The sequence below is a fragment of the Myodes glareolus genome, chromosome 2 (genome assembly GCF_982192425.1).
Source record: "Myodes glareolus chromosome 2, mMyoGla1.1, whole genome shotgun sequence".
NCBI lineage: Eukaryota > Metazoa > Chordata > Mammalia > Rodentia > Cricetidae > Myodes > Myodes glareolus.
In genome coordinates, this window is record NC_142027.1 from 107823237 (window position 1) to 107895325 (window position 72089).

The window sequence follows — 72089 nt, forward strand, 5'->3', positions numbered from 1 at the left end:
CAGAGAGGGTAAGACACATTGCTTTGGGGAAAGTACAAGGACTTTCTCAGTACTATGTCTAGGCTGAGCAAGATATCCATACAAAGAGAATAGTTTCCCAAAATGCTAGTACAAGCAGTAGGAATAAATCTTTTTGCCACTGCCAGTGGCGCCTGCCCTGCCATACAACTGTTACCCACATTCAGAGGGACTAGTTTGGACCTATGCTGTTTCCTTCCCTGTCTGGCTGAAATTGGTGAGCTCCCAGTAGCTCAGAAAACTGTTTCAATGGGTGTGCCCATCATGGTCTTGACCTCTTTGCTTGTATTCTCACTCCTCTCCCTCATCAACTGGGAGCTCGGTCCAGTGGTCTGATGCTGGTCTCTGCCTCTGTTTCCATCAATTGCTGTGTGAAGGTTCTATGGTGATATTTAAGTAATTCAGTTAGATATCATTATAATTTTGCAGGAAAATGGAGGGAGCTAGAAAACATCGATTTGAGTGAGGTAATCAAGTTACAGAAAGACAAATATCACGTGTACTCACTCATAAGTGGTTTTTAAACATAAAGCAAAGAAAACCAGCCCGCAAATCACAATCCCAAAGAACTTAGACAACAATGAAGACACTAAGAGACACATACATAGATCTAATCTACATGGGAAGTATAAAAAGACAAGATCTGAGTAAATTGGGAGCATGGGGACTTTTGGGGAGGGTTGAAGGGGAGGGTAGAAGCGGGGAGGGAAGCAGAGAAAAATGTAGAGCTCAATAATAATCAATTAAAGAAAGATATTCAGCCAGGCAGTGGTGGCACACGTCTTTAATCCCCAGCACTCGGATAGCAGAGGAAGGCAGATCTCTGTGAGTTCAAGGCCAACCTGGTCTACAAGAGCTAGCTCCAGCACAGGCTCCAAAGCTACAGAAAAACCCTGTCTTTAACATCAAAAAAAGGATATTCATCAGTATGATCAATCTGACTATAGCACAAGGCCAGTTCTGGTTGCCTCTCCTCTACTGCTTAGGGTCTTAGCTAGACTCATCATTGTGTATTTCTGGGAATTTCTCTAGTGCCTGGTTTCTTGCTTGCCCCATTATGGTTCCCTCAATCAAAATATATCTTTCCTTGCTCTCATGCTGTTCTTCCTCCATCTGGAACATCTCATTATCCCCTTGTCTTCCCCTTCTGCCATCCCTACTCCCCTCACACCCATGCTCCCAATTTTGTCATGTGGTCTTATCTATTTCTCCTATCCAGGTGCATCTCTGTGTGTTTTTCTTATGGTTTACCTTCTTGCTTAGCTTCTCTAGGATCATCAAATACAAGCTCAATATTGTTTGTTTTATAGTTAGTATCCACTTATGACTGAGTACATACTATGGTCATCTTTCTGAGTCTGGGTTACCTCACACAGGATGGTCTTTTCTAGTTTTATCCATTTGCATGCAATTTTCAAGATGCCATTGTTTTTTTTAAAACTGAGTAGTACTCTAATTTGTAAAATTGCCGCATTTTCTTTATCCATTCTTCAGTTAAGGGGCATCTAAGTTGTTTCCATGTTCTGTCTATTACAAATAATGCTGCCATGAACATAGCTGAACGAATGTCCTTGCAGTATGATTGAGCATCTTTTGGGTATGTGCCCAAGAGTGGTATTGCTGGGTCCTGAGGTTGATTGATTCTCAAGTTTCTGAAAAACTGCCATACTAATTTCCAAAGTGATTGTACAAGTACAATTTGTTGGTATACTTTCACACCAACAAATGGAAGAGTCTCCTCTTACTCCAAATCCTCCAACATAAGCTATCATTGGTGTTTTTGATCTTAGCCATTCAGACAAGTATAAGATGGTATATCAGAGCTGTTTTGATTTGCATTTCCCTGATGGCTAAGGATGTTGAACATTTCATTAAGTGTCTTTTGGCCATTTGAAATTCTTTTATTGAGAATTCTCTGTTTATTTCTGTATCCCATTTTTAATTGGGTAATTTATCATTTTAAAGTCTAACTTTTTGAGCTCTTTTTATATTTTGGAAATCAATCCTATGTCTACTGTGGGGTTGGTGAGGATATTTTCTCATTCAGTAGGCTGCCTTTTTGTTAATTGACTATGTCCTTTGCTTTACAGGATGTCCCATTTGTTAACTGACTCTCTCAGTGTTTGTGCTACTGTCGTTATATTTGGGAAGTAATATTCTGTGCACATGCATTGAAAGATACTTCCCACTTTCTCTTCTGTCAGGTTCAAAGTGGTCAGATTTATATTGAGGTCTTTAATTCATTTGGACTTGAGTTTTGTGCATGGTGAGAGATATCAATTTATTTTCATTTTTCTACATGTTGATATCCAATTATGCCTGCACCATTTGCTGAAGATACTTTCTTTTTCCCATTGAATATTTTTATGTATATTTCTAGCTTCTTTATCAAAAATAAGGTTTTCTTTGGTGTGGATTAGTATCTGTGTTCTTGATTCAATTCCATTGGTCAATATGTCAGTTGTTCTCATTAATGTAGCTCTATAGTAGAGCTTGACAGTGATGCCTCAGGACGTTTCTTTATTGTACATGGTTGTTTGGGCTATATTGGTTTTTATGATTTTCTATATGAAGTTGAATATTGTTCTTTCAATGTCTGTGAAGAACTGTGTTGGGATTTTGATGCTGATTGCATTGAATCTATAGATTGCTTTTGGTAGGATTGCCATTTTTATTATGTTGATTCTACCTTTCTAAGAGCATGGGAGATCTTTCCATTCTCTGGTATCTTCTTAACTTTCTTTCTTCAATGACTTAAAGTACTAGTTGAACAGGTGTTTCATTTATTTGCTTTTTGTTACCTCAAGACATTTTATATTATTTGTGGCTATTGTGAAGGGTGATGTTTCTCTTATTTCTTTCTCAGCTTCTTTACCATTTGTATATAGGAGGGTTACTGATTTTTTTAGTTGATCTTGTATTCTGCCACATTAGTAAAGGTATCTAAGAGCTTTAGGAGTTCCCTGTTAGAGTTTTTGGGGTCACTTATGTACATTATCATATTATCTGCAAATAATGAAAGATTGACTTCTTTCTTTCCAATCTTACCCCAACCACCAGAGCCCAGAAGACCTGGGAGCAGCCTCCACCCACACCTCTACACCCACAATGGCATCTGGATCCACTAAAGTCTTAGCCCTGCCAACCCCTGGAGGAGCATCAGTGCTGTGCCCGTGTCCACCAAAAGCATGAAACTGCCTGCACCTGGAGGAAGAACTACTATTCCAAAGGATATATCTGCACCACTTTGAAGATGAGGGACCTCCTGAAGCACAGATCCCACTTTCACACACTGGAGTGTAGAGGCCCCAAAATATGTGAGCCTACTTTTTTTCAGCTTGACTGTCAGGCCAGAAACCAGAATCTTAGCTTACACCTGAAGCTGGAACATACAGTGGGGTCCAAGCCATGCTTTATCTTCTTAGTATTTTCCTGCTGGGGACATGGAATCTGAAGGCCAGTCCCTCATTGCCTGCCATGCCTGGGCAGGGCACAGGCTACATTCAGCAGTCCTGCCATATACTGCGATTAGCTGGTAAACTAGTTCCGGTTTCCAGGTGCCTGCCATTTTAGCGGCCCTTAGACAGCCACAAGTTTAGGTATTCCTCAAGCCTTTAAAAAATTATCAGAATATGGAATTTAAAATGTGTTAAGAACTTAAGACTTTTCATTACAATGAGACACAAATGCTCCTCGCAGCACCAATCTACTTCAAGAGGATGATAGGCAACAAAGAGGATTCTTATGGAATTTGTCAGCCATTTGGAAAAAAAAAAAACTGCTCTTTCCTGGACTGCTTGATGTTATGCTGTATGAGCTGGACATGCAGGACCCACAGAGAAATGACTGTTGAATTTGCCTAATGATAAGACGTTTCTTCGGGGTTCCTCATTCATGAAAGAGTCTGCCAAACAATCTGCAGGACATAAAAGAAAGTGATTGACAAATACTTATATAGGTGGAACTGTCTTTGAAATTTCCTGCTTCATGGGAAAGCCTGCCTGATACTATGGGCCTCTAGGCTGAAGATGAGTGCCCCAGTGTTGGAGGAGAACTTTGGGTGACTGTCTCGGCAGCAAGATGTCTCTGTCATTTCTAGAGTTTTGGAAGTGGCTTGCAATGCGCTTCCTGTTTACTTAGTTAATATATTCTTCTGGAGGCTTTGATGGAGTTGGAAAATTTATAGTTATAGTTTTCCTTAGTTATGATAAAAGATAAAGTAGATATAAATATTGTAACCATAATTTTTTCTTGGTAAATGTTTTGTTGTATGTATTCTTGCTATATTAAAGATAAAAACCTTTCTTTTTATTTAGACAGAAAAGGGGAGGTAATGTGAAATTCTCCTCTGTATGCTGTGACTGTTTTATTTTCATTGGTTATAAAGAAGCTGCTATTGGCCAAAGGCTTAACAGAGTAGAGCTGAGTTGAAGATCCAGACTGAGATGTAAGGAGAAGGAGAAAGTAGGCAGAGTCAGCAAGAAATCATGTAATATAACCACTGCAGGAGACAGATGCCAGACACTGGACAGAATATTACTGGTAGGCCACAACGAAATGCAATGCACAGATTAATAGAAATGGGTAAATATAGGATCTAAGAGTTAGCCAAAAATAAGCTTGCGCTAATAATAGGCCAATCAGTGTTGTAATAATAAAGTTTCTATGTGATTATTTTGGGTCTAGGTGGCTGGAAAACAAACAAGCAACCTTCACCTAATCTTATATTCAAAAATCAAGTCAATCAAAGTATATACAAATATATGACAAGGAAATATGATGATTCAGATTAACTTTGCATGCTATAAATTAGTGACAAATGTTTTGAAATTTAACCAATTTTTATATTTTAATTAATATCTCTGCATTTCATATGATACAGTTTAATCACATTCATCTACTCCCCTGCCCTTTATAACCAACATATCTGCTCAAATCCCTGTGCCCAATAAAGTTAGTGTCCTCTATTTTTAACAAGCTACTGAATCCAATTTTTGCTGCATATAAACTCCCAGTAATGGAGCCATCTACTGAAGTACAATTAGTCCACCAGGTAGCATTACCCTTAAAGAAAGTGAATTCTCCTTATCCACAAAGTTGGTCAAACCCATCACCTTTTGTGCTAGAATATTTCCTGACTTGAACTTGTTTAGATCATATGCAAGCAACCACAGTGGTGGACAATTCAACAATGCAGCCACCCTCTCACATATAGAAGACACTCTTTCACTCAAGCCCTTCCTGACCCTTAGAATCTGTTAGGTATGACCTCTGTGATAGTCCTTGATTTTTGAAGATACGTCAGAGGAGGCATTGCAGAAAGGAATAACTATGACTGATTATGCTTGGAAATGCCTGATGGAAAGCTATATTTTGATAGTCTTACATGTATATATGAAAACATGGACTACGTTGAGAATTATGCAACTTTCAGAAGCCAAAGGTGTCTAATAAATAGCCCATTAATAGATGTAAGATGTCTACACTCAGATTGTTCATCTGAGTTGTCCTGAAGACCACATAAAAAGCCAGGATATTGCAATTGTTCTTGGTTTCTAATCATACCATGAGAGTAAGATCCTATAGAAGAAGACATTAAACACACTGGTTGTTGTAAGAAAGTCCTGCTGCTTAAAGCTGATGTTCACCATGTCCAGACATCTCTGAGTTTTGCACAAATGGAAGAATCTTTCCCCAAGCATGGCTTCCTACTCTCTGCCTGAACTTATTTGGAAGCTGTCCCTGAACTTGGACGACTTAAGTATCTTTAGAATGACCTTTAGCCAGGCTGTAGTGGTGCATACCTTTAATCTTAGCAGAGGCAGAGGCAGATGGATCTATGTGGGTATAAGGGCAACCTGGTCTACAAGAGCTAGTTCTGGGACAGTTTCCAAAACTACAGAGAAATCCTGTCTCAAAAACAAACAAACAAACAAATAAACAAAAAGAGTGACCTTTAATACAGTTCCTTACAAATTGTCTGCCCCTGTTGCCCATATTCTAACATGTGTTGTGTTCCAATCTGTATGATGGGACTTTACTGCCAAATGTAAATAAATCATACTATGAGCACCTACTAGAAGATTCCCCAGCTTTTGTCCCCATTCTACATAGTGCCATCACTCCCTGAGATAAAATTAAGCTGTCTCACTGAGGCTTACTCCAGGATTTTTTTCTCTCATTCTCACAGCTGTAAAAGCCCTGTTAACCACTTCTGATCCCTTTGGCCTCAGTGGCAAGTGTGCAATGAGAAAAATGGAGACCCGACAGTTGGAGCCGCTGAACGGGGATTTATGGAATGCACAGTTTGTGAGCAGCCATGAACAGTGGGTAGTGGCATTTTTCACTGATACCATGATTCGAAGATCAGTCATCTCTCCTCATCTGTTTGCTCTACTTTTTCTTTGAGCTTTTGGAGGGACTTGGTACAGTTTGTGAGCAATGGAGACAAACCCTGATGAAAGCTATACTTTGAAAATCTTTACAAGTACATATGAAAAATGCCCTACATTGAAGATTGTGTACCTTCCAGAAACCAAAGGGGTTTAATAAATAACCCTTTATCATATACAGGATATCTACACTCAGATTGTTCATCAGTGGTGTTCTGAAGACCACTTGTAATGCAAGATACTGCCATTGCTCTTCACTACTAACTAAAACATGTGAGTAAAGTCCTATTGCAGAAAACAGTAAACACATTAGTCATAGGCCATGTCAACAGTGGACCGACCAGGAAACATTTTCCTTGATGGCAATCTTTTATAGTACTGGAAGATGCTTAAGACGATTTCTTTTTGTGTGGGGGAGTAATCAACAGTCTTAACCAGCAGTGAATCCCATGAATTTCTATAATGATCAACATGGCAAAGGAGTGCTAATATAGAATAGTGTCATGAATATTATGGGGGTAACAAACCACTTCCTGCTCATATTTCAAATCCATTCAGTGGGAGGAAATACATGCTGAATACTGTATTTCAGGCCAAGGACCTTTGGTTTTGGAGCTTACAGGCCCAAGAATGAACCTACTATTAATTATTTTGATAAATGGTCTTAATATCAAATGGCTTTCTAAATTTGAATCTGCTTCAAATATTCTATTATATGCCTCAGATCAAATCAAAACAATTTATTTGTGAAGTAGATGTTGGTTAACACAGTAACTTCCAACTCATCAAAATATATGGGATAATTGCTGGTGGAATACTCAACTATTAATGATAAATAAAAGTTTTATAATGGAAACAATATTATCAAGACTAATGAAAATCTTTATCAGAATTGAAATGAAATATATTACACAATTTTGGTATGGGAAAACTTTGATATGAAAAAACATATGGATCGATAAATATTTATTTTCCCTCCATACACAAGAATCAAGACTCTATGAAGTCAATGAAAAATAATTGAAGATTCTGTCATGAAGTGTGGTAGATTAAAGTTATATTCATCTAGGTTTTCTTCAGGAGTAAATTAAAATACAGGTACTTAGAATGCAGTGTTTGAAGAACACATCAGAACTTGAGATAAAAATTAACTTTCATTTATGTCTTCATTTCTTGATATAATCTTCAGGATAATAGGTTTTTCTGGAGCAAGAAGCAATGTCTTTCCTAATTTCAAGGGAACCTAAAATAGTTGAAAAAATACATTGGTAAGTTAAATGAAACATCAAATTCCGCAGAGGCTGATAGAACCACAATATTAAGAACAATAACTACTTATTCCTGTGTTACCACATGGCTCTTACTCTAGCATTCACGATTTAAAAGTAAGAGGGAGGTAGAATACAAAGTTAGGGCTTGCTGAGCTATATAGCATGTTCTTTAGAATCCTGAACCTCATGGACTGCTTCCTTTCTAGAAATAAATCTACCATTATAATTGAGCAAAATTACTTTTTCTGAATGTGGTGGTTTGATAAAATATGGTCCACAAAGGGAGTCCATTGGGAGTCCATATTAAGAGGTGTGGACTTGTTTAAGAATGTGTGGTCTTGTAGGAAGTAAGTCACTATAGAGATGGATTTTGAGGTATCATGTGTTCAAGTTGTGCCCAGTATCTCAAACCACTTCCTGTTGCCTTTGGATTAAGATGTAGACTTCCCTGGCAGCATGTCTGCCTTTACACCACCATACTCCCAGCTGTATTGCTCCCTAGAGTAAATCTCTGAAATGTTAAACCACAACCTCAATAAAAATGTTTTGTTCTAGGAGTTGCCATGATCATGTTGCCTCTTCAAAACATAGAGACCCCTACTAAGACAAACACAAAAAACCTTGAATTTCTTATATGGAGTATGGAAACATGCTTCAATCTATTCACATTTCAACATACAAATTGAACACCTATTCTGTAAAAGGCCTGAAACAAAATTTTGATGTCTTCCCTAGAGGTCTAAATTTTAACTGAAAAGTAAAACCCTTGTAAGGAACATTTGTGAACACACAGAAAACACATTTTAATAGCTTATATAAAGTTATTTTTTATTCAGTAAAACTTTAATGACAATCACAAGTAGGTTTTGTACATGGTGAATACTATCGTATGACTGATTTTGAAACAATTTCTAAAAAGTTTCTAAACATTCCTAACTGATACTTGTGGGTTAATGATAATGGAAGGACTTTGGGAACATTTAAGATATGAGTTCTCTGTATCTCTAAAATTCAAGGATAGTGTATAAAAGTGAATTTTCACTCATTTTATTAATTTTTAAAATGATATTCTTGTCAGTTTGTGGAAGAGATGGCCATCCAATAGAATAAGAATTCTATATCAGCATAAAAATGTACAAATAGGTTGTCTCTTAGTTCGAGAAAGTCATGTTGTAGGTAGCTAGAGCCATCTTGTAGATAGCTAGATAGCTAAATCTTGTCTATGATCATAATAAAATTATTCATCTGTATTGTGTTCGTGTATAGAGCAGAAAGACAGCTACCCTCATGTCACCAAAGAGAAAATGACAATATTATACTCCTCTTCTATGATGATAACCTACTGACTTTTGAGTGCTATTTAATACAAAAATCATAATGTTAAACTTCTTGGGCATTGCTTCATTTAAGTTAATGACAACCCATTCTTAAGTTCTTCATAGGAAACCTTTCAATCCTATTTCTAAATGTGATTCCTTACATTAAAAGTACACACAGAAAAGGTCTGGGGACTTCAATTACCAGGTGTATTTCCCATAAGAACATGTGTAACATTAGTAAACTCAACTCACAATGGTGAGCTTGTAACCCTAGGCTAGGAGAGTTACTATTTGATCAATGCTGTGAAATGCAGTCTCTTTTCTTTACACTGCGACCTCTCTTAAGTCAGCAAGTTTCGACACAGGACCACAAAATAAGAGCAATCATATAACATAAAATGGACTTGACTGACTTAAAAATTAAGAGAAAAAGTGGAGATAGAGCACAACATTGAGTGTGACATGAGGTGAGGGTGGTCATGGGATAAGTTGAGATGTATGAATTCTCCAATAATTAATAAAACATTTAAAAGAATACATAAAGAAATGCATCTGTTAAAATAATTTTTGTAAATTTTTAATACTTAGAATACTTTAAAAATGTTTCAATGTATTCATGGATTTTAATATACTAAAGTTCTTTGTGGAATCATTTTAAGTTTTGGAAAGAAGAAAATTAGGTGATTTAGAAAGTAGAGAATGCTTTAATGAATACAGAGAAAATAAAAATGGTAAGTACATGTGTTAGTTAATGGGTTATGGGGGAAGGGGCAGTGTCAGCCTGCAGATAACATATTTAAAAGACAGGAGTAAATTTCACAGAGAAAACCCACTGAAAGGTCTTGGTTTGGAGGTGGCTTGGTTGATTTGAACTTGCAGATTAAGATATAATGATGAATGAAGAGGAAAGAAAACACATGAATATATAAGAATGTAGGTGGATGCCCAATTTTCTAGACCAGTGTCCCTAAAATACATGGAAAAGTGCATAAAATGCCTAAGCAAAGGAGTCTTTCATATTCATGAATAATGGATTAATTCATGGATTTTTGTCTGTGTTTATGAATGGGAACTACTGTGGAACTTTGAAAGTCTCTCGATTGGTGAAGGATTTTAGACACACATTCTGATATGACACAAGGACAATAAGATGACCATTATACCTCTTGGAAATGAAATATATACATTGAAATATATATACATATATATATATATAGAAATTGTGTTTCAGGTTTTATATATATATATAAATATATATATATATATAATTTGAAAATTAATATGTATTTATAATTTAAAAATCTGTTCCATGGTTGTGGGAGCCAGAGGGGTCAAGGATACTAGTGAACATGTACCAAACTATCAACTGAACAGATATTGTAGCGGCTTAGAGACTGAAGCAGCAATCATAGAGCCTTCATAAGTCTGTACTAGATCTGTTGCATACAAGCTGTGATTGTTTAGCTAGGGGTTTCTGAGGAACTCCTAAAAGTAGGAGTAGGAATGGATGTCTCTGACTCTTTTTCCTGCTCGTGGGGCAGCTTTTGTGTCGCTGGGTTGTTCCACCCAGCCTTGTTATAAGAGATTATGCCTAGTCTCATTGCATCTTGCTATGCTGTGTTCAGTTGATATCCCTAGGAGGTTTGCTCTTTTCTGAAGTGAAATGGAAGATCAATGGATCTTGGGATAAGTGAGGTGAGGGGGACTTGGAGAAGTGGAAAAGGAAAGAGGAGTCTATAGTAAGTATGGATTATATCAGAGGAGAATAAACAGTCTGTTCCATGTATGATATATACAAGTATAAAAAATGCCATAACAAAGTCTATTATTTTGTAGAATACTCATATAATGGTAACAAGAAAAATTACTCAGCTTCAATAATACTATACATAATCATATAAGGAATATCTTCATTTAATAATCATGATCATTTATTTAAACTTAGATAAAGACTTATTGCTTCAGAACTCAATGGCCCGAGAGCCCACACATGGTTTTATACAGATCTCTCAATACAGGAAACATTAGGTAAAAATAAAACAGTATAATCCATATATAAATATATATGCAATATATGTTACATATATTCAGTATAATATATGTATATGCACACAAGTTTTTGAAATTCTTATAAATAAAAAACAAAAACATCCCCAAAAGAATATCTTCTGTCTCACCTCTGTTTCTTCACAAGGCAGCAGGGAAAAGTTCTGCAGGATTTTGACAATAGCAAGTTTCATGTTAATGAGAGCAAACCTTATGCCAATGCAGCTTCTAGGCCCATATCCAAAAGGCAGGTATATGCAAGGATTAATTCTATCTTTATTTTCCTTGCTGAACCTGGTATCACAATTGAACAAGAACATAATAACAAAACATAAAATGCACAAGAGAAACATGTTTGCAGTTTTCACTTACATCCCTCTGCCAGAATCATACAGGGCACTTCAGGGTGGTCAATGTTCCAATCATGAAGTGTTTAATTCCTTTTGAGATTTGGAAGTTAATATTCTTTCTGTAATTTTACAGTAAAGGAGCTCCTAATGTTAACAAGATGATGTGTGGTGAATACTCATTGAAATGAAATGTGTCTTTAAAGTTTAAAATATTAAAGATGTTTTATGTTATCAGTGTGTAAACATCACAAAGTACTTGTGGGGGAGAAGGAAGGAAGTGTCCTGACACTTGAGTTGGGGATTTGCTCACTGTGGATGGAGGAGATACATGTTATGAATCAATTGTTTCTATTCCAATCCCTACTCTCCTCACCATCCTCTCTTTACTTCCTGTGATTGTTCCATTTTAGTCAGCCTAATCTCTTTCCTCTTCCTTGTCCTCTTTCTCTCCAGCCCACTTTTTCCCCATTACAGTCATTTCACAAAATCTGTCACTCCCTCACCCACCTCCAAAAGTCATTCAGTGAAGTAGTTAGCAAGGACACAGCTGCTTCTCTGTTCTGTTATCCCTGAATTTTGTGTCCATCCTTTTCATAGGGGAAATGCTGATTCTGTAAATGCTCTAGAAGACTTTTCTCCATCTATTCTGTGAGAGTTATTAAGTATCAAGGAAGATTATGAAACAATTTCTAAGCTATTTTATAGAAAAGCATTGGGGTCAGGTGAAGGTTGTATTGGTTTGTGTATACAACTTGAGTTTTGTGGAAAACAGTTGGGGAAGAGTACATACATACACATGAGGAACACTGGGGTTTATGTAGACTTCTTATATACTATGTTTGATTGCAATCATAATACTTCTTTTCTTTTCTTTATGACAGCGTTTCTCTGAGTAGCTTAGGAGCCTGTCCTGAAACTTGCTCTATACTCCTGGCTGGCCACAAACACAGAGATCTGCCTGCCTCTTCCTCTTGAGTGTTGGGATTAAAGGCACGCATTACTAATATCTGGCCAATAACAATATCTTTTAAACTTTTTCATTCCTAATTTTTAGCTTCATTCCATCACTTCATTGATGCCCCCTTAGTCTATATTATCTGAAAGTTGGAACAACCATAGAAATGAATAATGAATGATGTCGGATTTTATAGTCACTAAGATAAAGTATGTATATGTGGTGGCTATATAGATGGGACATAGAATTAACCTAATCAGAAAACAGGAGCAAGTCAATTCTTCTTCTCTAATAAGCACTATATAGAGAACAACTGCAAACACCAGAGAGAGATGATTAAGAATAAAATATCTTAGGCATTCAGAACTTCGTGACAGAGGTGACTGTATGTATAAATTTTTGGTTTCCTACTTTACCTGCATATATCTTAAACTATCATGTTCACATGAGGAGCATGATATGAATTAGACAGATTATTTATAGGAATATATATCTCCACACTGATACATATGAGCACCTAAATAATAATTTGAGAAAAAAGAGATTATGTACTTGAAGAAGTATGGAGAGAGGAATATAGGAAAGAAACAAGAATAAGAGGACTCTTATTAACATCAAAGAAGAGACTTTCTTCAGCTTCTATCTGTTCCAGTGTCTAATACAATGGGTTCTTATATTTGATAAATGATTTTTACATTTGGGAAGGTGTCCAAGAGTTCTTGTGACAATATGACCAATATTATAGAAATATAATCTAACATCTTAGAAAATTATCTAATTGATTTTCTAATCATATTTATTGTGTTTGCTATTTTTGACACACATATACTCATTCTCACATACTCACACACAAGCATGTATCACAAAACAGCATTTGTAGGTCATAGAAAGCAATAATTTATAAAAACAGGATGAAACTTATATTTTACAAATTTTTACATATCTATACACATTTAGCAATATATTCAATCATTTCATATACTAATGAAATTGATATTAAGTATTTGTGGTAGTTTGAATGAAAGTGGCTCCACAGGATCATAGGGACTGGCACTATTGGGAGGTGTTGCTGTTTGGAGGAGGTGTGTCACTGGGAGTGGGCTGAGGTCTCAGAGGCTCAAACCAGGTATAGTGGATCAGTATTCTCTTTCTGCTTACTGCTGATCTGGGTGTAGTGCTCTAAGTTATTTCTCTAGCCACATATCTGCCTGTATGCCACCATGCTCCTTGTCTAATAGACTAAACCACCATGCTTCTTGTTTAATAGACTAAACCTCTAAACTTTAAGCCAGTCCCCATGTAATGTTTTCATTTATAAGAGTTGCTGTGGTCATAGAGTCTCTTCACAGTATTGGAATACCAGGTATCCCTATTTCAACCAGAAACTGGCCATTCTAATATCTAACAAAATTGACTTCAAACTAAAATCAATCAAAAGAGATGGAGGTGGACATTTGATACTCAGATCAGGAACAATGCATCAGGAGGAAGTCTCAATCATGAATATCTATGCCCCTAATATAAAAGCACCCACTTATGTAAAAGAAATATTACTAGAACTCAAAGCATACATCAAACCACACACTCTAATAGTAGGAGATTTCAACACTCCACTCTCACCAATGGATAGGTCAACCAGACAGAAACTTAACAGTGAAATAAGAGAACGATCAGATGTAATGAACAAAATGGACTTAACAGATATCTAAAGAACATTCCACACAAACAGAAACGAATATACTTTCTTCTCAGCATCACATGGAACTTTCTCACAAATTGATCACATAATTGGTAACAAAGCAAACATCCATAGATACAAAGAAATTGTAGTAACCACTTGTGTACTATCGGATCACCATGAAAGAAAGCTAGAATTCAACAACAATTCTAACCCCAGAAAGCCTACAAATTCATGGAAACTGAACAGACAACTACTGAATCACCCCTGGGTCAGGGAAGAAATAAAGAAAGAAATTAAAGTCTTCCTTGTATTCAATGAAAAAAAAAGACACAGCATACCCAAACCTATGGGACACTATAAAAGCAGTGCTAAGAAGAAAGTTCATAGCACTAAGTATCCAATTAATGGAGAAAACACACATTAGAGACTTAACAGCACAGCTGAAAGCTCTAGAAAAAAAGAATCAGATTCACTCAGGAGGAGCAGAAGACTGGAAATAATCAGACTGAGGGCTGAAATCAACAAACTAGAAACACAGAAAACAATCCAAAGAATCAACGGAACAAAAAGCTGGTTCCTGGAGAAAATCAACAAGATTGACAAACCCCTAGCCAAACAAATCGAACGGCAGAGAGAGAACATGCAAATTAACAAGATCAGAAATAAACAGGGGGACATAACCACAGACACAGAGGAAATTCAGGGAATCATTAGATCTTACTAGAAAAGCATGTATGTCACAAAATTGTAAAATGTGAAAGAAATGGACACTTTTTTAGATAAGTACCATAAACCAAAATTAAATCAAGACCAGGTGATCAGTCTAAATAGACCTGTAAGACATGAGGAATTCGAAGCTGTCATCAGAAACCTCCTTACCAAAAAAAGCCATTGGACCAGATGGTTTCAATGCAGAATTCTATCAGAAATTCCAAGAAGAGTTAATACTTATACTCCTTACAGTGTTTCACAAAATAGAAACAGAAGAGTCATTGGCTAACTCCTTTTAGGAAGCTACAGTCACCCTGATACCAAAACCACACAAAGACTTAACCAAGAAAGAGGATTACAGACCAATCTCAATCATGAACATCGATGCAAAAATTCTCAATAAAATACTGGCAAACTGAATCCAAGAACACATCAAAAAAATTATACATTATGATGAAGTAGGCTTCATCCCAGAGAGGCAAGGCTGGTTCAACATATGAAAATCTATCAATGTAATACATCATATAAATAAACTGAAGGGAAAAATCCATATGATCATTTCATTAGATACTGAAAAAGTATGTGACAAAATTCAACACCCCTTTAGTATAAAGGTCTTGGAGAGATAAGGGATACAAGGTTCATTCCTCAATATAATAAAAGCAATATAGAGCAAGCCAACAGCTAACATTAAATTAAATGAAGAGAATCTCAAAGCCACCCCACTAAAATCAGGAACAAGACAAGGCTGTCCACTCTCTACATCCCTCTTCAATATAGTGCTTGAAGTTCTAGCAATAGCAATAAGACAGCATAAGGAGATCAAGGGGTTTCGAATTGGAAAGGAAGAAGTCGAATTTTCATTATTTGCTGATGACATGATTGTGTATATAAGCAACAACAAAAATTCTACCAAAGAACTCCTACAGCTGATAAACACATTTAGCAATGTGGCAGGATACAAGATCAACTCTAAAATATCAGTTGCCCTCCTATACACAAAGGATAAAGAAGTAGGAAGGGAAATCAGAGAAACATCACCTTTCATGATTGCCACAAATAGTATAAAGTATAACCAAGGAAGTGAAAGATCTATTTGACAAGAACTTTAAATCTTTGAAGATAGAAATTGAAGAGGATACCAGAAAATCGAAGGATTTCCCTTGCTCTTGGAATGGGAGGATAAATATAGTAAAAATGGAAATTCTACCAAAAGCAATCTATAGATTCAATGCAATCCCCATCAAAATCTCAACAAAATTCTTCACAAAACTTGAGAGAACAATAATCAACTTTATATGGAATAACAAAAAACCCTAGATAGCCAAAACAATCTTATAAAATAAAAGTAATTTCAGAGGCATTACCATACCTGACTTCAAACTCTATTACAGAGCTACATTTATGAAAACAGCTTGGTATTGGAACAAAAACAGGTATGTTGACCAATGGAATCAAATCAAAGTCCCAGATATTAATCCACAAACCTATGAACACCTGATCTTCAACAAGGAGCTAAAATAATACAATGGAAGAAAGAAAGCATCTTTAACAAATGGTCCTGGCATAACTGGATGTCAACCTGTAGAAGAATGAAAGTAGATCCATTTCTATTACCATGCACAAAACTCAAGTCCGAATGGATTAAAGACAACAGTAATAATCTGACCACACTGAATCTGATAGAAGAGAAGGTGGGAAGTAGTCTACAACACATGGGCACAGGAGACCACTTCCTAGATAGAACCCCAGTAGCACAGACAATAAGAGCAACAATTAATAAATGGGACCTCTGAAACTGAGAAGCTTCTGTAAAGCAAAGGACACTGTCAGTAAGACAAAAAGACAACCTACTGACTGAGAGAAGATCTTCACCAACACCACATCAGACAAAGGTCTGATCTCCAAAATATACAAAGAAATCCAGAAACTAGACTTTAAAATGCTAATTAACCCAATTAAAAAATGGGGCACTGAACTGAACAGAGAATTCTCAGCAGAAAAAGTTCAAATGGCCAAAAGACACTTAAGGACATGCTCAACCTCCTTAGCGATCAGGGAAATGAAAATCAAAACAACTCTGAGATATCATCTTACACCTGTCAGAATGGCTAAAAACACCAATGATAGCCTATGCTGGTGAGTAAGTAGAGTAAGGGGAACACTCATTCATTGTTGGTGGGAATGCAAAATTGTGCAACCACATCAGTGTGGCGGTTTCTCAGGAAACTGGGAGTCAACCTCCCTCAGGACCAAGCAATTCTATTCTTGGAAATATACTCAAGAGATGCCCAATCATACTACAAAAGCATTTGTTCAACTATGTTCATAGCAGTATTATGTGCAATAGCCAGAACCTGGAACAAACCTAAATGCCCCTCAACAGAAGAATGGATAAAGAAGGTGTGGCACATATACACTTTAGAGTTCTACTCAGTGGTAAAAAAAAAAGCAAAAAACAATGACATCTTGAATTTTGCATGCAAATGGATGGAAACAGAAAACACTTTATTGAGTGACATAACCCAGACCCCAAAAGAAGAATATGGTATGTACTCACTCATAAATGGATTCTAGCCATAAACAAAGGACATTCAGTCTATAATTTGTGATCCTAGAGAAGCTAAATAAGAAGGTGAACCTAAAGAAAAATATATAGTTATCCTCCTGGATATTGGAAGTTGACAAAATTGTCAGGCAGGGGTTGGGAGCATGGGGGTGGGAGTGAGGTATGGATAAGGGGAGATGGGGGGGAGAAGGAAGAAGGGGAGGATGGGGAGAGCTTGAGGGAATGGAATGGTTGGGATGAAGGAGGGCTGGATGTGGAAGCAGGCAAGTATATATCTTAATTAAAGGAGCCATTTTAGGGTTGGCAAGCAACTTGTCTCTAGCGGGGTTCCCAGGTGTCCAAGGAGATGTCCCCAGCTTGTTCCTTGAGCAGCAGAAGAAAAGGTGCCTGAACTGGCCTTATCCTATATCCACACTGAAGAATATCTTGCATATTACCATAGAATTTTCATCTGGTGATGGATGGAGAAAGAGACAGAGACCCATATTGGAGCACTGGACTGAGCTCCCAAGGTACTAATAAGAAGCAGAAGGAGAGAGAACATGAACAAGGAAGTCAGGACCACGAGGGGTGCGTTCACCCACATGAGATGGTGGGATAGATCTAATGGGAGCTCACCAAGGTCAGTTGGAATGGGAATGATGGAGCATGTGATCAAACCTGACTCTCTGAATGTGGCTGAAGGTGGAGGTTGACTGAGAAGCCAAGGACAATTGCACTGGGCTTTGATTCTACTGCATGGACTGGCTTTGTGGGAGCCTTGTCTGGATGCTCACCTTCCTGGACCTGGGGGGAGCGTGGAGGACCTTGGACTTCCCATAGGGTAGGGAATCCTGACTGCTCTTTGGACTGGAGAAGGAGGGGGAGGGAGAGTGGGGGAGGGGAGGGGGAGGAGAGGGAAGTGACAGGAGGGAGGAGGTGTAAATTTTTAATAAAAAAAAAATAAAAAAAAGAGTTGCTGTGGTCATAGTGTCTCTTCATAGTATTGGAAATGATAACAAAGACAGGTTTTGAGACTCTAAAACAAAATTACAAAATATGTAACTGTCATTTTTTTGTTCAATTGAAACACATGTATTTTCTACTATAATTATTACTTTCTACTACTGATATTTTAAAATCAAACATACATGCAAGATAATATCAATTTATGTTAATGTGCTTAGAGACTGAGCATATCAACCTTCTTAGAGAAGTCAGATTCTGTGTACATTCCCCTTTTCAGGGTCCTCATACCTCTCAGGTTGGAACTCCTCAGGCTCTGGCCAGTATTTTGGATCTCGGTGTAGAGCAAAGACAGGTATAATCATCGCTGTCCCTTTGGGAATGAGCATACCATTGATTTCAGCAACTTTCTTACTGGTTCTGCTAACCCTGTTAGCAACCGGATATAATCTCATAGCTTCACTCACTACCATGTCAAGATATTCCATTTCTAGCAGGGCTTCATAAGTGGCAGGTGCCTGGGAAGATTAGAAAAACAAGATTTTTCTGATTTGAGATTTGAAAGTAACTTTTATGACAAACTATAGAGTACTTTTATGTTTGTAGGAACTCCTCATTCAACCATATTAATGACTGGATTTATCACTAATAAGTCATATTTATAATAGTCATGTGTGTTGACATGCTAAAGGGTCACTGAAATGCATGATGGAGTGAATATTGAAAAATATTCAGAGAATCTTACTCTTAGGTCCAAATCTTGAGTGTTCTTTTGTACAATTTTTCTTTTCAGTAATAATGATTGACATATTATGTCAATCTCATTCAACATAAATTAGTTATTGAGGGTGTGATAACTTATAAAGGAAGGAGTCCACAAGTTCAGACTGTGGAAATATAATATAGAGAATTGTAATTTCCTTTTTGAAATTCCATATCAATCCTTTCAGAGGATAATTCACAGTTTTTAAATTTTGTGATTAGTATTTTAATAACCTGCCTGAGGAAAGATAGGCCCTGTATCAGCTCAGTTACATTTCTGGACAGCAAGGGGCACTGATCCTCTAGCGGACATCTTTTAAAGGGGTGAGTTTGCTCCTGACCTGGGGCAGAAGCCCGGTAAGGAGGATCTCAGACATTCCCCATCCCCCTTGACGCCCTGATCACTCTGCAGGGATGGCTCCACCCTGCAAAGCTTTCCATCCTCCTATCCCAGCTTTCAGACAGGTACCCCTTCCTCTATTCCTCCCTTCCCCCTGGGGCCATAAAATTTCCCCAGCTCAGCTGCCTTGCATGCTGGGACTGGGTTGTAAGCACAACCCGGCAGGAGGGAGTTCCTGTGTGCCAATAACCTGCCTGAGGAAAGGTAGGCCCTGTGTAAGCTCAGCGACATTCCTGGCCAGCAAGGGGCACTGATCTTCTAGTGGACATCTTTCGGAGGGGTGAGTTTGCTCCTGACCTGTGGCAGAAGTCCAGCAAGGAGGATCTCAGACATTCCCCATCCCCCTTGACGCCCTGATCACTCTGCAGGGATGGCTCCACCCTGCAAAGCTTTCCATCCTCCTATCCCAGCTTTCAGACAGGTACCCCTTCCTCTATTCCTCCCTTCCCCCTGGGGCCATAAAATTTCCCTGGCTCAGCTGCCTTGCGCATTGAGACTGGGTTGTAAGCACAACCCGGCAGGAAGGAGTTCCTGTGTGTCAATAGCCTGCCTGAGGAAAGGTAGATCCTGTGTCAGCTCAGCGACATTCCTGGCCAGCAAGGGGCACTGATCCTCTAGCGGACATCTTTTGGAGGGGTGAGTTTGCTCCTGACCTGCGGCAGAAGAAAACACAAACCGAGGGCTGGCTGGATATGGAAAATCTAGGTAAACAAACAGAGACTTCAGGAACAAGCATAACCAATAGAATACAAGAGATAGAAGAACGAATCTCAGATTATGAAGACACCATAGAGAAAATAAACGCTCTGACCAAAGAAAACAGCAAATCCAACAAATTCTCATCACAAAACATTCAGGAAATATGGGACATAATAAAAAAATCAAATCTAAGAATAATAGGGGAAGAAGAAGGAGAAGAATTGCAGATCAAAGGTCCAGAAAATATATTCAACAAAATTATAGAAGAAAACTTTCCCAATCTAAAGAACGATATTCCTATGAAGGTTCAAGAAGCATACAGAACGCCGAATAGACTGGATCAGAAAAAAACATCCCCTCGCCATATAATAATCAAAACACAAAGCATTCAGATTAAAGAAAGGATATTAAGAGCTGCAAAGGAAAAAGGTCAAGTAACTTATAAAGGTAAACCTATCAGACTTACACCAGACTTCTCTATGGAAACCATGAAAGCCAGAAGGTCTTGGATAGAGGTATTGCAGAAACTAAGAGACCATAGATGCAAGCCCAGACTACGATACCCAGCCAAGCTATTGTTCACTATCAATGGAGAAATCAAACTATTCCAGGAAAAAACAAATTTAAACAATTTGTAGCCACAAATCCAGGCCTATAGAAAGTAATAGATGGAAAATCGCAACCCAAGGAATCTAAAATTGCCAACACTGCCTACAATAACTCAGACGTCTAGTGACCCTTCACAACCACAACTCAAAGAAGAGAAACACACAAACTCTACTACACACACACACACACACACACACACACACACACACACACACACAAAATAATAACAGGAATCAACAACCACTGGTCATTAATATCACTTAATATCAATAGACTCAACTCACCTATAAAAAGGCACAGACTAAGAGATTGGATACGAAAACAGGATCCAACATTCTGCTGTTTACAAGAAACACACCTCAACCACAAAGACAGACATCTACTCAGAGTAAAGGGTTGAGAAAAGGTTTTCCAAGCAAACGGACCTAAGAAACAAGCGGGTGTGGCCATTCTAATATCTAACAAAATTGACTTCAAACTAAAATCAATCAAAAGAGATGGAGATGGACATTTGATACTCAAAACAGGAACAATTCATCAGGAGGAAGTCTCAATCCTGAATATCTATGCCCCTAATATAAAAGCACCCACTTATGTAAAAGAAAAACTCCTAGAACTCAAGGCAGTCATCAAACCACACACACTAATAGTAGGAGACATCAACACACCTCTCTCACCAATGGACAGGTCAATCAGACAGAAACCCAACAGAGAAATAAGAGAATTAATAGAGGTAATGAATCAAATGGACTTAACAGATATCTGTAGAACATACCGCCCAAATAAGAAAGAATACACTTTCTTCTCTGCAGCTCATGAAACCTTCTGCAAAATTGACCACATACTTGGTAACAAAGCAAACTTCCACAGATACAAAAAAATATTAGTAACCACCTGTGTCTTGTCGGATCACCATGCAATAAAGTTAGAATTCAACAACAATTCTAACCCCAGAAAGCCTACAAACTCATGGAAGCTAAACAGTCAACTACTGAATCATCCCTGGGTCAAGGAAGAAATAAAGATAGAAATTAAAGTCTTCCTTGAATTTAATGAAAATGAAGACAAAACATACTCAAACCCATGGAACAAAATGAAACCAGGGCTAAGAGGAAAGTTCATAGCACTAAGTGCCCAATTAAAGAAAATGGAGAAAGCACACACTTTCAGCACACCTGCAAGCTCTAGAAGAAAAAAGAAGCAGACTCACCCAGGAGGAATAGAAGACTGGAAATAATCAAACTGAGGGCTGAAATCAACAAAATAGAAACACAGAGAACAATCCAAAGAATCAAAAAACAAAAAGTTGGTTCTTGGAGAAAATCAACAAGATTGACAAACCCCTAGCCAAACTGATCAAACGGCAGAGAGAGATCACACAAATTAATAAGATCAGAATTGAAAAGGGGGACATAACCACAGACACAGATGAAATTCAGAGAATCATTAAATCTTACTACGAAAACTTATATGCCACAACGTTGGAAAATGTACATAAAATGGACTTGTTTTTAGATAAGTACCATTTAACATGTTAAATCAAGACCAGGTGAACAATCTAAATAGACCTGTTAGTTGCGAAGTATTAGAAGGTGTTATCAAAAACCTCCCTACCAAAAAAGTCCAGGAACAGATGGTTTCAATGCAGAATTCTATCAGAACTTCCAAGAAGAGCAAATACCTATATTCCTTAATGTATTTCACAATATAGAAACAGAAGAGTCATTGCCAAATACTTTTTATGAAGCTACAGTTACCCTGAAACCAAAACCACATAAAGACACAACAAAGGAAGAGAATTACAGGCCAATTTCACTCATGAACATAGATGCAAAAATTCTCAACAAAATACTGGCAAACCGAATCCTAGAACAACATTAGAAAAAATATCCATTATGATCAAGTAGGCTTTATCCCAGAGATTCAGGGCTGGTTCAACATACACAAATCTATCAATGTAATCAATCATATAAATAAACTGAAAGAAAAAACCATATGATCTTTTCATTAGATGCTGAAAAAACATTTGACAAAATTCAACCCCTTTATGATAAAGGTGTTGAAGAGATTGGGGATACAAGGATCATACTTAAATATAATAAAAGCTATTTACAGCAAGCCGACAGCTAACATCAAACAGACTGGAGAGAAATTCAAAGCCATTCTACTAAAATCAGGAACACGACATGGCTGTCCACTCTCCCCATACCTCTTCAATATAGTGCTTGAAGTTCTAACAATAGCAGTAAGACAACATAAGGGAATCAATGGGATTCAAATTGGAAAGGATGAAGTTAAACTTTCGTTATTTGCTGACGATAAGATAGTGTACATAAGCGACACCAAAAACTCTACCATAGAACTCCTACAGCTGATAAACACCTTTATTAATGTGGCAGGGTACAAGGTCAACTCCAAAAAATCAGTTGCCCTCCTATACACAAAGGATAAAGAAGTAGGAAGGGAAATCAGAGAAACATCACCTTTCATGATAGCCACAAATAGCATAAAATATCTTGGGGTAACTCTAACCAAGGAAGTGAAAGACCTATTTGACAAGAACTTTAAGTGTTTGAAGAAAGAAATTGAAGAGGATACCAGAAAATGTAAAGATCTCCCCTGTTCTTGGTTTGGGAGGATCCACATAGTTAAAATGGCAATTCTACCAAAAGCAATCTATAGATTCACTGCAATCCCCATCAAAATCCCATCAAACTTCTTCACAGACCTAGAAAGAACAATAATCAACTTTATATGGAAAAACAAAAAAACCAGGATATCAAAACAATCTTATAAAATAAAGGAACTTCTGGAGGTATAACCATCCCTGACTTCAAGCTCTAATACAGAGCTACAGTATTGAAAACAGATTGGTATTGGCATAAGAACACAAAAGTCGATCTATGGAATCGAATCGAAGACCGGGATAATAACCCAAAAACCTATGAATACCTGATTTTTGACAAAGGAGCTAAAGGTATACAATGGAAGAAGGAAAGCATCTTTAACAAATGGTGCTGGCATAAATGGATGTCAACCTGTAGAAGAATGAATGTAGATCCATATCTATCACCATGCACAAAACTCAAGTCCAAATGGATTATAGACATCAACATTAATCTGACCACTTTGAACCTGATAGAAGAGAACGTGGGAAGTAGTCTACAAGACATGGGCACAGGAGACCACTTCCTAGGTAGAACCCCAGTAGCACAGACAATAAGAGAATCAATGAATAAATGGGACCTCCTGAAACTGAGAAGCTTCTGTAAAGGACACTGTCAGTAAGACAAAAAGGCTACCTTCTGACTGGGAGATCTTCATCAACCCCTCATCAGACAAAGGTCTGATCTGTAAAATATACAAAGAACTTAAGAAACTAGACACTAAATCTCTAATGAACCAAATTAAAATGTGGGGTATTGATGTGAACAGAGAATTCTCAACAGAAGAACTTCAAATGGCCAAAAGACACCTAAGGTCATGTTCAAGCTCCTTAGCGATCATGGAAATGCAAATCAAAACTACTTTGAGATACCATTTTACACTGGTCAGATTAGCTAAACTCAAAAACACCAATGATAGTCTATGCTGGAGAGGATGTGGAGTCAGGGGAACACTCATCCATTGTTGGTGGGAATGCAAACTTATGCAGCCACTGTGGAAATCAGTGTGGCGGTTTCTCAGGAAACTGGGAGTCAACCTCCCTCAGGACCCAGCAATTCCACTCTTGGGAATATACCCAAGAGATGCCCTATCATACCACAAAAGCATTTGTTCAACTGTGTTCATAGCAGCTCTATTTGTAATAGCCAGAACCTGTAAACAACCCAAGTGCCCCTCAATAGGAATGGTTAATGAAGGTGTGGAACATATATACATTAGAGTTTTACTCAGGAGTAAAAACCAATGACATCTTGAATTTTGCATGCAAATAGATGGAAATAGAAAACGCTTTACTGAATAAGGTAACCCAGACACAAAAAGAGGAATATGGTAGGTACTCACTCATAAGTATATTCTAGCCATAATTAAAGGTCTTTGAGCCTATTATTCGTGATCCTAGAGAAGCTAAATAAGAAGGTGAACCTGAAGAAAATCATATAGTAATCTTCCTGGATATTGGAAGTAGAGAAGATTGCCAGGCAACCTTTGGTGCCCGGGGGTGTGGCAGGAAGGAAGGGGAAAGGGTTAGAGAGAAGGGAGAAGGGGAGGATTGGGGAAAGCTTAGGGGAATGGGATGGGTGGGAGGGAGGAAGGATGGATATGGGAGCAGGGAAGTATATATCTCAACTAAGGGAGTCATTTTAGGGTTTGCAAGATACTTGATTCTAGAGGGGTTCCCAGGTCCAAGGAGAGTTCCCAGGTTGTTCCCTGGATAGCAGAGGAGAGGTTGCCTTAACTGGCCTCGGCCCATAACTATACTGACGAATATTTTGCATATCACCATAGAACCCTCATCTGGCGATGGATGGAGATAGAGACAGAGACACACATTGGAACACTGGACTTAACTCCCTAGGTCCAAATGAGATGCAGAAGGAGGGAGAATGTGAGCAAGGAAGTCAGGATCAGAGGGAACCTTCATCTGACAATGGATGGAGATTGAGACAGAGACCCACATTGCAGCACTGGACTGAGCCCCCAAGGTCCAAATGAGGAGCAGAAGGAGGGAGAACATGATCAAGGAAATCAGGATCGTGAGGGGTGAGCTCACCCACTGATGCAAGGGGACTGATCGAATGAGAGCTCACCAAGGCCAGCTGTACTGGGACTGAACAGAGCATGTGATCAAACTGGATTCTCTGAATGTGGCTGACATGGGGACTGTCTGAGAAGCCATTGATAATGGCTCTGGGACTTGTTTCCTCTGCATGTACTGGCTTTTTGGGATCCTAGTCTGTTGGATGCTCACCTTCCTAGACCTGGAGGAAGAGGGGAGGAACTTGAACTTCCCTCAGGGCAGGAAACCCTGACTGCTCTTAGGACTGGAGAGGGAGGAGGAGAGGGAGTGGGGGGAGTGGGAGGGTATTGGGAGGAGGGGTGGAAGTGGAAACTTTTATAAATTAATAAAAAAAAGAAAGAAAACTCAAAGTTCGCTGTATCAGTCAAAACTCCACCCAAAGTGTGAGGGATGATTCAGAAAATATGCATCCTGGGATCTCCCTGCCTGAAATTGCAGGTGGCTCCACCAGAGAACTTTTTTCTCCCCAGCAGCTTTTGCTGCTTTCACAAACTTGGGAGGGGTCTTGTGAATCTCATAGTTTCCATAAGCTCCTTGAGCCTGGAAATTCTCTATAACTTACTTCTTAAGCCTTCTGAACCTCTCTCCTCTCTCCAATGGGCAATGTTTCAATTTGGAGAAAGTAGGTACACAACAGTTATATTATATAATCTCTATATATTACGTAATGTATAAATAAGTTAAAAGTCCAAATAGCTCCATGCTTACTTCTTGATAGAGTACTTCCATTGGTGCTTAAAACGGTGTTCTAATAAATCTTTAACTTCCAATATCCCACAGCCTAGAGTCACCTAAGAAGGAGGTCTATATGAAAGAATAGGAATTACTAGATTAGATTTGTTTGTATGTATCTGGGAGAGTTGTCTGGATGGTTCATTGATGTAGCAAGGTCCTGCCAATTGCAAGTGGTACTGTATCCTTATAGAATAAACTTGGGTTGTAGGAGAACATCTAAATTATGGTCAATGAGTGGACCAAAGAGCAGCCAGCATCCTCCATAGTCCCTGCTGTGCTTTATTGGCTGTGAGGGAGCACCTTGGTCAGAAGTAATGCTGAGTGGAGTGGCAAGCAGTCCTGTCTCCAAGCTCCTGTCCTGAGTTCCTTTATTGACTTTTCTCAGTGATAGACTATGAAGACTATAAGCTGAAGTAATTGTTTACTTCCCGTTGTTGTTTTAGATCATGGTATTTGTTACATTGCCTTAATGAAACAAAAGCAGAGGGTGAATATGAGGTCTGAAGATTCTTTGAGTGCACTTCACTGACAACATAGCTGGTCCCAGAATATAGGTACCTTGTTGACTGAGGTTTTTCTCTTGCCCCATTCCTGCAGTTGTTAAGTCCCAAACAAATCACACAGAAGTCTTCATTAGTTATTGATTGGCCCATTAGTTCAGGCTTCTTATTTCCTAATTCTTATAACTTACATTAGCCCATAATTCTTGTTTGAGTTATCCACATGGCTTGGTACCTTTTTTGGGAAGGCAGTCATATCTTGCTTCTTCTGTGGCTCGGTCACGACTGCAGACTGCAGAATCCTCTTCCCAGAATTCTCCTGTTATTATTGCCCCACCTATACTTCCTGCCTGGCTACTGGCCAATCAGCAATTTATTAAACAAATACAAGAAACGAATGTTTACAGGATAAAAACATTGTCCCACAGTAGGTACCTCACACCTCATTGCATCCAATTTTGGGCATAGATGAGAAAAACAGCTTATATGATATGTACTGTCACATTGTGAGACACTGAAGCTACCATAATGTAGAGGTGAACAGTGTAGGTTGAAGGCCGCCATGATCTGCTTTGTTCAAACTGAATTATGTGATTAGAGAGCAATAATGAGAATAGCTGAATCAGCCTGCCCAGCAGAGACAAGGCAAGGGTCCATTAACAGCAGACAGACCATAGTATATCCACTAATAATAATAGAGGTATCAGGTTACTTGTTTGAGGTTCTAGGGGAATGTCTCAGTGGTTAATAGCATTGAAGATTCTTGCAGAGGGTGCAGGCTCAGTTCACAGTACCCACATGGTGAGCATAATTCCTAGAGCTCTAGTTCCTGGGAATCTGAGGCCATCTTCTGGCTTACTCACATTTTATATATGTACATGAAAAACAGATATAGGTATGTAAGTTTAGGGATTTTAGTTAAGATATAGGTATTTTAAAGTTTAAAGAAAATACTTGTCTGACACTTATCATTAATAATCTAAAGAGATTTTATGCATGGTTTAGACTGTGTTATGTAGTTAGAAATAGTGGATGTTACAGGCTCTACAGATTTACAGAGATTAGTTTTTCTGCACACATATTTTCCCTCTGCCTAATATTCAGACACTATTGCTGAAAGGATCAGTTCTTACTGTACTAACTATTATTCCAAATGCAAGTATGGAACTATTTTCTTGTTGAGGGTTCACCTTTCCCCTCTGTCTCCAAGTCTATCAACTCACCTTCTTGGGTAGGGCTAAATCAATCTCACGCTGGAGTTTCTTTTGGACATCAGGATGAGTTGCCAGCAAATACATAATAAAGGAAAGAGTAGTACTTGTAGTCTCATAGCCAGCAAAAATAAATGTGATTGATTGGGCCGTGATCTCCATATCAGAAAGAGCTAAAATAAAATTTGACATTGTGTGTCAATTACCAAGACTGATGCCTACATAGAAACTTCACCTATTTTATTCTTCAATATTTGATACAATAAGGTACTATGCACTTTTCTGTAATGATATTCTGCCTGCAAGACATGCAGAACAATGTGGTATAATATTTGTGGGATTAAAAACTAATAACTCATTTGACTTAAGACCTACTTCTTGAGATGGAACCAAGACTTGGCACTGTTCAATTGACCAACAACCTGAGAATAGATAGGCTGGGGATCAAGGGCAAAATCCAATAATAATGGTGTAAAAAAAGCAATAAATTGACTTATTGATATTTCACTATTCTTGTAGATCAGTGCCTTGATCCGTCATCTTCAGAGAAGCCGCCTCCAGCAGCATGTAGGAACAAATGTAGAGAACCATAACCAGATATTAGACAGAGAGTGACAGTTTTTGGAATATTCAGCTCTAAATGGGATGTCTCCACTAAATACCTCTCCTCAAGACTCAGCAAATTTCATCAAAAAGAAGTTAGGAAATTATAAGAGCCAGCGGAGATGGTAAATACCAAGAATACAAGGCCCTGAAAATCAACATGAACAATGCTCATAGAACTCACATAGCCTGAGGCAGCATGGATAGGTCCTCCATGGGTCTCCACTAGTTCTTCTGTTCATGCATTAAGGCTCCCAGTTTTGTGTTTTTGTGGTATTCCTGAGTGTGCAAAAAAGTGGTTCTCTGACTCTTGTGTATTTTCTTAGGATTTTTTTTTCCTGTTGACTAGTCTTCCCCAATTTTGATATGTTAGTTTTTGTTTTATCTTACTATAGTCTATTTTGTTACATTAAAAATATGAATGAAAAAATAAAAATCTAGCTATTGTTGAAAAGGTTAATAACTGAATTGTCCTGTTGGGGGATAGAATATCAGTTTCCTTCAGTAGAATGATACTGAGCATATTAACTAATTCAGAGCAGGCCTCATGTTCGTGAGTAGATGTCCAACATGTAATGGACACCTCAATTTGTGAGTGAATTTGTGTGTGTGTGTGTGTGTGTGTGTGTGTGTGTGTGTTTGTGTGTGTGTGCGTGCACATGCATGCTTTGATTTGGTTAATTTGGTGTTTGATTTTTTGGTATAGTTTTATTTATTTCATTGATTTTGGAGAATTTTGTTCTTACATTGGTTTTTTATTTGCTCTTATGAAAAAATATAGTTGGGTAGGTATGGAGATCTGGAAGGCTTTGGGAGATGGAAAGAATATGATCACAATGCTTAAATTTAGAAATTGTTCATGAGCAAGAAAGTCAGGATCACGAAGGGTGTGTCCACCCACTGAGACCGTGGGACTGATCTAATGGAAGCTCACCAAGGCCAGCTGGACTGGGAGTGATGGAGCATGTGATCAAAATGGACCCTCTGAATGTGGCTGTCAATGAGGGTTGACTAAGAAGCCAAGGACAATGGCACTGGGTTTTGATTCTACTGTATGGACAGACTTTGAGGGAGTCTGGTTTGTTGGATACTCACCTTTACATATCTGGATGGAGGGAGGAGGATTTTGGACTTCCTACGGGGCAGAGAACCCTGACTACTCTTAGGACTAGAGAGGAAGAGGGAGGTGGGGAGGGGGAGGGAAAAGGCAGGCGGGGAGGAGGTGGAAATTTTTAATAAATAAATAAATTAATTATGTAAAAGTATAAAAAAATAAAAAGTACCAAAATTTGTTACTGACTTCAAATATGCAATTAACAATGGGATTTAATAATAAAAGCTTCCAAAAAACTTTGTAGTACTAATGTATGAACGGAAACATTACTCTGAAATACTAAATCCAAACACAGTGAGTAAAACATTAGAGAGGAAGCATGTTATAAATACTGGTTTTCTTCTTTAATGAACTATATTATTGTAAAAGGAAAAATACATTTCCACAGTCGCTTAAGCTAGAGAACACACACTTCCAATGAAGGGTCTGCTGTAGTGAGGGTATTATTTTGAGACTGTACTTCCTGTTTGGATGCTGTGAAAACAGATTTGCAGGTAAAGGTTCTGATTCAGTGGCTCTTTATGAGGCTGAGACTCAGCTTTTGACTGATGCAGGTGACCCCATATTATTGAAGGCTTTTGGGATGTGAAAGATATAATCAAAATAGAACTTCAGATTTTAATTTTTTAATTCAAATATTATTTCATTTCTTCTATTCTCTCCTCCCTCCTCCCATTCCAAGGCAACACTTTTTCCCCTCAAATTTAGCACCAATTCTTTAAGAAGTTTTATTAATATAGAAATAAAAAATCATATAAATACAACGTGCTGAGTCTGCTCAGTTTTGCCTTGCCTTTTTGTATTTGTTTCTAGGTTGACCATTTGGTATTGGATAAACAATCATGGACTCATCCCTGGGAAAAACTAATTATCTCTCTCTCAGCAGTTATTATCGATCTGTATCTCTTGATCTAAGATGGGTTTTCATGAGATTTTCCCCATCTATGTTGGAATGTCAGCTGTTGTTGCGACAATTTAGGTCTTGTTTAGGCATTTATGCTGTTGAGAATGCATGATTGTAGCTTTTCTGTAATAGATGGAAGGTATAATAACTTTGGTATTTTCTTTTTGCTGATACTCCATGATTTTAGAAAGTTCCTCAGGCTGCTGCTTTTTAAATACATGTCTGTGTTTCATTGCAATTTAACAGGAGGCCTTCTCTGCTTAAGTGACCCTGTCTACATTTCAAAAACAAATCTCTCCCACTGTGCTTTTCTTTAGACAGCAAACCATCCTTTATTACCTTTATGGTACCGCACGTCTTTCAAATTCTGGGAGTTTAACATCAGGTGAAGAAAATCCACTCGACGCTGAAAGGAGACAGAAATATCAAAGTCAGAAGTTGCATAGTTAAGTCAAAAATGAATATGAAATGGAGACCTTAAATTCTTTTTATGAATAATGACTTATTTAAGGCCAGTCTATGGTTAAGTTTGCCTAAATCACTGGTTACAAAAATTGTTATCTACAAATTTTGGAGAACAAAAAGTCTGTCATACTCTAGTATCATGGTGCCATGTCCAACACCTTTTCTCAGGGCTTTTCCTCATTCTGATCATCTGAAGGTACTGATGACAGACCCCTGATTGGATGGTTGTCAGTTTCTTTTTCTGTCATATGTATTTGTTTAGCAAAAAGTCCTGAATATCAACCTGTTGTTTGCTTAACCTATTCTTAAACAACATCCCATATTTATTGACTGCTGTTTCTGGAGCTCATTGCTGGATTTTATGTGATTATGTGCAAATATTCCAAATACCCAGAGCAATAAAAATTTGCTTAGATACTGATTCTTCGGCATCTTACTGACAGTAACTTTCCGCCATGTATTGGTCTCATTAGACAAAGCTGTTTTATTCGAGTGGCATTCTCAATGCTCAAAGAAATTTCCCAACTTGATGGCAAGCCACAACGCAGATTAAACAGAATGAATTCATCAAATATCTTAATGAGACTTTCCATAGAGAATGTGTGACATGTGACAGAAGTGCTTTGAATTTGAAATGAATTTTTAAGACATTTTACCTTCTGGTTATCTTCCAGTCGATCTTTTTTAGCTTTATTCACAAAATTTTGTAAAAAACTTGTAGCATGATTAGGAAGAATGCAGATATTAAGTTTGTCATATAGTCCTTTAAGGAATGGAAAGAGTGCTATAGAGAAAAAAACACCATGACGAAAATGTTAACTTAATCTATTCGCAGTTACTTTATTCATCAATGTTATTCATCAATGTTACAGTTAAAAGCTGTATAAATAAAAAATAAAACAATCAAATCAAGTGACAGAAACAAAATTGGCAGAAAAAAAGCTAAAAAATAGAATTGTAATATATATGAAGCTCATCACACCTTAATATGTTAAATCTTTAAAATAAATTTATTTATTTATTTTATATCCTGTTTGTAGTATCTCCTCATTTCTGTCCTCCCAATACCGCACCCCACTCCTTGTTCACACCTCTCAATCCACTCCACCTACTTTTCTGTTTAAAAGACAGGTCTCCCATGACTGTCAACAAAACCAGGCTTATAAAGTTGTAGTAAGACTAAGCACCTCCCTATACATTAAGGCTGGGCAAAGTGACCCAGTATGAGGAGTAGGGTCCCAAAAGTCAGTAAAAGTGTTGGAGACAGCCCTTGTTCCTACTGATAGAAGTACCACAAGAGGATCATGCTATACAACTGTAACATACATGCAGAGTGCATAGATCAGTCCCATACAGGCATTCTCATTGGCAGTTCAGTTCCTATCTGCTCCTATGAACTCAGGTTATTTGATTCTGTAAGTATTCTTGTAATGTTCTTGACTCCTTTGTCTCCTATATCATTTTCTCTCTCGTCTGCAGGATAACTTGGACAGGAGAGTAAGACCACACAAATATTGCCTAGAGTGTCAGGACCTACAAACCTAACATACAACCAAACATAACTGGAAGAGAAATATATCCTTGTCAGTGTAAAGATGTTAAAGTTTTAATAAAAACATATTGAAAAAATCCATTTTCTCCACAGGAATTTAGTATGGACTTCTACTAAAATATTTACAGAAAACCAAAACCAATTCTTCACAGGAATGTCCAAAACTTACAAAATTACAGACGGCATCCGAATTAATTTTAAAGGCAATCTTCTTAGTTATATCAGAAAATGTCATGCAAAATAAAATTGTATCAAATGTGACTTATACATACTATTAGAGACTTCATCAAGAAAACACTTTCACCTTGATGCAGAAACATGATACCTTGAAGCATGCTATCCAAAGAGGTACAAATAGAATAAAATCAAATTGTACACAACTACATTGAATGAAGTAATCTGAAAATTTAGGACAGCGTCTCCAATAAACCTTCCTGTCCAATTTTCTCATAAAATTGTATGTTCAGGGAATTCTCTTAACCTAAAAAATTGTATATAAAAACGAAGAGTTTTCACAGACATTTACAGAGAAAATATTTCCTATTAAGTTAAAAAAGAGACCATGATAGCTTGTTCTCTTCATCTTCACCACTCCTCATTGACGATAACCAAAAGGCAGGTTTGTATGGCTACCAGGGTACAGCATCAATATACAAGTATACACAAACTGCAACCATGAGTTCTGGCATAGTCAGTATTACATTCCTCTGAGTGCTGAGGTGGAGAATCACATGTTTGAGGAGCAGACTCAATTATTAAATATAATCTGAATAAAATAAGCAAAATTTTCATTGTTGTGTTGAAGTAAGCAGCATTAGACATGCTAGCCAAGCATCATATCACAACGTTCCATCCCTGGGCCTTGTGTTTGAAGAAGAATCTTGCTCTTAAGCTAAGTAGGTCAAGAATTACAAAAACAAAATTTCCACGCCTTTTCCCATCTTTTTCTTGTCTCTACCTTTTCTTTTCTATATACTCATACCTCCTCTCCTTCCTACTAGGAAACATTCAACTAGTCACTACTTCCTCCAAAGTTTAGTTCTTACTTTTCTTCCCCCCTTTTCTCACTTATAGTACAAATAGCTAAATAGTAGAGAGAGAACTGAGATGCCTTAGTTGCTAAAACATTTGGAACTTAAAGAATTTCTAAAGCTAGCTTCTTAATGAACTATTAGTATATTTTCATACAATCTTACTGATGGATAATAACTCATGTGGAAGACATTGATCAACTGACTGAGAATGACTGAGTGGAGATCATGGAGCCGTGAACACAAGGCCAACGGAATAAAACTCATCTCAACCATAATTAAACCTAGACTTTCTTTAACACAAAACACTCCCACTGAAGGAAGAAAGATGATATGAATTAAATCATCAAGAAAACTTAACTTCTAACGCAAACACAGACAGAAAAATCTCAGCAGTATAGCACTAGTAAGATGAAAAACCAAACCAATTTTCCTTCAATAATTATTAAGTTAATAGCAACTCTTAAAAACATAAGCAGACATAACTCCAGATTAGAAATCAAAATGATTATAAATTTGTTCAAAAAATTCAAATAACACATTCCTATCTTCTGAATAATTCCAAGAAAACAATAAATACTGAAAGAATTAAGGAAATTAAGGCAACATATTAAAATAGAATCTCATCAAAAGATAGAATACAGAAGGGAGACAACAATGAGATGATGACAGAAGTAAAAAAATTATTAATTCAACTATAAGATTCAGTGGAAAACATCAAAGATAAAATGAGTAATACATATGAGAAGAGATGAGGACCAAGAAACAAGACAGAGAAATAGGACCATTCAGTAATGGTTATTGATCAATTTGATCAAGAGGGTAGGTAAAACTTGTGAAGGCTTTTGGGTGATCAAGAAAATGTCTGTGAGTTTCAGCATAGAAAAATGAGAAGATTTTTCATGTCAAAGTCATATAAGACATTCCTAATAAGAACATAGAAGAAAATTACCCAAACTTAAGAAAGAGATACATGTAGAAACAAAAGTGTAGAGAGAGCATCACATAGGCAAGAGCAGAAAAGGAACATCCTATGTTGTTTTAAAGGTAAAAGTTCACAACACACAGAATAAAGAAAGTGTACTGAAACAAGCAAGAGGGAAGGACCAAGTCACAGATCAAGATAGATCCATCAGTGTCACAGCTGAATTCTCAATGCAAACCATGTAAGATCGGAGGACTTAGAGAGATGCATTTCAGTTTTTGAAAATCAAGACCTGCTGAAAAAGATTAACATACCAACAAACTATTGATAATAATCAAAGGAGAAAGAAATATTATTTAGGATAAGTCAGACTAAATGATTTTAGCCATGTTACAGAACATACTGGAAGGAATACTTCATCCTCAAGAAAAAGATAAATACATTCAAGAGTCTAGAGGGGAAAAACAATACTAAGGTAGTTTTTAAGGAAAAGAGAATGAGGAAAATATAGACAGTAGGAAATAAGTAATATAAAAGAATTAAATTACATTCATTTCAATTTTATTCCAATGATGGAGGGATTGTTTGGTACATGTAAATGTATAAATATAAATCCTGACATAAATAGGCTCAAAGGCAGAAATCATATTTTTTTCATATTTAACAACTCAACATTAATCATGCACCAAAACTGATAAAAGCATGTACAATACGCAAAGATAAAGTAGGATATTGGGGCAGAATATTCAATTGTGACATGAGAGAGAATATAGTGTATTGTAGTGTGTGTGTGTGTGTGTGCTTGTGTATGCGTGTGTGTATGCCATGAGTATTTTTACTTTATATGCTAACTAAAAGAAAATTAAGAATATTGATAGACTTAAAAAATACCCTACATATCTATAGATAAAAGACAAAAGGTTAAATGCTTTCTGGTATTTTTCACAAAGAAATCCTGGGGTTGTTGAGGGAATTCACCTTCATTCCACAGATGTGATAGAGATTTCTACACCTACTCTTAAAATAAATAATCTGTCATAACAAAAAATCAGAAACATTTGAAGCAGATGACATTAAATTAACTTTAGTTCAAGAGATGGAGGAATGAATTAATGTATGTAAATGTGTAAATATAAATCATGAGTTTAGTACATGATAGACAAAATTGCCATGATCATCCAACACTTATCAAAAAATATAAACTATGTGACAATGATGGATAAACACATGTGTTGTGAAAATGCAATGGGTGATAAGAGAACCAGATCATATGAGAGTGAAAGCAAGATGGGGGAGGCAAGGGTTTATGTATACACTATGAGAAATCATTTGCGTTATAGGTTTATTAAAATATGTCTAATATCTTAATATAGTTGAAAAACAATATATACCTGTAGAGAAAAGCAATGGATTGAAAATGTCAAATGTTAAAAGTTTTTTGGTGTTTCTCACAAAAGGATCCTGGGGATTGTTGAGGGAATCCACCTCCACTCCAAATGAGGTGCTGGTAATCACATCCATGCTATAGGCTCCAAAGATCCTGAGTCAAGAAACAGGAGTTAGTATGTGACCCACGGAGACCCTGTCTTGAACTCAAAAAGCATGCAAACTACTCAGACTCTTGAAAACTGTGATAAACTAGAGGAAGTCATCCTGTGTGATATAGGAACTAAGGATGTTTATAAGTAGATATAAAAATAGACACACCAAGTTTTTAGTACATTAGAGTTATTGATGGTTTGTATTTAGTATCCTCAGGACAGCCTAAGATTATCACTTCAATGTCATCATAAGATAACAGGGTTTTACTAAATTCTCCACTTCTGGAAGCCTCTTGCTTTTGAGTTTGATGGAAATGTGGAAGAAGATTTTTTTCCTTTTGATATTTTTCTATGTACCTCAACAAAAACTATGATTTTAGATTGTTCAATGTTACAATCTGTAACACTCTTAGCCAAACCAACTCCTGAGAATGTTCCATATACACTCTCCTCCCACAGTTACTAATCTACACAACTGTAGTTGTCCTCAGATTATGCTCTTTCTAAGATATTTAGTTTGTCTTCCAAAATATGCAGGATGACAACAGTTAATCTAATATTGTTTCATGTACACAGCAGGGGAGTGAAACTGTGTTAACCAAGGTAATTTGGTAGTTTGCCTTTCTGAAATATTTCACAGCTGTGTAATATCACACCCCACATTTACTCTAGCTCTGGGTTAATTCAACATGGGGAATATTGTTCTGGAATAATTAACACAGAGAATACTAGCTGCCTGGAAGGCTGGGGAGATCTCTAGATGAGGCAAATAGGCCCCAGAAAATGCATTCATCACTACTCACTCCTTCATGTTAACAGGCTTGCCTTTCTCTGCCTTCTGACCAATGTGTTTCACCAGTGAATCTCCATAATGTTGGATGATGGGAAACATCTAAGCACAAAGCACAACACAGTCTGTTGTTAATGTAAGGTTCTGAGTCCCAACATAACAAGGCTTTTGAAATTATGAAAGGCCAGTCACATATTTTAATGGTCTGTGTAAGATCTAGAAAGAACTAAAGCCATTCTGAAGAATATTATGCTCAACGGACTGTGATGAGTATGATATTACTATACCTGTCCTCAGACATAGTCATTTACATTTATAGTGATAAGTCCTCCACTTTCTTACCTCCTTCAGTTTTCCACTGGAGAAGGTTGGAGACAACAATGTACGAATTCTCTTCCATTCTTCATTCTGACACCAAGTGACACTTCTTTTCATAAATCCATTTGTACCAAGAGACTATAATACAAATAAAATATATTTTCCCTCCATGAGATTGGTTACAAAACATGTATAAAACCATCACTACTTTCTTAATAGATTCTGACCATCTTCCTGGTGGCAAGTTTTTTGCTTAATTTTCAATGAATATTCATCAAAATAAACTCACACTAGGGACAGAGAGAAGACTCAGCTGTTTGGAGCATATGCTGCTCTTGCAGAAGACCCGAGTTCAGCTCCCAGCATCATGTCAGGTAGCTTAAAACTGCCTGCAGTTCCAGATCAAAGGGATCAAACATACTCTTCTGGCCTTTGTGTACATTGCACTCATGTTAACAAACCCACACACAGACATACATATATTCAAATAATTAAAATAATATCTTAAAAAATTTAGAGTCAAAATGAACTGCTAGAGACATGGGAACAGCCACCTTCTAGGACATAGGAGGCCATTGCAATCTAAAAATGCCAAATGTCAAATTTCCTACCAAAGAACTGCATAAGCTATGACCCAGAAACACTCCACTATGAGGAAGAGAATGGCTCATGTGGTCCTGTCTTTTTGAGGAATTATAAGAAAGTCTTAATTATTACAGAAGGAAGAAACATTTCATTTAGCAGTGAATACACAGGTAGGGTGCTGTGCTCCTGCAAGCGACTTTCAGTGTACATGCTATTGAAAATTAACCCTTATTGTAATCATTGAGTCACCAAAACCTTTTAAAAGACATCTGAATCGAAGGAAGAATATTTTGGAATAAGAAGGTAAACAGCAAAAGTGGTAGAAGAAAAAATTATGTAATAGTAACTAATTACAAGCAAAATACATTGTATATGAATATATTATATGTTAGCATGTTTCACATTTATTACAATGCAGTAATAAGCTTGTCACACACACATATATGAACAAAAACGAAAAAATAAAAATATTTAAGAATTACTATCACTTAAAAATAAAAATTGTGGTTGTGTTGTGAGACAGACTATCCCAAGCTTTCTTGAGGTCCTTATATAAAGAAAATGGGCATAGATGTTCAAGACTGAGACTTTATCTTGATGGATTTTTTTGTGATGAGAATGAAATGTCCTTCTCCATCTGTTATGATCTGTTTCAGTTTGAAGTATATTTTGTTAGATAGTAAGAGAGCTATAGGCCCATATTTCTATATCGTGTGTCTGTCAGGCTCTGAAGCCATAGAGGCCCACCCAAGGCGGTCCCATAGCTCTGCAGACAAGCTGTCTCAGCCTAAAAAAGTCAGGATGTTTGCTGCTTCTCCCTTTGTAATTTGGAGGATACCTTATAGAGATGCTAATTCAAGCCTATGTGACAGCTAGCATGCTCAGCAGACAGGGAGATACAGACATGGGACATGACAATAGGCCATTCACCTGGTTACCTAGGAAGACAGGTCTAATGTCCCCCTCCCCCTGCTCAGTTTATAGGTTGGTATAAAAGTTGTTTGGACAATAAACGCGAGATCTTCAGGAGGAAGGAGCCTGAGATGCCCTTTCATGATGACCATGTAAGCTGTGTCTGATTATTCCTTGTGCCTCCATACCAGTTTATTTAGGGAAAATAGTTATCTATGTTGGAGCCACATGGGCTCTAACATAATGGCGCTGGCAATGTGGGGCACCACTGAACTCCGAGATTAAAGAGACAACGTGGTGCTGATCACTGAACCCCTGAGACGAATGCCAGAGGAAGAACAAGAAGTACGAAAAAGAACATGGTGCTGACCACCGAACTCCATGAAAAGCCGAAGGGACAGGGTGAGAGAAACCTTGAATGCTGATTGCTGAACCCCCGAGGGAGACTGGACAAAGGATGGAGGAGAATGCACAGAAAAGCGAGGAAGAAGTGACCAGACCTGAAGAACCTGTGAGAAAAAAATCGGTGGATGCGTGAGTAATGTGTGCTTAGATAACCAAATGGAACAGTAATATCAGAGAAAAAACTTGTAAATATAGAAATATGGGATAAGGAAAAAGTATTCAGTTATATATGTTGGTAACTAAAGGGAGTGAGAGTAGAGCCATACAGGCTCTAACAGATAGCTATATCTGCTTGACTCTTAGGTACATTTGATTGGAAAATCTTTTCCCAACCCTTTACTATGAGGCAATGTCTGTATTTGAGATTGAGGTGTGTTTCTTGTATTCAGCAGAATGATGGATTTTGTTTTCATATCCATTTTTTAGCCTGTGTCTTTTTATACACAAATCAAGTCCATTGATATTAAGAGATATTAATGAACATTGATTGTTAATTTCTTTTATTTTTTGGTGGTCATGTTTGTGCGTTTCCCTTCTTTGGGATTTGCTGGTGTGAGGTTATCTGTTGCCTGTATTTTCGTGGGCATGGTTAGCTTCCTTGGATTGGACGTTTCCTTCTAGTCCTTTTGTAGGGCTGGATTTGTCAATAGGTATTGTTTAAGTTTGGTTTTGCCATGAAATATCTATTTTCTCCATCAATGGTGGTTAAAAGCTTTGTTGGATGTAGTATGGGCTTGTATCCATGTTCCCTTAGTGTCTGGAGCAATCTGTCCAGGACCTTCTGGGTTTCAGAGTGTACACTGAGGAGTTGGGTGTAATTTTCATAGGTCTGACTACAAGAGCAATTGATCAACTATGTTCATAACAGTATTATTTGTAATAGCTAGAACCTAAAAACAACTTAGATGCCCCTCAACTGAAAAATAAATAAAGGAAATGTGGTATATTTATACAATGGAGTACTATTCAGTGTTTAAAAAACGACATCTTGAAATATGGAAGCAAAAGGTTGGAACTAGAAAGGGACACCCTGAGTGAGTTAATCCAGACCAGAAAAATAAGCATGGTATGTACTCATTCATAAGTGGATACTGGCTATAAAGCAAAGAAAACAAGCCTATTATCCATGACCGCAGAGAAGCTACATAACAAGGAAAACCATAAGAGAAACATACATAGATCCGCCTGGGAAGGGGACAAGACAAAATATCCTAAGAAAATTGGGAGCAAGGGCATTGGTGGAGAAAGGAAGGTAGAAAGTGAGAAGGAGAAGAGAAGGAAAGGAGGGAGGAAACTTGAGGGAATGGAAAGGTCAAGATGGGGGAAGGACAGAGATGGAGAGCAAGGAAAGAGATCTCATGATTGAGGGATCCATCATGGGGCTAGTAAGAAACACTGCACTAGAGAAATTCCCAGGAATCCACAAAACGATCCCACTAAGACACTAAGAAATAGTGGAAAGGGTGCCCAAATTGGTCTTGCCCTGTAGTCAGATTGATGACGATCTTAAATGTCATCATAGAACCTATATCCAGGAGCTGAGGCAGAGATCTACAGTGGAGCACTAGCCTGAGCTCCCAAAGGCCAGTCAAAGAAGAGGAAGAGTGGTAATATGAGCAAAGAGGACAAGTTTGTGATTGGGGATACCCACTGAAGCAGTTTACCTGAGCTAATGGGAACCTACCACCTCTGGCCTGACCGTGAAGGAAACAGCATAGAACAAAATGTGGGTGACAGTTGTATGGCTGGATCACAAGTAAAGTCATTGGCAGTGAGACCAAGTTTTATCCCTAATGCTTGTTCTGATGTGTTGGGAACCCATTCACTTTGTAGGGTTACCTTGTTCAGCCTAGATATAGTAGGGAGGGCCTTGGTCCTGCCTTAAAGCAATGTGCTACATGTTGTTGACTCCCCATAGAAAGAGTTACCCTCTCTGAAGAGTAGGTGATGGCATGTAATGGCTGAGAAAGAGGAGGGAATGGGAGGAGGGTAGTGAGTAGATTTTGCGATTAGAATGTAAAGTAAGAAAATATAGTTTTTAAAATAAATAAATAAATAAAATAATACAAATTTAAAAAAGAAAAAGGAATACAATTTTTATATTCTGCTTTCTTAGTGCAACATTGCTTGATTATTTTCCTTATCACTTTATTCCAGTACATAATAGCACAGTTCAGATTCAGTCCAACTTCTCCCCTTTGTATGCTCATTTGGCATAAGACATACTTTAAGCAAGACACTCTGAACCCAACTCTCTTATCTTCCTTATCTTTTAATCCTCAGATTCTTTTCCTCAGGAGCCTGTCATGAAGAATGGCACACTGATCTAGCTTTAATGGTACTCAATCAGGGACACCTGAGTACAGAAGAAAGAATAAGTACTGCCTGTCATAACATATAGATAAATGGGTGGAGTCAGTCCAGGAAGATTACCTGAAGAAAGAAGCAAAGATGAGATGTGAGTACAGAACACGGTGAAGAGGAATAATTAAAAGATGAAGAAGAATACAAACAAAGAAAACAAGAACAAGATGTACAAAAGTAACAAGAAATCCAAGTTAAAGAAGAAGAGGAACAAATGAAATTATCTTCATTTGCAGAGTATTACACTAGAAAACTTGTAGAAATATTCAACAATTTCAACACTTTCAACAATGCCTACAATAACTCAGACATCTAGCGACACTTCACAAGTACAACTCAAAGAAGGGAAACACACACATTCTACTACCCCCCCCAAAAAAAGAAAAAAGAAAATAACTGGAGTCAACAACCACTGGTCATTAATATCACTTAATATCAATGGACTCAATTCACCTATAAAAAGGCACAGACTTAGAGATTCGATACAAAAACAGGATCCAACATTCTGCTGTTTACAAGAAACACACCTCAACCACAAAGATAGACACCTACTCAGAGTAAAGGGGTGGGAGGAGGTTTTCCAAGCAAATGGACCTAAGAAACAAGCAGGTGTGGCCATTCTAATATCTAACAAAATTGACTTCAAACTAAAATCAATCAGAAGACATGGAGATGGACATTTCAGACCCATAAGAGGAACAATTCATCAGGAGGAAGTCTCAGTCCTGAATATCTGTGCCCCTAATATAAAGGCACCCACTTATATAAAAGAAACACTTCTAGAACTCAAGGCAGTCATCAAACCACACACACTAGTAGTAGGGACTTCAATACACCTCTCCTCACCAAAGGACAGGTCAATCAGACAGAAACCTAACAGAAAAATAAGAGAATTATTGGAGGTACTGAATCAAATGGACTTAACAGACATCTATAGAACAGTCCACCCAAATAGGAAAGAATACACCTACTTCTCTGCGGCTCAGGGAACCTTCTTGAAAATTGACCACATACTCGGTAACAAAGCAAACTTCCACAGATACAAAAAAAATATTAGTTACCACCTGTGTCGTGTCAGATGACTATGGATTAAAGTTAGAATTCAACAAAAATGCTATGCCTAGGAAGCCAACAAACTCATGGAAGCTAAACAGTCAACTTCTGAATCACCCCTGGGTCAAGGAAGAAATAAAGAAAGAAATTAAAGTCTTCTTTGAATTTAATGAAAATAAAGACACAACATACTCAAACCAATGAGACACTATGAAAGCAGTGCTAAGAGGAAAATTCATAGCACTAAGTGCCCAATTAAAGAAAACAAAGAAAGCACACATTGGAGATTTAACAGCACACCTAAAAGTTCTAGAAAAAAAGAATCAGATTCATCCAGGAGGAGTAGAAGACTGGAAATAATCAAACTGAGGGCTGAAATCAACAAAATAGAAACACAGAAAACAATCCAAAGAATCAATGAAACAAAAAGCTGGTTCTTGGAGAAAATCAACAAGAATGACAAACCCCTAGCCAAACTAATCAAATGGCAGAGAGAGAACATGCAAATTAATAAGATCAGAAATGAAAAGGGGGACATAACCACAGACACAGAGGAAATTCAGAGAATCATTAGATCTTACTACAAATCCTGTAGGCCAAAAAATTGGAAAATGTTAAAGAATTGGACATTTTTTTAGATAAGTACTGTATACCAAAGTTGAACCAAGACCAGGTGAACAATCTAAATAGACCTGTTAGTCGCAAAGAATTAGAAGCTGTTATCAAAAATCTCCCTACCAAAAAAAGTCCAGGACCAGATGGTTTTAATGCAGAATTCTACCAGAACTTCCAGGAAGAGATAATACCTATACTCCTTAATGTATTCCACAATATAGAAACAGAAGAGTCATTGCTAAACACTTTTTATGAAGCTACAGTTACCCTGATACCAAAACCACACAAAGACACAACCAAGAAAGAGAATTACAGGCCAGTCTCACTCATGAACATCGATGCAAAAATTCTCAGTAAAATACTGGCAAACCAAATCCAAGAACACATTAGAAAAATTATCCATTATGATCAAGTAGGCTTCATCCCAGAGACGCAGGGCTGGTTCAACATACACAAATCTATCAATGTAATCCATCATATAGATAAACAGAAAAAAAAATATGATCATTTCATTGGAGGCTAAAAAAACATTTGACAAAATTCAAGACCCATTTAAGATAATGGTGTTGGAGTGATTGGGGATGCAAGGATCATACCTAAATATAATAAAAGCTATTTACAGCAAACCGACAGCTAACCTCAAATTGAATGGAGAGAAACTCAAAGCCATTTCACTAAAATCAGGAACATGACAAGGCTGTCCACTCTCTCCATACCTCTTCAATATAGTGCTTGAAGTTCTAGCAATAGCAATAAGACAACATAAGGAGATCAAGGGGATTTGAATTGGAAAGGAAAAAGTTAAACTTTCGTTATTTGCAGATGATATGATAGTGTACATAAGCGACCCCAAAAACTATACCAAAAAAATCCTAAAGCTGATAAACACCTTTTGTAAGCTTCCGCACTTTTCTGTGGACACCCGAACCTCGAAACAGGCGTGCGCTTTTCCTGACTCGAGCCCACGAGAAGGGACGATTGTCCTAATGGTTTAAACACATGACACACACACAAAGAGACCGGACTCATCTCCCAAGGAGCAAGTGGCAAATGTCAGCTTTATTAAGCATAAGTCGGGTATATATACTGTGGGGCAAAAGGACACCAGCCTCCCATCAGGATCAAGGAAAGAGAAAAGTCAGGGGGCTGCACCCAAGGTCAGAGAGCAGCTGAACAGAGAAAAGAGGAAGCCAGGTGGGCATGCTCAGGCTCAGAGAAAAGCTGACCTGGGAACCTTGCCTGCAGGCGAGAACCTTGCTTGCAGATGGAATTACCATAACAGTAGAGGGAGAGTTCTCTCTAAGATACACCCTTGGGCCATAGGTGAAATTAACATAACAGGAGAGGGCAGTTCTATGCTACACCCTCAAGCTGATGCAGTGGAACCAGGAAGCAGAACAGCCCTGCATAGTGTCTCGGGGAAAAATGGGGAACCTGTGTACCTACACCTTTAGTAATGTGGCAGGATACAGATGAACTACAAAAAGTCAGTTGTCCACCTATACAGAAAGGATAAAGAAGCAGAGAGGGAAATCAGAGACACATCACCTTTCAGAATAGCCACAAAAAGCATAAAATATCTTGGGGTAACTCTAACCAAGGAAGTGAAAGACCTATTTGACAAGAACTTAAAGTCTTTGAAGAAAGAAATTGAGGAGGATACCAGAAAATGGAAAGATCTCCCTTGCCCTTGGACTGGAAGGATCAACATAGTAAAAATGGCATTTCTACCAAAAGCAATCTATAAATTCAATGCAATCCCCACCAAAATCCCATCAAATTTCTTCACAGACCTTGAGAGAACAATAATCATGTTTATATGACCAAACAAAAAACCCAGGATATCAACACAATCTTACACAATAAAGGAACTTCTGGAGACATTGACATCCCTGACTTCAAGCTCTATTACAGAGCAACAGTATTGAAAACAGATTGGTATTGGCATAAGAACAAAGAAGTCGACCTATGGAATCGAATAGAAGACCCGGATATTAACCCACAAACTTATGAACACCTGATTTTCGACAAGGAAGCTAAACGTAGACAATGGAAGAAGGAAAGCATATTTAACAAATGGTGCTGGCATAACTGGATGTCAACTTGTAGAAGAATGAAAGTAGATACATATCTATCACCATGCACAAAACTCAAGTCCAAATAGATTAAAGACCTCAATATTAATCTGACCACCTGGAGCCTGATAGAAGAGAAAGTGGGAAGTAGTCTACAAGACATGGGCACAGGAGACCACTTTCTAGGCAGAACCCCAGTAGCACAGACAATAAGAGAAACAATGAATAAATGGGAACTCCTGAAACTGAGAAGCTTCTGTAAAGCAAAGGACACTGTCAGTAAGACAAAAAGGCTACCTTCTGACTGGGAGAAGATCTTCACCAACCCCTCATCAGACAAAGGTCTGATCTCCAAAATATACAAAGAACTGAAGAAACTTGACACTAAATCTCTAATTAACCCAATTAAAAAAATGGGGTACTGATCTGAACAGAGAATTCTCAACAGAAGAACTTTGAATGGCCAAAAGACACCTAACCTAAAGACACCTAAGCTCAACCTCCTTAGCGATCATGGAAATGCAAATCAAAACAACTATGAGATACCATTTTACACTGGTCAGATTAGCTAAACTCAAAAACACCAATGATAGTCTATGCTGGAGAGGATGTGGAGTCAGGGGAATGTTGGGAGCCACCTGGAGGCACAGGTGGTCCTGCAGTTTGGAGGTATACCTGGCTTGGCCACGTGGGGCTGAGCACCCTTGCCTGCACCCTTGCTTGCACATGCTCAGACCAGCAGAATGGCATTAATCAATCAGGACAGCGTTCAAGCCTCTCCACCGTTTAAAAGCAACTGCCTCGGGGCTCTACTTCCTCTCTCTAAGCTTTCTCTCGTCCCTGCTCTATCTTCCCTTCCCCCAATTTTCCTCAATCAAAGGGCTCCGAATAAAGACGTGACCAGGGAAGGAATTCTCGTTTTTAGTGGCGTTCATTCCTGCTGGTCAGGATGCGCGCCGCAGGGGAACACTCATCCATTGTTGGTGGGAATGCAAATTTGTGCACCCACTGTGAAAATCAGTGTGGGTTTTCTCAGGAAACTGGGAGTCGACCTCCCTCAGGACTCAGCAATTCCACTCTTGGGAATATACCCAAGAGATGCCCTATCACACCACAAAAGCATTTGTTCAACTATGTTCATAGCAGCACTATTTGTAATAGCCAGAACCTGGAAGCAACCTAGGTGCCCCTCAATAGAAGAATGGTTAAAGAAGGAGTGGAACATATATACACTAGAGTTTTACTCAGCGGTAAAAACCAATGACATCTAGAATTTTGCATGCAAATAGATGGAAATAGAAAACGCTTTACTGAGTGAGGTAACCCAGACCCAAATAGAGGAATATGGTATGTACTCACTCATAAGTGGATTCTAGCCATAATTAAAGGTCTTTGAGCCTATAATTTGTGATCCTAAAGAAGCTAAATAAGAAAGTAAACCTGAAGAAAATCATATAGTTATCTTCCTGAATATTGAAAGTAGACAAGATTGCCAGGCAAACTTGGGGGCACGGGTCTGGGGTGTTGGGTGTGGGTGTAAGAGGTGTTGGGTAGAGAGAAGGGAGAAGGGGAGGATTCGGGATAGTTTGGGAGAATGGGATGGGTGGGATGGAGGAAGGATGGATATGGGAGCAGGGAAGTAAATATCTCAACTAAGGGAGCCATTTTAGGGTTTGAAAGAGACTTGATTCTAGAGGGGGTCGAAGGTCCAAGGAGAGATCCCCAGAATATTCTCTGGGCAGAAGAGGAGAGGGTGCATGAACTGGCATCATCCCATAACCATACTGATGAATATTTTGCATATCACCATAGAACCTTTATCTGGCAATGGATAGAGATAGAGACAAAGTCCCACTTTGGAGCACTGGACTTAGCTCCCTAGGTCCAAATAAGGAGAAGAAGGAGGGAGAATGTGAGCAAGGAAGTCAGGATCACAAGGGGTGCGTCCACTCACTGAGAGGGTTGGACTGATCTAATGGGAGCTCACCAAGGCCAGCTGACTGGGAGCGATGGAGCATGTGATCAAAATGGACACTCTCAACGTGGCTGGCAATGAAGGCTGACTGAGAAGCCAAGGACAATGGCATTGTGATTTAATTCTACTGCATGGACTAACTTTTTGGGAGCCTGGTTTGTTTGGATGTTCACCTTTAAAGACCTGTATGGATGGGGGAGGAACTTGGACTTCCCACGGTGAAGGAACCCTGACTGCTCTTAAGGCTAGAAAGGGAGGGAGAGTTGGGGAGATGGGGAGATGGAAGGAAAAGGGAGGCAGGGAAGAGGTGGAAATTTTAAATAAATAAATAAATAAATAAAGAGAAAAAAGTAATCAGAAATGGAAGTTAATGAAGGAGAGGAAGAAATGAAATTATCTTCATTTGCAGAATATGATACTAGAAAGCTTGTAGAAATATTCAACAATTTCAACACAGAAGCAGAATGTAAAGTCAACTTACAAAACAACTTACAAAAACCTGTAGTCTTTCATGTATCAGCATGATGAGATGGAATGAGATGGAGATCATGGATATGGATATCTGAAAAAAGATATCTCAACACCAGAAAATGATAGATATCTATACTCTCACTTAATAGAATTAATATTGTGAAATTATCAGTCTGCAAAAGCAATTTGTACATTCAGTGCAACACAAAACAAAATCCCCACAACATTCTTCATGGCATTAAAAAAAAAAGACAAATCCTAAGACTCAGAGGGAGCCAGAAAAGAATATTGGTAATCAAGCAGTTCTGAATAAGAATCAGTTTGAACCACTGATGAATGAAAAAAGAAATAACAAAATTTAAAAACTCCCAGAATTCAATGAAAATGAATCTACAACACACCCAAACTTAAAGGACGCATTGAAGGTAGTTCTAAGAAAAAGTTCACACCACAAAATGAGTACATAAAGAATATGAAGAAATCTCACACAAGAGATTTAACAGTCTATCTGAAAGCTCTAGAATAAAAAAAAATCAAATTCACCAAGAAGTATATAGCAGGAAACAATAAAATCAGAGCTGAAATCAATAAAATCGAAGCAAAGAGAACAATTCAAAGAATAAATAAAATGAAGAGTTGGTTCTTTGAGAAAATTAACAAGATAGACATGCACTTACCCAAACATACCAAAATCAAAGAAAATATGCAAATTAACAAAATTCAAAACAGAAAAGGGGCCATATACACAAACTGAGGAAATACAGAGTATTATTAGGTCAAACTTGTACCCCACAAAATTGGATAATCTAAAAGAAAAATAAAAGTTTCTTGACAATTGCCACATACAAAAATTAAGTCAAGAATGGGTAAAAATTTAAACAGATTTATAATTCTATGCAAATAAAAAAGTAATTAAAAGTCTCCCAACTAAAAAGAGCCCAGGGTCAGACGAATTCGGCACAGATTTTATCATAATTAAAAAGAGCTAATACCACTACTACACAAATTTTTCAGCACAGTAAAAACAGAATATTACCCAAATGTGTTTTATGTAGTCACAGTTACCCTGATTCCCAAACCAAACAAAGATGCAACCAAGAGAATTACAGCCCAATATTCCTCATGAACATTGTTGCAAAAAACATTCAACAAAATACTGGTAAACTGAATCCAAGAAGACATCAAAAAATCATTCTCTTGGATCACGTAGGCTTCATCCCAGAGATGTAGGGATGGTTCAGAACTCGCAAATCTATCAAAGTAATCTACCATATGAATAAATTAAAAAAAATTGCATAATCATATCATTGGATGCTAAAATGTCTTTGACAAAATCCAACAACCCTTCGTGATAAAGGTTCTGGAGAGAAGAGGGATAAAAGGAATATACCTAAACATAATAAAGGCATTATACAGCAAGTTGTCAGTCAAAAACAAACTGAATGGAGAGAAACTCAACGCCATTATACTAAAATCAGGAACAAGATGAGACTGCCACTCTCTCCTTATCTATTCAATGTAGTACTCAAATTTCTGGAAAAATCAGTAAGGCAACAGAAAGAATCAGGAGGATACAAATTAGAAAGGAAGAAATCAAACTTTCACTATTAGCACATGATATGATAGAATACACAAGTGATCCCAAAATTCTACCAGGAAACTTCTAGAATTTATAAACACCAAATGTGGTTGGATGGTTGGATACCAGATTAACTTTAAAAATGGGAACTTTCCTTTATACAAATGATAAATGAGCTGAGGAAATTCAGAGAATCAACACTCCTTACAATAGTCACAAATAATATAAAATATCTTGGGGTAACCCTAACCAAGCAAATAAAAAAACCTATAACACAAGAACTTTAAGTCTTTGAAGAAAGTAATTGGAGAAGAGATCAGAAAATTAAAGATCTGCCATGCTCATGGTTCGATAGGATTAACATAGTAAAAATGGTAATTTAACATGAAGCAATGTACAGATTTAATGTAATCCCCATCACAATCCCAACACAATTCTTCACATTCTTGAAAGAATAATACTCAATTTCAGATGGAAAAACAAACAAAAAAACCCTGAATAGGTAAAAAAAAAATACTGGAAAATAAATGAATTTCTGGAGGTATCAGCATCCCTGATTTCAAGCTCTCCTATAAAGCTATAGGAATATAAAGTTTGGTACAGCATAAAAACAGAGTTGTGGATCAATGGAATGGAAATAAAGACTCTGACATAAATCTACATATCTATGAACACCTGTGTTTTGACAAAGAAGTCAAAATGATACAGTAGGAAAATAAAAACATCTTCAAAAATGATGAAGGCATAACGGAATTGTGACATGTAGAAGAATGCAAATAGATCCATATCTATTGTCATGCACAAAACTCAAGTCCAAGTGGATGAAAGACCATAATATAAATCCAGCCAAACTTTACCTCATAGGAAAGAAAGTGGGAAATAACCTTGACTGCATTAGCACTGGACACTACTTCCTGAATTAACGCCTATAGCCAAGATACTGAGATTGACTGTTAATAAATGGGGCCTCCTGAAACTGAAAAGATTCTGGAAGGCCAAGAGCATTGTCAATAAGATAAAATAGCAGCCTAAATAATGGGAAAAGATCTTCACCAACCCCACATCTGACAAAGAGTTGATTTCCAATATATGTAAAGAACTCAAGAAACTAGATATCAAAATACCAATTAAATCTCATTAAAATGGTGTACTTGTTTAAAGAGAGAATTCTCAGTAGAAAAATTTTGAATGGTCAAGACATCTAAAGTAGTGTTCAATATCTTTAGCTGTCAGGGAAATGCCATTCAAAGATTCTAAGATGACATGTTACTAATGGAGTGATGCAACCAATAGTCCTATTTAGTTATATTGCCTATGAATCAAAACAACAACTATTATGGCACGTTATCCATAAAGGTGAAACAGTGGCACTTACATCTTGGTAATAGCCAACAGCTATCTAATTGGATGGAAAACCTTTTCAAAATAGGGAAATGATGCCTGGTACTGAAAACCTAGATCGATATAAAAGACTAAAAAAGTTATATATCATAGATGCCATGTGACAGTTATCAGAATGACCATTATAAAAATGTTAATGACAGTCTATATTGGAAAGGATGTGGAGTAACAGTAAGACTGCTCCACTGCTGGTGGGAGTGCAAACTTTCACAGCCAATTTGGAATTCAGTATGTCAGTTCCTCTGAAAATTGGGCATGAATATTCCTCAAGACCCAGTGATAACACTCTTGGAAATATACCCAAAAGATGCTGAACCATACCTCAAGGACATTTGCTCAACTATGTTCATAGCAGCATTATTTATAATAGTCAGAACCTGAAAACATCTTTGATGCCCCTCAACTGAAAATTGGATAAATAAAATGTGGTATATCTACACAATGGATTATTACTAAGAAGGATGAAGAAAAAATTCATAAAATTTTCAGGAAAATGGGTGAAATTACATAAAATAATCCTGAGTGAGATAACCCAGACCAAGAAAGACAAACATGGTATGTACTCACATATAAGTGGATGATAGATGTAAATAAAAGGATAACAAGGCTATAAACCTTAGCCCCAGAGAACCTAGGTAGCAAGGAAGACCCTAAGAGGGACACAAAAATCTCCATGAGATGAGGAAGTAGATGGGATATCCAGAGTAAACTGGGTGGGACGGAAATAGAGGGGAGGGCATGGGGGACGCGAACATGAATATTCAGGATGGTGTGTTGTGGGTGGGATGAAGGGAGGGTGATGGGGGCAATATCTTGATAGAGGAGAATATTGTGTGGTTAGAAAAAAATCTGGTGCTCGGAAGGCTCTTGGGAACCCAGAAGAATGACTCCAGCTAAGACTCCTAGCAATATTGGAAAGGGTTCCTGAACTGATTTTCCCCTGTAATCACATTGGTGACTGCCTTATTTATCATCATAGAGCCTTCATCCAGTACCTCATGGAAGCAGATGCAGAGATCAATAGCCAAGCACTGCGCCATGCTCTGAGAGTCCAGTTGAAGAGAAGGTAGGTGGATTGCATGAGCAAGAGGATGTCAAAATTGTGAAACCAACAGAGACAGATAACCTGAACTTGTAGCTCACAGGTCCTGGATGGACAGCTAGGGAGCTGGCATGGAACTGACCTAGGCCCTCTGATTCTGTGTTATAATTGTTATGCTTGGTGTTTTGTGGGTCCCCTAGCAGTGGAACTCAGGGATGCATGAGATGACTCCTTGGAACCTGTTCTCTATGGTGGAATGCCTTGTTCAGATTGCTTCAGAGGGGAGGAGCTTGGTCCTGCCTCAGCTTGATGTGTCATTCATTTTTGTTTCACACAGCAGGCCTTAACCCATCTAAGAGGAGATGTAAGAGGAGTGAATGTGGACTAGAGGTGGAGAGGGAGGGAGAGAAGATGAAAGAGAGGGAACTGTGGTTGCTATATACAGTAAATGAATAAATAATTAGCAAAATATTAAATCTTTAAAAATATGTAGGGTCAATGGAAGTGGCAGAAACACAGGAAAGCTGGCTGCTGGAAATGACAAGGCCATTGTATTCTGGAAATCCCAACATCTGCAATTACCTGCAAATGAAATACAAGGACTAGGATCCATAAACATTATACCATGAGGAAGAGTAAAGTTCATGAGGTACTATCTTCTTGATGATTTATAGGTAGGTAAAGGTTGCTAAGGAAGGAAGTACTATTTCATTTAGCAGTGAGGACACTGGTAGGGTGCTATGTTCCTACAAGTAGCCTTTCAGTGTACATGTGCTTGTAATTAATCCTTATTATATTCATTGATTCACAAAAAATATTTCAAAAGATATCAGAATAGAAGGAATAATAGTGTGTAAAAGGAAGGAAAACTGCAAAATTGGTAGATGAACAAAATTGCATAATAGAAAATAAATATAAGCAAAACATATTTCATACATATCATATGTGCATATGTTAGCATGTTTTACATTTATTACAAATAAGTCTATCAAACACATCATATTCACACAGTAATGGAAACAAAAAATTATATGAGAATTTGTAGCAGTAAAAAATAGAAATGATAAACCATGATAGTGTTGGAAGTAAAGGTATCCCAAGCTTTCTTTGAGGCCCTAATATAGAGAGAGGAAACATAGTTTTGATATCCTGTGTTTTCTTTTGTGCAACATTGCTTGATTAGTTTCCTTCTCACTTCATTCCATTATATGATAGCTCTCTGCAGATTCTGTCCAATTTCTCCCCTTTATATGGTCAATTGACATAAGACATAGTTTATACAAGACCCCCAGAACCCAACTTTCTCATTTTCCTTATCTTTTTATCTTCTTATCCTTCCTCTCAGGAGCCTATCAGGGAGAGTGACATATTAATCTACTTTGAATGGTACCCAATCAGGGACACCTGAGTACAGGAGAAAGAATAAATACTGTCATAACATAGAGATGAATATGTGGGGTCAGGTCAGAAACACTGCCTGTAGAAAGAAGCAAAGATAAGGTGGGGGTAAAACAGAAGGCAGAGGAGGAGAAGGAGAAGGAGAAGAAACAGATGCAGAAGCAGGAACAGGAACAGGAGGAGGAGAAGAGGAAGAAAATGAGGAAGAGGAGGAAGAAGAGGAGAAGGAAGAGGAGAGGAAGAGGAGGAAGAAGAGGAGAAGGAAGAGGAGAGAAAGAGGAGGAGTACAATGATAACAACCACAAAAGAACCAGAAGTGGAGATTGAACAAGAGGAAGAAGTGAAATTATCTTTATTTGCAGAATATTACACCAGAAAACTTGTAGCAATATTCAAGAATTTCAGCGTTGAGCCAGGATGCAAAACCAACTTAGGAAATGTGTAGTCCTTCTCACACCTTATGCTGAGATGTAGATCATAGACACACCTCCTGTCACAGTAACCTAAAAGAAAATATCCCTTCGAATCAACATAACTAAGGAGGAGAAGAATCTCTACAATAAAGCCTTTGACAATACATATTTAGACACCAGAAAATGAAAAACATCCTATACTCTTCAGGTGGAAGAATTGATATTGTGAAATGATCAGCCTACAAAAGCAATTTACAGATTCAATACAAGACAAAGCAAAATCCCCACCATGTTCTTCATGCAAATAGAAAAAAAAGAAGCCTAAAACTCAGAGGGAGCCAGAAAATATTGTAGATAAACAAGCAATATTGAGTAAAAAGAACAATGTAGGAGGGATTATCAATCTAATTTCATACATAATTTCAGCTCTCAATTTGATTATTTCCTGCTATCTAGTTCTCTTAGGTGTGTTTGCTTCTTTTTGTTCTAAAGTTTTCAAATGTTCTGTCAATTTGCTAGTGTGGGATTTTTCAAGCTTCTTTATGTAGGAATTTAGTGCTATGAACTGTCCTCTTAACACTGCTTTTATTGTGCCCCATAAATTTGGGTATGTTGTGTGGTCATTTTCATTGAATTTTAGAAAGTCTTTTATTTCTCCAATTATTTCTTTCTTGACCCATTGATGATTCTGGTGAGCTTTGTTTAATTTCCATGTGTTTGTGGGTTTTCTGGAATTAGTATTGCAGTTGACTTCTTGTTTTAAACCATGATAATCTGGTAAAATACATGGGATTATATCAATTTTTGTATTTTTTGAGGTTTGTTTTGTTACCGAGTATGTGGTCAGTTTTTAAGAAGGTTCCATGAGGTGCTGAGAAAGTATATTCTTTTCTGTTTGGATGGAATATTCTGTAGATAATCTCTTAAGTCGATTTGAGTCATGATATTTGTTGGTTCCCTTATATCTCTGATATTTTTTTTGTCTGACTGACCTTGCAGTGGTGAGAGGGGAGTGTTGAAGCCCCCACTATTAGTGTGTGGGATCTAATGTATGATGTAAGCTTTAGAAGTGTTTCTTTTACATATGAGAGTGCTCTTGTATTTGGAGTATAGCTGTTCAGAATTGAGATTTCCTCTTGATGGATTTTTCCTGTGATTAATATGAAATGTCCTTTTTGACTCTTTTGATTGATTTTAGTTTGAAGTCTAATTTTTTAGATATTAGTATAGCTACAGCTGCTTGTTTCTAAGGTCCATTTGATTGGAATATTTTTCTCTCAACCCTTTACTCTGAGATGATATCTGTCTTTGAGGTTGAGATGTGTTTCTTGTATGCAGAAGAAGGGTGGATCCTCTTTTCATATCAGATCCGTTAGCCTATGCCTTTTTATAGGTGGATTGAGTCCATTTATATTAAGGGATATTAATGACCATTGATTGTTATCTCCTTTTAATTTAGTTTTTACTCTTGGTGATGTTAATTAGTGCCTTTTTTCCATTCTTTGGGATTTGCTGCTATGAGACCATCAATTGTCTATGTTTTTGTTGGTGTAGCCAACTTCCTTGGTTGGAGTTTTCCTTCCAGTATATTGTGTAGGGCTGGGTTTGTAGCTAGGCATTGGTTAAATCTGTTTTTGTCATGGAATATCTTGTTTTGTCCTTCTATGGTGATTGAAAGTTTTGCTGGGTATAGTAGTCTGAGCTGGTATCCGTGGTCTCTTAATGTCTGCATAATGCTTGACCATGACTTTCTGGCTTTTATTATCTCCAATAAGAAGTCTGTAATTCTGACAAGTCTGCTCTGATCTACTCCCTCAGAGTTCCCAGGCTCATGTGTGCCCCAATCTTCAGTGGACCTGGCTCAGACTTACTCCCTCAGAGGGAGGCATGATGCCAGTGAAAGAGCTGAGAGTTCTACATCTTGGTACCTAGGCAACAAGAAGTGAACTGTGTCTAAACTGAGTGTATCTTGAGCATAGGAGACCACAAAATCCACTCTCACAATGACACACTTCCTGAAACAATACAAAACCTACGTCAATAAAGTCATACCTCCTAATAGGGCTACTCGATATGAGCTTCGGGGGGGCAGTTACATTTGAACTACCACAGACAGCAAGCTGTTTGCTAAAAGTCACTGTGTCTTACCCTGAAACATGTACATTTTATTTTCTGTAAATTTTTTCTATCTCTAGAGAAAATGTACTTCAAAGCTGGAGAAACAAAAAGCATTCTAAAATGGTCAGAACACTATGATAATACCTAAACCACTCACCCAGTCTTGGCCTCGTTTAGAAATAGTTAGAGGCCATAGTTGGGAATTGATTAGAGAAGTTATACTTTATTGCCAAGAGTTGAGAATTTTTTCTTAGGGAAGGTTGAGGACCCCTCCTTCAAAATACAGCATGAAGAGTACACAGAACCTACTTACACATTGTATAGTCATTCAATAATTCCTTTATGATAATAGTTTTTGTGGAGGGCCGGACCACATTCTCCATTGCTTCTAGGAACAAAGGTAGAGATTGACCTCTGTGACCCCAAGGTGTGGCGGCACACGCCTTTAATCCCAGCGCACGTGCTTTGTAACTCTCTACCGCTGCGTCCCTGCCTACTCCCGAGGTTTCACCTGGGACTGGGAGCAGTTAACCAATCCAGGAATGACACGTCCAAGGCAGGGTCTGTTTCCTTTATAAGGGATGGGTTCCATCTTATCTGGGTCTCCGCCATGTGGCTTATGCTCTAGCTCCCAAGAGACATAAAGCTTTTCTGCAGAAGGATCCTATGTGTACCGCGTGGTTCTTGCTGGCGAGACGGTAGCGCGGGACAAGTTTTGTTGGTTTTGTGGTACGTGAGTCTGAACCCTAGATCTTATAGATGTCAGAAAGCCCTATACCACTGAGATATATCCCCAAATACTCAGAATAATAATTTTAAATAGTCTCATTTTTATTTTTTGATTATAGTAAAGTTTGTCCCTCTCCATTTCCTCCTCCAAACCCTCCCATATATCTCTTTTGCAGTCTTTCATACTGATGGTCAATTCTTCTTATTAATTGTCATATGTATATACCTTCATTTTCATAATTATAAACTTTCAGTGGTTATATTGCTCACATTTTTAGAAAACAAATACATACCTGCCTATTTGTGAAGACAGAATAAAATTGCTTCACTAGCATATTTTTAATCAAGCCTGGTTCAGCAATGACCAAAACAGGCTGTAGCCCCTCATATAGCCTGTATTGTGAAAACAGATATGGTTAAATTTTGATGCTGATGCTACTGTTAGTTCTGCAAGATACAGTACCTTATGCTTTCCAACACAAGAAGCCACTGCTTAGTTCAGGAGATGAAGAGAAACATAACCCAGGCAAGGATTAAATATATGACAACAAAATAGCTCTCTAAATTCCTCACAGTTAGAGCTAACATGGAAAAACTGAAACCCCTGGAAGTAAACACATGGGAACAAACAATACTATTCTTTGTAATTTAAGTTCATGCACAATTTTATTTTTATCTTTATTCTTTATTATTACAGATTATTTATCCAGTTGATTATAAGGACATAGGGCTACAAATCTCTACCAAATCTGGTACAATATATCATTTTACAAACATGGCATTGAGAGTTAACAGAGATTCTAGCATGGAAGTTTTAATAGAGTGTAGGGTCTGGGGATAAATACGGTAAGGCTAAACATGGAAAGGCATTTAAATTATGTTACAACATATAGATACTCACATGGGTTTCCTGCTCCTGGACCTGCATGTTCTGAATATACTTTGTGTTCTTCAGAGTTTATTGACACAATATCAGAAAGAAAGCTATAAATGTATCTACTGGAAACTGAACAACTCTACTCACAAACAACTCCCACTGAAGGCCAGCAAAGCTAATTAACAAGTCTATATGTATGGGTGTATTTGGCTCTTCTCCCTTCCCTTCACCCCATTCTCTCTGTGTACTACAAACAAACTTAACCCAAAACACGTCTTCCCAATAAGTTTGCCACTGACCTCCCAGCACCATTGGGAAATGTGGGTTGAAAATATTTAAATACTGGTAGAAGGATGGGATCTGGGCAGTCAACCTATATTCTCCATTAAAGTCTTAGATTTAAAGATCCATTTATCAAAACCTTTGCTGTGTTCCCAAGTCTTCCAGAATTAATGCATGCATGCATATGAAAATCAATGTTTCCTGCCCATATAAACACCGCAGCTCCAAGTCAATCTCTCAAATCCTAACAGGGTTAAATATTTAAACAAGTTATGTATGGAAATACATTTTTAATGCCATGAAGTCATTATGATGAAAGATTGATTACCCAGGAGCCTGCATTACTGAGTGTTGAGAGTAATGTGGTATTATGGGAACAGATGGCTCAGCTGTCTGTGGGCTCTGGCCCCCTCAAAATAGATTCAAATACTATTCCTCACGCCAGCTGTTGGTAGCCAGTGACTTGAATGGATGACTGCCCACACATGCACAATTTTATTAGGTATTCAGAGGAAAACAGTAACAGAAGGAAGCTGAAAATCCCAGCAGGGGTCAAGTTGAAAGAAAACAGAACAAGAGTCATATTTTTTCTAAGTTATGCAGAAAGGTCAAAGAAAGAGTGAGGAAGCCCTAAAAATATCACAGAGTGCAGGAGTGTTGAGAATGCCAAGGTGCAAGTCAGAGTTCAGATGACACTAAATCTGAGGCATTTGTGTTCCAGGGGCAAAGATAGTGAGAAAATTAGACTCATGATTAGGCAAAGCAATAGATACAGCTGATTAAGGATAAAAGCATCTGACAGCATTGAAGTTATCTGTTAATATGAGGTAAGAGCCAAAAATGCATCTGACTATGCAGTGTGCAGCATTTGGTAAGCACTTTCTTATTAAGATCCTAAAATTTGTGTTTCTTATCATTATATCATCCACATATGGTCTCTTACTCGAATGGAACCCAAGTGAGGAAGGGCTTCCATTCTTCCTCTGAAAACAGTGTTCTTTAATATGTCCATCTTGGTGGGTAATTAACTCGTCATTCCACTGTCAGGATTCATCCATAAGAGCTATGGTACCAGAAATATTTGGGGGACACAGCAGTGATGACAAGTCAGTCTTCTGTAACTATTTTCATACAATGAGAGAAATAGTCTTTGACTAAGAAGAACATGATTCTTTTTCAATAAAATAAAAAATCTATTAGTTGGAAAGGAGACCTTGGATTTTCAGGAGTAGAAGGTGTCTGGAATTCCCGTATCACTGCAAGTTTAGTTTATTCAATAATAAAAATATTTCACCATGATTGGAGTATAAGCTGGTAATAGAATCCTTCCTTCATTTTATAATAACATGGGCTGGTGGATTTCAATATAAATACATAGAAATAAAAAATATTACAATATAATAATCATGTTTAAATTTAAAGATAAAATTATTTTATTTTATATTTTAATTTGATATGTTTGAGCATATGCCTGAGTATATGTATGCATACAATGTACATACTGAAGCCTGCAAAGGTCTGAAGAGGTTTTGGATTCCCTGGGTTTTGATGTAGCATGTGGGTACTGGAAAAGAAATTGTGTGTCTTCCACAAAATAGTGACTGTTTTACTTTGTTGATCCAACTTACCAAGCTTTAAAGTCAAAATATTAACCTGTGACAAGCAATAATGATACAAGGAGCAATTTTTTGAAACCATTGAAAATGCATCACAGAGTGCCCTTGTCGATGGGTTACATGTTCTTATTGATCATGTCAGTTCATCGGACCCTGTGGTGAATACTGTGGTTTCTGATGATGGACATGAAGAGGTGAAGAGGCAGAACCTCCTCCACCCTGCGTGTGGTACACAGCACAGTGATGTCACCACATCCCAGGCTCTTACTAAACCTCCAGCAGCTCTAAAAGTGAAAGTTTAATAATTTTGGCCCAACCATTACACAAAGTAATTAATGAAACATGCCCAGAAGGAAGTGGCATGCAGTAATATATCCTACTTATGTTTTTCACTGACAGTAGTATGTGGTGAAAGGAAATATTCATACACATTCTTGCTACACAGCCATTTCGTCATATCAAGTATTAACAGAAAAAGGAGAGAACTAGACAAGTCAGCAACGTGTCCTGTCACAGACCTCTAAGAGAGCAGGCAGGAATGGAAGACTGTGAGTTCTAGGCCAGGCTGAGCTTCATTGTAACATCCAGGCCAACCTTGGTATACTGAGACCTGGTCTCAAAAGTCAATGTGGAAAACTTAGGAGGTGTCTAGCCTACTAAAGGAACTAAAAGCAAGAAATGAATCCTAGGAATGGGAGAACTGTTCTTCCCCAGGGAAGAGCACACCTTATTTGTTATCAATTATCAAATGATATGCTCTGACAGTGCTCATAAAATATCATATATAGACCAAGAAGGGTGTACTTAGAAATATATATTAAGATATACATTTTGTATTATATAATACACATAATATATTATATAATGTGTTCATATATGAATGCATATATGTGTGTGTGTGTGAGCGCACACGCGCGCAACAACAATTAGTGAAAAGAGATACCATGAATTTGAAAAAGAGCAAGGAGGCAATTATTGAAGGTTTGTAGAGAACAAGGGAGAGGAGAAATGACGCAATTATATTATAATATCAAACAAGTAAAGAAATATTAAAAGTAAAGTCAACAGGTTATTTAACATAAAATAGCTATAAATCCCTATATTTATTTTTACTCCAGCCTGGTTTTGAAAAACACATAATTACTGCAAGTATTTTTTATAAAAATGATTTTTATTTTACTCAGGGTGAATCACTATGGGCGGGAGAACACTCTCCTGAATTATGATCACATATTACATATCTCTGTAATAATGCATTTCACACAATTTAAAGGAACCCAAGGAAGGATAAATAGAGGTAAAATGCCTTATAAGACATTTGACAAAAGTAGCCACTTGATCCTCGAAGGATGCAGACAAATCCTTACTTGCAACTTTAAGACTGAAAGTTACAACATAAACTGGCATATGCCACCTTTGGTAGACAGGTTTCCAAACACTATAAAATAGACAATGCCTCCCAAGTAACTTTGCTGACTAGCTACTCATGCAGTTTGGTGCCACTTCACAATATCTCATTACTATCTGATAGACATTTCCAGAATACTCACCCCCACATATCCCCATACTTGTTTCGGCATTCTACATCAAATATCGATATACCCTAGGAAGAAAAATAACATGAAAAGTCATTACTTTTCTATGTGTGTTGACCACTATATGAAAAAGGCATGACAGAAATCTCAGGACACCAGGTTCTTTATCTAAATCCTCCAAAGTCAGTTGAAAGAAGGTCTCTGAGAGAGAAGAAGATGCAGAAGACACATTACATGAAGAAATTAAAGTTATTCATGATTTCTTTCCCAGGGTATTATGCATTTCAAATGTTTCTTTCTCTATTTCAACTAAGAATTTGTTCATTATCTATTATAATGTTTTGATAATGTATTGACTCTGAAATTCTGAAACACTCCATCTTTTCTATTCTTTGGGTGCACGAGGGCACCAAGAATCAGGAAGATTGCCAAAAATATGCAAAATCTATTTTTTTTTCTCACTTACTGAACCTATCACTGGATCACTTACCTAGAATTCTAGTGTAATCAGTAAATTGAGCATATAATTTATGTTTGGAGTATATTAGATTTATATAAATCTTATTGGTCAGATTAATTAAAAAGTAAGCAACAAAGTATAAGCAAAATAGGTTGGTCTTTTAGTGTACATGCTCAACATGGAAAGATGAGGAAATACAAATTTACATAAAGCAAACATAAAAATTGAATAATTGGTCTGCATTTATACCTCTAAAACCTGGGGATATATATAATTTGTAGTTAAGTAGTATTGTAATTTTGTAAGATATAATTGCTCTGTGTTTATCATAAGGGTGACCTTAAAATCCTTATCCTTCTGATATTATCGCCTGTGTACTGGAATAACAGATGTGTGCTATGGCCAGTATATCTATTTCTGTGATTAAGCTGAGCATGCTAGACAGAGAACTTCTGAATGAATTTCCTCTTCAGCAATGTTAAATTCAGCTGTGTGAGATTCGGTAACTGGGCAGATGATGGAGTTCTACCTGTGGATCATTTGCCTCATGCTGAGAGCCAGCCTCATGTAAGGTTTCTCTGAGGCCATAATGAAAGGAGAAGGCCATAACGAAAGGAGAAGGCCATAATGAAAGGAGAAGGCCATTATGAAAGGAGAAGGCCATAATGAAAGGAGAAGGCCATAATGAAAGGAGAAGGCCATTATGAAAGGAGAAGGCCATAATGAAAGGAGAAGGCCATAATGAAAGGAGTTCTGTGTGGACTTGGCTGGACTAGGGCTGGAGCCTGATCATTGAAGGACTTAAAGTTGTAGTTTATTGGGATCAGATTCTTTCCCCTGGGCTGTGATTGTCAGTCCTAAAACAGCTAGATCTGGGATATCTTGTGTTCTCTTTGCCAATGTTGTTTGCCAAAGGTCTGCTGACCTTTGCCATTAAGCCAAGCAAATAGTATGTAAAAAAACAATGCTGTTTAACATACATGCTTGTCAGGAGTTGTCAGCTTATGTAAGACTCTCAGTCTCAGTTATATGCCTTCTTTATTACTTGTCTCCGGTCCTCACCCTCCACATCTCACAATCTTTTATTTACTGCAGGTTAAGGTGAATTTGTGCCCAATGTGGGGCTCAAGTATAGGAAATATCAAGAATGAGCACTGCCATAATGAATATATAAAATGAGTCAGATCAGGGACTGTTTATAAGAAAGAAAGGGTAACAGAACAGCTGAGGGGTTCTAAAGAGCATTTTCTTTTCTTTGATAGGCTTACTTTGTCTCTGCATTCATGTTCTAGCTAATGCCTGTAAAGCATTTAGAAAAATTACTTATATTCATTTAAAAAAATATCTCCTTGATTCCCTGAAGAAAGTTCTGTAAGTTTAAAGACATGTATACGTGTAGGTGAATGGTTAAAAATACAATACCACCTGTGAAGGTCAAGAAAGTTTCCTATTGATGGATTCATAATGGAACAGTACCCAGTCCTGTCTGTATGTCTTTCTTTCTTTCTTTCTTCTTTCCTTCCTTCCTTCCTTTCTTTCTTTCTTTCTTTCTTTCTTTCTTTCTTTCTTTCTTTCCTTCCTTCCTTCCTTCTTTATTCTCTTCTCTCTTTTACTTTCATTCTTTCACTTTGTCTGACTTTCTCCTTCCTTGCTTCACTTCCCCTTCCTTTCTTCCTCCAGCCCTCCCTCCCTCTTCCATCCTTCCTTCCTTCCTTCTGTCCTTCCTTCATTCTTACCTTTCTTTCTTTGTTTCTTTCTTTATACATTTCTCATTCACAGTCTTCCCCATCAACACCTCGCCATTCAAGACCCTCATTCCTTGGATTAGAATCAGTCTAAAATATGCAAAGCCTTAGATTTGATACCCAACTCCCTATAATTAACCCCATAATTAAGATATTGTTGTACACACAAGTGATGAGTAAGCAGATACAGGAAACCATGGCCATCATCTATACAGCAAGCTTGTGACCAGTCTTCACTACACAAGATACTTCTTGAAAGAAGACCCAAAACAAAAGAAAACATAATGCAAAAAAGTGTATTTCAAAGGAAATAAATTTAAAATGTCATCTGAAAAATGAAGGGGAAAATATTGCTTATTTTCAATTTCATGAGAGTATGGAATTATTAGTAAATTAAGCAAAAAATCAGTTTGGAAGAATTATGATGTGATCAATAGGACTCAAGTTTTGGAAAAGGAAATTTTCCAGCAGTAAAAGCTTCACACTGACACTATTGTTGGTCTGCTGGGTGTGAACCTAGGGATGACAGTCCAGGAGACCATTTATTTAGAAAACATCCACAAAAGCTCTGTATAAATTCACAGATCTAATTATATATGTATGTGTGATACATAGATAGATAGATAGATAGATAGATAGATAGATAGATAGATAGATAGATAGATATGTGTGTATGTATACATTTATATAAAAATACAAACTTTAGGGGCCCTGACTTCTAGCAGAGGGCCATCGGAGGGGTGAGTTTGCTTCGGGCCCCTGGCAGGGTCCTGGTGAGGAGGAGCTTGGGCTCCCCCCGACCCCATAGACGCCCAGGTCACCCTGCAGTGCTGGCTCCCCCCTCCCGCCTGCCATCCAGCTCCCATCCAGGTACGAATTCCTATATTTCTCCCTTCCCCCTGGGGCCATAAAATTTCCCCAGCTCAGCTGCCTTGCGAACTCGGCCTGGGCTGTAGGCGCATCCTGACTGGAGGCAGTTCCTGGGTCTTAAAGGCCTTCCTGAGGACAGGTGGACCAGGTGCCAGCTCAGCGACATTCCTGACCAGCAGGGGCCATGACTTCTAGCAGAGGGCCATCAGAGGGGTGAGTTTGCTTCTGGCCCCTGGCAGGGTCCCGGTGAGGAAGAGCTTGGGCTTTCCCTGACACCATAGACTCCCAGGTCACCCTGCAGTGCTGGCTCCCCCGTCCTGCCTGCCATCCTAGCTCCCATCCAGGTATGAATTCCTATATTTCTCCCTTCCCTCTGGGGCCATAAAATTTCCCCAGCTCACCTGCCTTGCAAGCTGGGCCTGCATTGTAAGCGCATCCAGGAAAGAGGGAGTGCCTGTGCTTCACCAACCATGCAACAGACAAGGATCTGATCTCCAAAATATATAAAGAACTCAAGAAACTAGACTTCTAAAATGCTAGATATCTTATTCTTGACATCTATAACTGAGACTATTAGTTATTTTACTTAGAATAAAAGCTGTATAGTTGCAAAGATATTTGAGAGATCAACTGACATCTAGTCTGACCACTTGAGGTTGATTTGTGCTACCCATGTGGTGACAGGAGAGAACTAACTCCTAAAATTGTCCTCTTACTTCCATCCCCAACCAATGACATGGAATGGAACCCAGTTCAACACAAAAATAAATATTTAAGTATAATAAAATTTTTAAAAGAGTGGAATTGCATATACCAGAATGAACAAGAAAAAAAAACTTTGTGAATCAATGGAAATAATAAATTGTTTTGAAAGTTCATGAAGCTTTATGAACTCCATCAGCTTCAAGAAGCGGAGTAAAAGAGAGGACCACTATGTTCAATCTCCTAAGTCATCTCAATTCACAAGATATCATATTAACCATCACCTAAATTAAGGTTTTCTTTGTTGAGTGCATGGAAATAATGAATTCACCTACTTCAAAATGACAAGTATCTACAACTTTTCAGGTACAGGTAAAGGCTCTCTGTGGAGACATGTCTGTATGGTACCACCAACTCCAAGGATTTTTCTTAGTTCTGATCAACTAAATTAATACAATTTCTTCTTTCAAGATCTCAGTATTCTACTTTGACAGTTATATGGCATATTCCTTGGCTGCTAGACTTTTTTCACCTGTCTGAATGAGGACTTCACTGTGCTTGAAACTGTGATGCATTGAGGGGGACAGAACAGTAGGGCAACTGTACACAAGAACAATCTAAGGGAAGCCAGGCCAGGTACCCAAAGAGGCATTTTGATGTAAAATTCAGTGAAGGCAGGGCTATGACTCTCTAAATTTTATGGATTAATGGTCCAATAAAAAACATCCACCATAGGCTCAAATGTTTGAGAATTTGTTCTCCATTTGATCGATGTTTTTAAGAAGGATTATGAGGTACAGGCTTGTTGAAGAAGTTGTGTCACTGGGAGTAGGCATGGAGGTTTCAAAAGATTGAGTCATATCCAGTGTCTTCTCTGTCTGCTGCTTCTGGATTCAGATAGAAGAACAGCTCTCAGCTGTTCCTATCTCCCATGCCTTTATTTCATTAACAGAATCTTTAGTACTCTGAAACTGTAAACCTAATTAAATTCTTTATTTTAGATTCTGTCTTGGTCATCGTGTTTTGACTCAGAATTAAAAATACCTAAGAAGGAAGCTGCTAACAAGGAGTGGGCTATTGCTGTGACTGCCTCCCATGTTGTTTAGCAGAATGTAAATGACTTTGGGATTTTAAACTAGAACATAGGTTAAATGCTATAACCTCGACTTAATGGCTTCTTCTCATAGCAGACTGGAAGGCATTGCAGAGAGCCACATGGAGTTTGGAGGCCCAGCCACAATGATATTGCTGACCATTGTGATGCCAGTCCTCTGAAATCATAATTCCCATTAAACACTTCATTTATAAATTCCATTGAGCATTGTGTTTTGTCACAGCAATAGGAAAGTAATTAATGTACACATGGGCTGGCTACAATTTTCTTGTTCTTCAACAGATGTAAAGTATTTCTGTATAAGAAGGTAAATGGAAATGTATGGAGGTAAAATTTCATCACTTAGATGTCATTACTGCTTTTTATGTTTAATGTTATATTATACCTGAGACAGGATGACTCCTAAACACTAAATTATTTATTTTTCTATCCCTTCCTTCCTTCCTTTATCCCTCCTTCCTTTCTTCCTTCCCTTCCTCTCTCTCCCTTTTTCTTTCTTTCTTCATTCATTCCTTGCTTTCTTTCTTTTCCCTTTCTCTCCCCCTCCCTTCACTCCCTCCCTCCTTATCCCCCCTCTCTCTTTCATCTTCTTCCGTTTATTCTTTCCTTCCTTTCTCCTCTTCCTCTTCCTTCTTTGCCAGAGCTCTGCCCTTGCCATGTTAAATTCTGGTGGTATGGATGAGGCCTTAGTGCAAAAAAAAGTCTGACCACCAGATTTTCTCTCAAGAGGTAGCCCTGGGTAGCTCTATCTTAATATTTCAAACACGAACATGCTTTCACCATCTTATTTCACCATAGCTAATCTCAGGCAAAATCTTTCTACTATTAAATCAAATCAACTTTTAAAGCCAAAACAATTCTCAGTATTATTTGTTCTTGGATAAATATTGAGCCAGGCACACCCTGTCCTCACAAAACTAAAAGGTAATTGGCATAGACATACATTCTCAAGTAAAACAATATTGTTCAAACCAAAACAAAGCATATTTACAGAAATAGGGATGGTTTTTCATAAGGTTTTTACATATAGTTAAATTGTTTTTCTCTAACTGTTCCATGTCCTGCAAAAGGGTCCTGGATACTCATGCCTCTTTATAATGGGTAAACATTTGATGAGGTGTTTTTGTCCACCATGTCCCATTGCTTTTAAGTTTTTTTTCCAGAATTTGGAGATGAAGTTAATGTCTCCTGTGTTACTTCTTTATATATGCCAATTAATTTTATTGCCTCTCAACCTGTCATCAATAAATCAGAAAAATTTGTGGTTTCTGGAATAACAGTTATTATTTCGAGATAAAAATATGAGAATCAGTGCTCGCTTCGGCAGCACATATACTAAAAAATTGGAACGATACAAAGAAGATTAGCATGGCCCCTGCGCAAGGATGACACGCAAATTCGTGAAGAGTTCTATATTTTTCCTAAAGAACGATATTCCTATGAAGGTTCAAGAAGCATACAGAACACCAAAAAGACTTGATAAAAAAAATCCCCTCGGCATATAATAATAAAAACACAAACCATACAGATTAAAGAAAGAATATTAAGAGCTGCAAAAGAAAAGGTCAAGTAACTTATAAAGGTAAACCTATCAGACTTACACCGGACTTCTCTATGGAAACCATGATAGCCAGAAGGTCCTGCCTGGATAGTGGTACTGCAGAAACAAAGAGACCATGGATGCAAACCCAGACTACTCTACCCAGCCAAGCTATCATTCACTGTCAATGGAGAGAACAAAATATTCCAGGATAAAAACAAATTTAAACAATTCATAGCCACAAATCCAGCCTTAGAGAAAGTAATAGAAGGAAAATAGCAACCCAAGGAATCCAACATTGCCAACACTGCCTAAAATAACTCAGACATCTAGCGACCCTTCACAACCACAACACAAAGAAGGAAAACACACAAACTCTACCACACATACACACACACACAAAAATAATAACTGGAGTCAACAACCACTGGTCATTAATATCACTTAATATTTTTAATTAATATTTTAATATTAATGGACTCAACTCACCTATAAAAAGGAACAGACTAAGAGATTGGATACTAAAACAGGATCCAACATTCTGCTGTTTACAATAAACACACCTCAACCACAAAGACAGACATCTACTCAGAGTAAAGGGTTAGGAAAAGGTTTTTCAAGCAAACGGACCTAAGAAATAAGCAGGTGTGGCCATACTAATTTCCAACAAAATTGACTTCAAACTAAAATCAATCAAAAGAGATGGAGACGGACATTTTATACTCATAACAGGAACAATTCATCATGAGGAAGTCTCAATCCTGAATATCTATGACCCTAATATAAAAGCACCCACTTATGTAAAAGAAAAACTTTTAGAAATCAAGGCAGACATCAAACCACATACACTAATAGTAGGAGACTTCAACAGACCTCTCTCACCAATGGATAGTTCAATCAGACAGAAACCCAACAGAGAAATAAGAGTATTACTAGAGGTAATGAATCAAATGGACTTAACAGATATCTATAGAAAATTCCACCCAAATAGGAAAGAATATACCTTTTTCCCTGCAGCTCATGGAACCTCCTCGAAAATTGATCACATACTCGGTAACAAAGCAAACTTCCACAGATACGAAAAGAAATATTAGTAACCACCTCTGTCTTGTCCGATAACCATGGAATAAAGTTAGAATTCAATAACATTTCTAACACAAGAAAGCCTACAAACTCATGGAAGCTGAAGAGTCAACTACTGAATCACCCCTGGGTCAAGGAAGAAATAAAGAAAGAAATTAAAGTCTTCCTTGAATTTACTGAAAATAAAGACACAACATACTCAAACCTATGGGACACAATGAAAGCAGTGCTAAGAGGAAAGTTCATGGCACTAAGTGCCCAATTAAAGAAAATGGGGAAAGCACACATTGTATACTTAACAGTCTAACAGAAAGCTCTAGAACAAAAAGAAGCACACTTACCCGGGAGGAGTAGAAGACTGGAAATAATCAAACTGAGGGCTGAAATCAACAAAATAGAAACACAGAAAACAATCCAAAGAATCAATGAAACATAAAGTTGGTTCTTGGAGAAAATCAAAACAATTGAAAAACCCCTATCCAAACTAATCAAATGACAGAGAGAGAACACTCAAATTAATAAGATCAGAAATGAAAAGGGGGACAAAACAAGAGACACAGAGGCAATTCAGAGAATCATTAGATCTTAGTATGAAAGCTTATATGCCGCAAAGTTGGAAAATGTACAAGAAATGGATTGGTTTTTAGATAAGATACATTTACCAAAGTTAAATCAGGACTGGGTGAACAATCTAAATAGACCTGTTAGTCACAAAGAATTAGAAGCTGTTATTAAAATCCTCCCTACCAAAAAAAGCCCAGGACCAGATGGTTTCAATGCAGAATTCCACCAAAACGTCCAGGAAGTGATAATACCTATAGTCCTTAATGTATTTCACAATATAGAAATAGAAGAGTCATTGCCAAATTCTTTTTATGAAGGTACAGTTACCCTGATACCAAAACCACATAAAGACACAACCAAGAAAGAGAATTACAGGCCAATCTCACTCATGAACATTGACACTAAAATTCTCAACAAAATCCTGGCAAACCAAATCCAAGAATACATTAGAAAAATTATCCATTATGATCAAGTAGGCTTCATCCCAGAGATGCAGGGATGGTTCAGCATATGCAAATCTATCAGTGTAATCCATCATATAAATAAACTGAAAAAAAACATATGATCATTTCATTAGATGCTGAAAAAGCATTTGACAAAATTCAACATCCCTTTATGATAGAGGTGTTGAAGAGATTGGGGATTCAAGGATCATACCTAAATATGATAAAAGCAATTTACAGCAAGCTGACAGTTAGAATCAAACTGAATGGAGAGAAACTCAAAGTCATTCCATTGAAATCAGGAACACGACAAGGCTGTCCACACTCCCCATACCTCTTCAATATAGTGCTTGAAGTTCTAGCAATAGCAGTAAGACAACATAAGGGAATCAATGGAATTCAAATTGGAAAGGATGAAGTTAAACTCTCGTCATTTGCAGATGATATGATAGTGTACATAAGCGACCCCAAAAACTCTACCAAAGAACTCCTGAAGCTGATAAATACCTTCAGTAATGTGGCAGGGTACAAGGCCAACTCCAAAAAATCAGTTTCCCTCCTATACACAAAGGATAAAGAAGCGGGAAGGGAAATCAGAGAAACTTCACCTTTCATGAGAGCCACAAATAGCATAAAATATCTTGGAATAGCTCTAACCAAGGAAGTGAAAGAACTATTTGAAAAGAACTTTAAGTATTTGTTGAAAGAAATTGAACAGGTTACCAGAAAATGGAAAGACCTCCCCTGCTCTTGGATTGGGAGGATCAACATAGAAAAAATGGCAATTCTACCAAAAGCAATCTATAGATTCAATGCAATCCCCAGCAAAATTCTTCACAGACCTTGAGAGAACAATAATCAACTTTATATGGAAAAACAAAATACCCAGGATAGCCAAAACAATCTAATATAATAAAGGATCTTCTGGTGGTATAACCATCCCTGACTTCAAACTCTATTACAGACCTACAGTATTGAAAACAGCTTGGTATTGGCATAAGAACAGAGAAGTCAACCTATGAAATTGAAAAGAAGACCCAGATATTAACCCACAAACCTATGAACACTTGATTTTCGACAAGGGATCTAAAGGTTTGCAATGGAAAAAGGAAAGCATCTTTAACAAATGGTGCTGGCAAAACTGGATGTCAACCTATAGAAGAATGAAAATAGATCCATGTCTATCACCATGCACAAAAATCAAGTCCAAATGGATTAAAGACCTCAACATTAATCTGACCACTTTGAACCTGATAGAAGAGAAAGTGGGAAGTAGTCTACAAGACATAGGTATAGGAGACCACTTCCTAGGTAGAACCCCAATAGCACAGACCATAAGAGAATCAATGAATAAATCGGACCTCCTGAAACTGAGAAGCTTCTGTAAAGCAAAGAACACTGTTAGTAAGATAAAAAGGCTACCTTCCGACTGGGAGAAGATCTTCACCAACCCCTCATCAGACAAAGGTCTGATCTCTAAAATATACAAAAAAACTCAAGAAACTAGACACTAAAACTCTAATTAACCCCATTAAAAAATAGGGTACCGATCTGAACAGAGAATTCTCAACAGAAGAACTTCGAACCGCCAAAAGACACTTAAGGTCATGCTCAACATCCTTAGCGTTCAGGGAAATGCAAATCAAAACAACTATGAGATCCCATTTTACACCAGTCAGATTAGCTAAACTCAAAAACACCAATGATAGCCTATGCTGGAGAGGATGTGGAGTGAGGGGAACACTCATCCATTGTTGGTGGGAATGCAAACTTGTGCAGCCACTGTGGAAATCAGTGTGGTGGTTTCTCAGGAAACTGGGAGTCAACTCCCTCAGGACCCAGCAATTCCGTTCTTGGGAATATACCCAAGAGATGCCCTATCACACTACAAAAGCATTTGTTCAACTATGTTCATAGCAGTAGTATTTGTAATAGCCAGAACCTGGATGGAGATTGAGACAGAGACCCACATTGGAGCACTGGACTGAGCCCCCAAGGTCCAAATGAGGAGCAGAAGGAGGGAGAATATGAACAAGGAAGGCAGGACGGTGAGGAGTGCGTTCACCCACTGATATAAGGGGACTGATCTAATGAGAGCTCACCAAGGCCAGCTGGACTGGGAATGAATGAGCACATGATCAAACCAGATTCTCTGAATGTGGCTGGCACGGGGACTGTCTGAGAAGCCATTGATAATGGCACTGGGACTTGTTTCCTCTGCATGTACTGGCTTTTTGGGATCCTAGTCTGTTTGGATGCTCAGCTTCCTAGACCTGGATGGAGGGGGGAGGAACTTGAACTTCCCACAGGGCAGGAAACCCTGACTGCTCTTAGGGCTTGAGAGGGAGGAGGAGAGGGAGTGGGGGTGTGTGGGAGGGTATTGGGAGGAGGGGCGGAAGTGGAAACTTTTATAAATTAATAAAAAATATGAGAATCATTGATTCTTAATGAATTTTAGGAAAAACAGTTGAGAAAAAAATAGGGTATCTGGAAGTGATTACAATTGTTTCATGCACAAATAATAAAGTGAAATTAAAATCACCATTATAGTCTTCAACATTATAAGAGATAAGAGAGTTTGCAGGCTGGAAGGTCCCAGCAGTATTCTGAGCTTTCCTGAGATCTACAGGTTCTTCTCAGTTAAAGACCTTCTTCATTGTCCTTGTCTTCTAGAGATCTATTGGACAAGCATTAATATGCAGATTCAAAACTAGGTCACACAGCTCCCAGCACTTCTTTATCTTGCCTCTTTGTGATATTCCTCTCTCTTTTGCTCATTTCTTCCTTTGTTTTTCACATTTTCCTTTCTTCATCTGTTATTATATATGTAATGGATATATGTGTCTGTCGGTGTGGCCTAGAGTTAGTGCTAGTGTGATAGTGTCTCTAAGTGTGGATCTATATATGTGAAATTTATACATTTTATATGCATGTGGAGATTCGATGCACATGACTGTCTTGTA

General features: G+C 37.7%; 1 protein-coding gene and 1 non-coding gene across 2 annotated transcripts; one reads left to right on the plus strand and one right to left on the minus strand.

Annotated features, from left to right (window-relative positions):
- Positions 1 to 7542: 7542 nt before the first annotated feature.
- On the minus strand, positions 7543 to 37292 carry LOC148123122 (cytochrome P450 3A14-like). Its single transcript, XM_087903431.1, has 9 exons — positions 37185 to 37292; positions 36856 to 36944; positions 35903 to 36051; positions 31660 to 31787; positions 30878 to 30944; positions 27930 to 28090; positions 18549 to 18775; positions 11178 to 11340; positions 7543 to 7653 (listed from the first exon to the last, which is right to left on the minus strand). Exons 1-9 carry the CDS (start codon positions 37275 to 37277, stop codon positions 7558 to 7560), a joined length of 1173 nt encoding a protein of 390 aa, XP_087759557.1. The 5' UTR covers positions 37278 to 37292; the 3' UTR covers positions 7543 to 7557.
- A 29515-nt stretch (positions 37293 to 66807) lies between these two features.
- LOC148123123 (U6 spliceosomal RNA) lies at positions 66808 to 66916 on the plus strand. Its single transcript, XR_015737345.1, has one exon. It is a non-coding gene; the product is annotated as a U6 spliceosomal RNA (small nuclear RNA).
- The last annotated feature ends 5173 nt before the right edge of the window (positions 66917 to 72089 follow it).

Bases quoted from the DNA above. Each gene is read 5' to 3' on its own strand.
- LOC148123122 (XM_087903431.1), bottom strand. From the start codon at position 37,277: ATGAAAAGAAGTGTCACTTGGTGTCAGAATGAAGAATGGAAGAGAATT. The intron at 36,052-36,855 runs GTGAGTAGTGAT...TTCTTGACTCAG, and splicing joins AAGCCTGTTAACATGAAGGA to GATCTTTGGAGCCTATAGCA. The intron at 30,945-31,659 runs GTAAAATGTCTT...GTCTCCTTTCAG, and splicing joins GACTGGAAGATAACCAGAAG to CGTCGAGTGGATTTTCTTCA.